The sequence below is a fragment of the Callospermophilus lateralis genome, chromosome 10 (genome assembly GCF_048772815.1).
Source record: "Callospermophilus lateralis isolate mCalLat2 chromosome 10, mCalLat2.hap1, whole genome shotgun sequence".
Classification (NCBI taxonomy): Eukaryota; Metazoa; Chordata; class Mammalia; order Rodentia; family Sciuridae; genus Callospermophilus; species Callospermophilus lateralis.
Window position 1 is genome coordinate 109,283,165 of NC_135314.1, and position 72,089 is coordinate 109,355,253.

The 72,089-nt window shown below is 40.9% G+C and overlaps 1 protein-coding gene across 1 annotated transcript; it reads left to right on the forward strand.

Annotated features, from left to right (window-relative positions):
* Positions 1 to 10,153: 10,153 nt before the first annotated feature.
* Gmps (guanine monophosphate synthase) lies at positions 10,154 to 54,211 on the forward strand. Its single transcript, XM_076867526.2, has 16 exons — positions 10,154 to 10,363; positions 18,567 to 18,748; positions 21,493 to 21,607; positions 28,677 to 28,774; positions 30,627 to 30,730; positions 33,481 to 33,674; positions 33,925 to 34,090; positions 36,920 to 37,071; positions 37,524 to 37,697; positions 40,277 to 40,382; positions 42,395 to 42,510; positions 47,249 to 47,374; positions 48,071 to 48,186; positions 52,706 to 52,836; positions 52,954 to 53,126; positions 54,089 to 54,211. The coding sequence occupies exons 1-16, from the start codon at positions 10,337 to 10,339 to the stop codon at positions 54,188 to 54,190; spliced, it is 2,082 nt and encodes a 693-aa protein (XP_076723641.1). The 5' UTR covers positions 10,154 to 10,336; the 3' UTR covers positions 54,191 to 54,211.
* Positions 54,212 to 72,089: the final 17,878 nt, after the last annotated feature.

Here is a 72,089-nt window from a genome sequence, read left to right on the forward strand (position 1 = left end):
GTGGTTATCTTCAATAAAAAACTTACAGACTCCCCTAAAAGAATTTTGAAAAACCATATATGTCCTTCCACATTTTAAGTTAATATCTAATATCTTTCTGTAAGAATCATCTGCCATAGACATGCTGGGACATGCTGGGACTCACAATTGCTGGCTGTAAAGAACAGCAGCCACAGGCAGACTTAGTCATGGCTGGATGCAATTGATAAGGACCATCATCTAGAGACAGACAGAGCAGTTCTGGAGAGTGGTAACAATGAGCACCAACTGGAAACTGCATATAAACCACTTGTCCTGCCACATCAGAGAGCTTCCCTCATCAGTGAGACTGGCCACCTTACTGTATGTCCCCAGGTCAACTCCACCATTCCCTGACGTCTACCAGTTGACTGGAGAGTACCACTGGACAATGATAACACCTGCTTTTTGGCTAAAAAAGTCACGTGGCATTAGAGGTACTTTGGGGCTCGTGTTGCCCCTAGGATTGTTATTTGCTGGTAGTGTTTAATTGCCATAGGATTATGCGATTTGCTTATAATGTTTAATTAGTATGTATTAAATGCTAGTTGGGGTGCTCCAGCACACCCAACACTTTTTCCATTGTTTGTGATTGATGATTGGTGCCACCAATATACACTTGCATTTAAAGACAATCACCTCGGAGTAATTCATGATGACGCTTTCGCAAGCTGAAAAGTTGTTTACTTATTTTTGGTTAATGGGAGATTGAAAATGTTAAGCATTTTGAAAGATGAAATAAAATTACTATGAGTTATATCTGAAATAAATATTTCATGACATGGTACAAATCTGAAGAGTCTTGTAAAAGTTTTATCTGTGGGATTTATTAAATGTATCTCAAAAAATGTTAGCATCCCAGAAGCCATGGCTACCTTTATGAGTAACCCCATTGGACTGGGAATATAGTAGAGTACTTGTCTAGCATGCACAATGCCCTGGGTTCAATCTCCAGCATCACACACACACACACACACACACACACACACACAAATAGCATCACTATTGTATGCTGCCTAATTTGAATTGTTCTGAATTCATTGCGATTCTCACTTTTAAAATTATCTACATGGTTGAACTGTTTTGATGACTAAGGAAAAAATTACTCACTTAAGTAATATATAAATGACTAACCCACTTATAATCTTCTGGCTTCTTTATGATCAATAACTATGAATCTCAGTCCTAAAAAAATATCTACATGGCAGGTAAGGGAAGGAGGAACTTATACATTTAAAATGTTTCAATTAATTCTTTTTCTTTTTTTGGTACTGGGGAACTCAGGGGTGCTCAAGCACTTTTTCATATTTTATTTAGAGACAGGGTCTTACTGAGTTGCAAGTGGCTTGCTAAGATGATGAGGCTGGCTTTGAACTTGTGATCCTTCTATCTCAGCCTCCCTAGTTGCTGGAATTACAGGCGTGCACCACCACACCCGGCTCAATTAATTATTAAAAGAGGTTTCCAGACTTCTGTGAAGATGTAGTAACAGGGACTGGATTTACCCTCCTACCTAAAACAACCAACTCATGTCACAGGAAAGCAGGGAGCTGAAACTCCAAACCTCGGCTCTTGTGTTCCCATGACAGAATATTTAAAGTCAGACACCAAAAGTCATGCAAGAGAACTTTATTAGAAGTGAAATTGAGGGGAAAATAAAGTAAAAGAAAAGTGAAGCTTACGCAAAAAGCATCTTAAGGGGGCCTTCTCCAAGCGGATAAGAACCCAGAGACAAGCGGTCCCCAATTTTATTACTGTTTGATTTTTACCAGGAGAACTGGGGACATCTTCTGTACTCTTTGCTCTTTGTTCATCTCCCTCTTCACCTTGGGTGGTGGAGTTTTCGACTTTAGTTGGTCCTCTCTGGAACTGTCAGGGTCGCCATCCTATTTAGGGGGCTTCTTCTACAAGTCAACCCATGTTAGTGTGGGCACTGGGGCCAATTGCTGGTCAGAAGTTACCTTAGTGACCTGTGCTACTAAAGGAATCTTCCTTCCCAGACAAAGGAGACACCTTTAGCCGTAATTCCTAGCTTCATACCAACCTCAGAGGATTCTGTCAAGAATTAGTCCCATGAATCCTTTTCTCTTGATGTGCCTTCCACATTAGCTTCTTTGCTTCTGTTTATTTTCTACAAATTAACTACCACACTTTGCTTTCTCATTTACTTTGGGAGTAGTTTAAAGAAGACCCTAAAGTACTTTAAAGAACACTTGTGACCTTGCCTGCATTTCACTGCTCATTGCTAGCTATTACCTAACACTCTGACAAAATATAGGGAACAATGGTTTCAAAGTATTGAACAATAGGCAACAAAAGACAGCAATCCCTAGTAGGAAATAAAAAAGGAGAGCTTACCTGGCATGGTGGCTCTGGAGGCTGAAGCAGGAGGATCGAGATTTCAAAGCCAGTCTCAGCAATGATGAGGCACTAAGCAACTCAGTGAGACCCTTTCTCTAAATAAAATGCAAAATAGGGCTGGGGATGTGGCTTAGTGATGGAGTGCCCCTGAGTTCAATCTCTGGTACAAAAAAAAAAAAAAAAAGGAGAGCACTTTGATTGCCCCAACTGACTTCCTCAACAGTCTCCAGGGCACAAACATAACCCTTATTATATCAGTAATCATGTTAAATATAAATGGTCTTAACATGCCAATTAAAAGAAATTGACAGATAAGTTGAAAACAAGACCCAGCTATATACTGCCTATAAGAAACACTTTAACCATAAAGATGCAAACAAGTTAAAGGAATGCAAAAGATACACCAAGCCAATAGCAGTCAAGAAAGCACAGCCTGGTGTGGTAGCCACCTAGGAGACTGCAGCAGAAGGACTACAAATTCAAGGCCAGTATCAGCAATTTAGTGAGACCCTGTCTCAAAATGAAGAGGGTTGGGGAGGTAGCTTGGTGGTAGAGTGTTTGCCTAGCATATGGCATGTTCCATCCCCAGAACAGGATCAAAAAAAAAAAAAAAAAAAAAAGCAGGCATTGCTATTTTAATATTGAATAAAGTAGATATTAGAGTAAATAATTTTACCAGGGGTCAAGAACATCATTTCATAATGATAACATGGTCAACGACAATGTTGAACATTTAGGATGCTAGTAACAAAGGTTCAAAATAAATCAAGCAAAAGTTGATAAGAAAAGTCACAATTACAGCTGGAGATGTGAACACTCCTCTCTAACCAATGAGTAGAACAAGTGAACGGAAAGTCAGCATCTGTTTTGAGCAGCATCATTGACCAAGTCAATCCATTCACCATTCATTGAACATCCCAGACAACAGTACGATGCACATTCTTCTCAAGCACACACAGAACCTTTGCCAAAATCAGCTGGATTACAAGCCATGAAATAAAGCTCAAGATATTTAAAGGGTTCAAGTTGTATAAAATATATTCTATGATCACAGCAGAAATAAATTAGAAATGAATGACATAGATATAGCTGGAAAATCTCCAAATCTTTGGAAATCAAATAACATGCTTTTAGGTAACCAAGGGGTCAAAGAAGAAACCAAAAAGCATCAGACACTATTTTGAACTGAAAGAAAATAAAAAAGACAATATATTGAATTTATGAAGTATTGTTAAGCAGGCTGTGGAAGAAGATAAAATTCGTATGTTAGAAAAGGAGAAAGGTCTTAAACCAGTGATCTCAGATTCCAAACTAAGAAACTAGGAAAGAAGAGCAAATAAATACCAAATAAGAAGAAAGGAAATAATAAAAATCAAAGTGGAAATTGATGAAATAAAAATTAGATAAAATAAAATGAAATGAGGAACTGGTTGAGAACATCAATAAAATTGACAATCCTCTGGCCAAACCGATGAGGAAGAATGGACAGAAAACAGAATTTACCACATTCAGGAATGAGAAAGTTGACATTACTAGTTTCTAGATATTAAAAGAATGATAAAGGAATATTATGAACAGCCTTATGTCTGTGTTTGACAATCTAGGTAAAATAAATAGACTCCTTATATCACAAATGCCAAATCTCACTCAGGAAAAAACAGAAAATGTGAATAGCTATATAACCCCCCCCCCCCTTTTGTGTTGCTGAGGATCAAACTGAGGGCCCAAAGAATGCCACAGTAGACAAGTGCTCTGTCTGTGAGCCACATTCCTAGCACCATATGTCCATTTTAAGAAGTGGAATTCGTAGTTAAAAACCATATCATAAAGAAGATTCCAGGTCCAGATGTCCTCATTGGTGAATTCTACTAAACATTTAAGGAAGAAAATAGAACTAATTATAAATTAATTCTTTCAGAAGCAATAAATCTACATAAACTCTCAATTTGCTCTTTGAAGGCAGCATTGCCCTGATATCAAAACCAAAGACAATGCAAGAAAATTACAAACCATATTCCTCTTAAACATTGTTGTGATTTGGATATGAGGTGTTCCCTGAAGCTCCTATTAATGCAGGAATATTCAGAGGTGAAATAATTAGACTGTGAGAGCTGTAACTAACCAACCAGTATGTCCTAGTTTGAATGGACTGACAATGCTGTAATCTTGGTCAGGTTGGGTGTGGCTGAAGGAGGTGGGTCACTGGGAGGTGCCACTGGACACTTTCTCTCTCTTCTTCTTGACTGTCAGAAATAGGGCAGCTTTCCTTCAACACTCCTAACCACCATGATGTTCTGCCTCTCCTTGGGTCCAGAGCAATTGAGTTGGCCTGTCACAGGAGAAAAGATGTCTCTGAAGAAAGGTACGAGAAGTTCCCAGAGAAGAGGGGGAATTGAACTCAGGACCAGTGGGGTTCTTGATATACGTAATGGAAAAGAATTTCAGCACCAGCCAAAGTCATAGATAGAGGTATATTTAGGAAGGTAGATATGAAAAACCAGCCTCTATCTCAGAGCAAAGCCTGTCCAAGGAAGGGACATGACCTTTGTCCTTGGAAAGACCCATAGAGCACTCCTAGGCACATTCCCACCCTGCTAAGTTGTTTATCTACAAATAACAGGAGAGATCTGCTGCGCCAGGTATCCCAGACTCAGTTGGGCTAGGAGGGACCCATAGCAGCCCCCTAGCAGCCACCAATCAGCATGAGACAGGGAAATACCTGGGATGCCAGATGACCCTCCCAGTAGTTGTTGGGAAACCATGTAGTTCAGCACGAACACCCCTCTTGGTTTAAACCAATCAGTTCAAAGGAATCTCCCTCTTGTAGTAACCAATCGCCCCTACCCAACTTGTTCCCACCAGTGAATGTGCTAATTATGTTTTAGAGTTGTTGTTTGATTTTCCAGCGGTGTGTGATGATTTGCTAAGAGATGCTATGATGTATGTGAAGTCCCTGCCTTCCCCAAAGAGTGTATAAAACTGCTGCAAACCCTGGGCTCGGGGGCCTCTCAGAGTCACCAGTTGCTGTGTGTGCGTGGAGGACCGAGCTAGCTCACAATAAACACCTCTTTTCTGCTTACATCAATCTTGGTCTCTGGTGGATCCCGAATTTGAGCATAACAGATACACATTCAAGGGAGTGTATGGGCTGTCCTGAGAGTGAGCAGCACCCCTGACTTGGGCTGAGGGTCCAATATTTATAGAAGGGCTATACCAGGGGCTGACCAGAGGTGGATCCAAGGTAGAACTGCACAATTCCGCCAGTTTTCCCTTGCCGTTGTGTATTTTCCTCATTTTACAAGGGCATGGGCCAAGGGCTTCTTGCGTAAGATTTAGAACTATGTTTTCTGCTTATGGGTGTTTCTTTTTTTTTAGTTGTCAATGGACCTTTATTATTTAATTTATTTATAGGTGGTGCAGAGAATCTAACCCAGTGTCTCACACATGCTAGGCAAGTGCTCTACAACTGAGCCCTAGCCCCGGCCTCTGATTCTTTAAGATTCCCTATTTCTCTTTCTTTATCCTAAATCCCTATCTCAGGCTCAACATAGACTGACCCTCTGAAACCCTAAGCCCAAATAAATTTTTCCCCTCAAAGTTATTCTTGTCAGGTATTTTGTCACAGTGACAAAAAATTGACTTACACAATTGTAGATGCAAAAATTCAAAACCAGATTTTTAGCAAATTAAGTCTAACATATAAAAATGAAAGTATATCAAGATGTATTGAGGGCTGGTGCCACAGTCTGGCTGGGCACAAATCACGAGCCACTCACAGCTTTGTAGATTCAAACAGCAATTCTTTATTCCCGATCTCACACTGGCCTTCGACAAACACGCTCTGGGGAAATCCACGTTCTCTGCCCAAATCCACACCTCCACTGGGCTTCTGTCTCCCAAAAATACTGTCTGAATCCCTAAGAACTCAAGAGGAACTCAGGCAGCAGGATACGCCCTATTCCCCCCGGCAGGAATAATCTTCCTAAACAGGGAATGCCTAAACTGGATTATCCTAAACCGGGAACACCCTAAACACGGGAACACCCTAAACACGGATCTGCCCTGGTCCTTGAGCAAGGTCACCTTCTAGGAGTCCTTCCATCCACTAAGCAACATGGAGGTACGCTGGCAAGGAAATTGTCATACCTACTTGGCTAATGGCTCCCAGCAGGCTGGGGTTGTGGCTCAATGGGTAGAGTGCTTTCCTAGCATGTGCAAGGCTCTGGATTCAATTCTCAGCACTGCATCTAAATAAATAAATAAATAAATAAATTCATAAAATAAAGGTTCATCAACAATTAAAAAAAATTAAAAAAAAAGGTGTGTTGAAGTTTATCCCAAAAATGTAGGACTAGTTTAATAGTCAAATATCATTATCCTATTTACCACATTAACAAAATGAAAAACAAAACTATTTAATTATCTGTGGCTATAGAAACAGAGTTGGACAAGGTCAATCTCTTTTGTGTGGCACTGGGGATGGATGGAACCCAGGGCCTCTCGCATGCTAGACAAGTGCTCTACCTCTGAGCTACTTTCCAAGTCCATAGTATTTTAAAATTTTATTTTATTTTTCAGTTCTGGGGATCGAACCTGGCAGCACTCTACTATGGAGCTTCAGTAAGAAATGCTCTCAACTTGATAAAGGGTCTTTATCAAAAATATATATTTCTTTCTCTTCCTCTCCCCCTTCTCCTCCCTCATCCCTACCCCTCCTTAATCTCAAAGGAAACAGGATTACTTTTCCTTCCCATCCTAGGCAAAATTATCTGTCCTTAAGCACTCACCTACCACTCCAACCAAGTAACTCAGATTTAAGAGATGGCACCAGCAGATCTAGGAAATGACTACCTCTCAAATTAACAAGTGAATTACAAATCTGGACAGGGAATACCAGGAATGTATCCTTTGAATCACCTCTTTAAAAATCCCCTGATCTCTCTGACGGAGAGAATCACACCTCTGGGACAGAAGTCTCCTGTGTTTCTCCTTTGCCTGCAAAGCAATGAAACGAACTTTATTTATTTATTTTTGGTACCAGGTACTTTACCACTGAGAGATATCCCCAGCCCTTTTTAATTTTTTGAGACAAGTTCTCCCTAAATTGCTTACAGCCTTACTAAATTGCTGAGGCTGGCTTTGAACCTGTCAATCTCTTGCCTCAGCCTTCTTAGTCACTGAGATTACAGGCGTGCACCACTGTGCCTGGCAATAAAAATTCTTTTTCCTTTTTCTCAAAACTGTGTCCTTGTTATTGGATTGGCATTGGGTTATGAAGGCCGAGCTTTTGGTAATAATATCATGGCGCCAATGAGAGTAGGCACAAAAATTTGGGGACAGAAATTAGTGTGCTGTATTTGTTGTGTTTGGGGTCCAAAACAATGTTGGGATATCCAACTGAGGGTATACACAGTTAAATAAATCTGGAGCTCAGAAAAAGATCTCAGGAGCCTCTTAGGAGTAATTTATTTTTTAAATAAGTGCTAAAGGGAAACAGGTGAAGAGTTAAGATGAGAAGGGGGCTAGAAATGCAAATACTGGAGAACACTACAATGACGACTAGGGAGGATATGGATACGGTAAAAAAGGCAATTAAGAGTAATCATAGTATGAAAAGATGCCACTATGGAGCACTGTAAGGGAAATAGTTTCAAGACAGCAGGGGTCAACAGAGCCCAAAGTTCAAGAGGAACTTCAACAGGGATCCTAGTGTATGCTGAAATTCTTAATAAACACAAGCGACCTCTAGGAATCATTTAAAGTAGACATTATCTAATATGGATGAGAGCTATCCAATCCTCTATGTCAGCACATCACCTCACATTCCATGCCCTCAGGGGTGAACATTTAGGCAAGCTGAGACGCTCCTATTGGCTACCAGAGTATTCTCCAGATTGTTCACACAGACTCACCAAGACAACTCAGTTATCCATGACTTTGGAGGGCTCCAATATTCATTTTTCAGATCAAAAACAGGTAGGTGAAATATTTGGAGTCTAAACCTATTCTTTTCCAGGTTGGGTAACCTTTACTTTTGTATTGAGAAGCATATTAATTCACTCAAACTTGATTTTCTCCTCTGTATCAGGGAGATAGAAATACCAATTCTCTTTTATTTTTAAAAACTTTTTTTTTTTTTTTGCACTGGGGATTGAATGCAGGGTGAGTTAAATCCTCTATCCTTTTTATTTTTTAAGACAGGGTCTAGCTAAGTTGCTTAGGATCTGGCTAAGGTGCGAGCCTGGCCTCCAACTTCCTACTATCCTTTCTAACTCTACGAGATGTGCTCACAATGCCAGGCTAAGAAACTCCAATTCTAGATTAAGGTGGATTTTATAAGCATGGGCATTTCTCTCTGGATCTCTCTCTTTTTTTGGTGCCAGGGATTGAACCCAGGTGTGCTTAACCACTGAGCCACATGCCCATCCTTTCTTATTTTATTTTTAAATTTGGGACAGGATCTCTCCAAATTGCTGAGACTTGCTTTGAATTTGCAATCCTCCTGTCAGCCTCCTCTGCTGCTGGGATTACAGGTGTGCGCCTCTGGTAGCAAAGCATTAGCCCCCTGTAGGGAAAGAGCTGGGTATTTGTAGAAAGGTTTTGTTAGGGGAAGAATTTCAAGAGTGTTAATGTCAGGTGGCGCACGCCTGTAATCCCAACGGTTTGGAAGACTGAGACAGGAGGATGGCGAGTTGAAAGTCAGCCTCAGCAATGGCGAGGTGCTAAGCAACTCAGGGAGACCTCTCCGAATAAAACACAAAATAGGGCTGGGGATGTGGCTTAGAGGTCGAGGGCCCCTGAGTTTAATCGCCGCTACCAAAAACAAAACAAAACTTAGTGTCGTTCGACCCCAATTTGAGTCCCTGGATAACGAAATTCAAGGCAATACTTGTTTTCATAGGTAGGTAGAGGGACTGCAGCTCGCTCCCTCCAAAGATCCTAATAAAAATAAAAAGTTTGTTTGCTATTTAAATAGAGCTGCAAGAGCAATCTCTTGGCTCAGCAGCCTATCCAAAAGCTGCTCCCCATCTCCGTTCTTTTGGAAATGCTGCTCCTGCTGTGGCCACTTTCCCAGCCCGGCATCCATTGGGGATTGAACCCAGGGGCACTTTACCACCGTACTACACCCAGAGCTTTTTATGCATTTATATATTTTAAAATATATATATATTTTTAGTTGTAGTTGGACATGTCTTTATTTTATTTGTTTATATGTGGTACTGAGGATCAAGTCTCACACGTGCCACTGAGCCACAACCCCAGCCGCAACGCTTTTATTTTGAAACAGGGTCTCGCTAAATTGTGAGGCTGACCTCCACCGGTCCTCCAGCCTCAGGCTCCCGAGCCGCTAAGATACAGGAGTGTGCCACCGCTCCTGGCTATGGGCCTTTGGATGGATCGAATGGTCCAGTCCCACACTGATGCCCCGATTCACCACGAGACTTTCCGAAGCAGGACGCGGCCAGGGCCCCTCCGGTATCCGGCAGCGGCCGAGGGCCCCCAGTGCAGCTCTGCAGAGGCGTGCTCTCCCGGGCCCGTCACTCTGCCTGCGCCGGGCTCTGAGCGCTGCAGGGCAGCTCCTGGGCCTAGCGGCTGGAGGGGCCGAGGCGCAGGCGAGAGGGATCCTCCTCCAAGCGAAGGCGAGGGGCGTGAGGCCCTGCGAACTCTTCCCCGGGGCGGTGTGGGGACCGCTTCTTTGTGGCCGCGGGGGCGGTCCTCGGAGGTGACTCCGCCCACTCAGGGGCGGGTCCCAGCGCTGACCACGCCCCGGCTCCTCCCCGTGCTCGGGCGGAAGCGAGCGCGGCGCGCGGCAGCGCTGCTCTCCCGTGGCGCTGGGCTCGCGCGCGGATTAGGCCCGACTCTCTCCGCCTCCAGGCCTTGCGCTCGGCCTCGTTCCGCGGCGTCCGCTCCTCCGGCAGCTCACAGCGCGTCTCGTGCGCCTGCCGCTGCGGCCCCGATGGCTCTGTGCAACGGAGACTCCAAGGTCAGCCTCGGGCGCGCTCATCGCTTCCCGCCCGCTGCGGCGCGGGGCCCGACCCCGAGCCTCGGCGGCCTCTCACCTCCCGCGCCGGGCCTGGCTCAGGGCAGCCCCCCGTCCCGCCCGCCGCGAGCCTGCGCCGGGAGCTGCGGCGCTTTGTTGGTTCCGCCTGCGCGTCGGGGCGGGCGAGCTCCCGCCGGCGGGGGCGCAGGGCCGGCGGGGGCCCTCGGAGCCCGAGCCCGGCGGGGTCGCCGCCTCGGGCCGGCCTCCTTCGCCACGGCCTCCTTCGCCCTCGGCCGCTGCGCCCCTCCCCGCGGCCCGCGCGCTGGCAGGTGAGCCGGGGCCGCCCCGTCCACGCGCCCTGCTCGGGCACCGGCCTCCCGCCCGCTGCGGGCCTGCCGCCACCTCTCGCGCGGCGTGGGGCTCAGTGGCCCGGAGTCGGCCCAGCCCCGCCTCGAGGCGTTTGGCCCGGGTGCGAGGTGCGCCTTCCCGGGGCAAGGTGTGCGCGGTGCACGATTGTGGCCAGGCTTTCGGAAGCACGTGGGTCAAGGTCGCTGGGGTGCGTGGTAGGCTGGCTTCGATGGACGTGACCTGGCCGAGCGGGCTGCGGTGTCCAGTCCTGGCTGCAGGTCCTGGTGGGGCCGCTGTGAGAGGACCGGCGCTCGGTACCTGGTCACGACCTGTTTGCTGAACGGACGAGACCGGTCATGAGGTACTGGTGATGCGCAGGCTGGTTGGAGCGCTTCCTCGGATCCTAAAGCCGGACGAGACGCTCAACCCTTTAGTTTCATACCTCAGAAACTGATGTGAACCCGAGTGCAGCTCTCTCCACTTGCCCTAATTTTGATCGTTACAATTCGCGGAAAGATCCATCTTTAGGCTCACAGATGAATCAACTGTTAGCATTAGAAGGACTCAGACCTAATTTTCATGCTTTGAAAATTACCTAGTGCGTCCGAGAAGAGGAAGACTGACTGACGTTAAGATAGGCTTTTAAAGAGAATCTTGATCAGTTTGATAGGTTTGAGCCCAAGGTGAACTAAGTTTTATTTCAAGGCCCTCGATATCTTTTATAGTGTAATGAACCATTTTACAAAAGTATTTTGAAAATTGGATGTGGATCAAGTTGGAAGCATTTTCAAGAGGAGCAATTGGGGAATTAACATATTTAATCAAATCTATAATTTTTATGTACTAAGGGCGAGGGAGAATCCCTGATGCCTGATTTTAAGTATTTAAAGTAAAGATATGTTAAATATAGGGAAATAAGCACAGTAAATAATTGAAGTAAGATTTTCTAAGAGACCCACCTGGAAGTCTGAGTAGGAGTCACTTTTCCAGAGCCTACCACTGAACCACTGTCCCATGAGAGTAAAATACCGAGGAACTTAATTCTGGCTTAAAAAAGGGACATTAATTATGCTTTTGTGTATTATATGCACATCCTAGTTTATAAATTAAAAATTGGGAAAGGGCCGGATTTGATTTCTATTTCTGGTACATTTATCAGAGTTTTCTAAAATGGCATTTTTGTACAGGACAGACTAGGGAGTGACCTAAATGCTGTAAAATAATTCGGATATTTTCTTTGGTTTTGTACATAGCATTTTAGAGCTGGGAAGGAAGGACCTGTATGTCATAGCTGGGATTAGAATCTAGCTTTTTTTTTTTTTTTTTTCTTTTCCAAGCTACTTGGTTAACCTCAAGGCAGACTAGTTTGTTTAGTTAAGGAACTGCTGTAATGTTATTAAGTTAAAGATCTCATTTCATATCAACACAAGCATAGACAGTGTTTCTCGAAGTACTTTTTCTCACTATGGCAAGGTTGTATATAAAGAAGACAGCATTATCAGTGGGCTTGTTTGTATGACTTGTCTAGTTTCCTGCTGTTTGTCCCCTTGTCTAAGCTGAAGGCTCTTGATTGGAGTAGGGTGGTACCTTCCCTGAGATGTTATGACTGGGTGTATGAGGCTTGGATTAAAGGTGTTATCTATTGATTGGGTAATACAGACTCTTGAATGGTATCTAACAGTGTGAATTTTTGTTTTTTCTTCTTTGCTGGAGATTGAACCCAGGCAAACACTCTACTACTGCTGAACTATACCCCAGCCCTAATAATGTTAACTTTAAAGTTGAAACTTTCAAAACTAAGGTTTTAAATTTAATGGAACTATAACCTGGATTTTTTTTATCTGGGATGTATTGGGAATTAAACAATTATCACCTTTTAAAAAATATTTTTATTTTGTTTGTTTATTTTTATGTGGTGCTGAGAATTGAACCCAGTGCCTCACAAGTGCATGGCAAGTGCTCTGCCACTGAGCCATAACAGCCCAGTTATCACCTTTTATAATAATGTGTTATGTGAAAAAAAGTTTCAAATTCAAAGATGGATTTTTTTACCTTCTTGTTTTGTTCTGTAAGTATATTGCAAAAAGAATGGTTTTTATTGTAGTATGTTCTTAGATTTGAAAGAATTTGAAAGTTTTCCAGGAATCTCAGATGACATTACTTTTAGAGTAGGCCAACTTGTCACTTAGGAAAAATAATTGTCTTTTTAAGAAAATTTGTGTGTGTGTAGTGCTGGGATTGAACAAGAAGGGCTTTGTATGTGGTAGTCATGTTCCTTTCCAATGAGCTACATCCCCAACCCAAGAATTTTAGGTTTTATTTTTATAAAATTATAGAATTTGGGGTTTTTATTTTATTTTTATGTATTTATTTTTGGTATAAGGGATTGAACTTAGACACTTTGCCACTGTGTTACATCCCCAACTCTTTTTATTTTTTTGGTGGGGTACTGGGGATCAAAGACCCCTGAGCCACATCCCCAGCCCTGTTTTGTATGTTATTTAGAGACAGGGTCTTCCTGAGTTGCTTAGTGCCTCGCTTTTGCTGAGGTTGGTTTTGAACTTGCCGTCCTCCTCCCTTAACCTGGGATTACAGGCATCTGCCACAGCTCCTGGCATGTTTTTTAAATATAGACTTGTCCTATACTTACTTTGAAGATAAACTGAAGTATAATCTGGAGGATACTATTTGAAGTAAGGAATGATTATTTGTTGTGCAAAATAAACTCTTCTTATGGTACTTAAATTTAGTTTTTTTTTTGACTCTATCTAAACTCTATATAGATGCTTAAAATGAGTGAAGCCCTCAGGATTAATACATAATTCTGAATCAAGAAAGGAATTTTTTCAGAGTTTTAAATCTTGCATATATTTAACGACAGGTTAGGTAGAATTTTATTTTTTTTGTGCTTGTTGTGGAATAAAGACTTTTTTTGTATTCAAAATCACAGTGATTTAATAAATATAGCTTTGCTATAGTAATACCTTAACAGTTGTTTTTCTTGTTGGACCCTTGCCATGGCTTCAGGTTTATGTTTTTGAGGATCCAGGTGATACTTTTTTGTTGTTAAGTCTTTATACTCAAGATTATTCAGTAAAATAATTGTGCTAGGAAGAAAGTGGTTGTAGCAGCATGACTGTATACTCTCAGTGCCTAAATGGAGACACAAGCATAAAAAGAAGTGTGGAAATAGTTGATAAATATCGCTGCAAAATAAAATGTTATCAAACAAAATAAATAATTGTGGCTTTAGGCAATTCAGTAAATGGCAAAACACCTGTTGCAAGAGTGCTTTGTTTACTCTCTTCTGTACAATGCACAGGAGCCTTCAGCATCTTTCCTATCTATATTTCTCAAAATCTGACCTTTTCCACTCCTCCCAGAATATGATGGCCTAGAGGGTTTGTGCATCTGCAAGCTGTGGAATGGCTCTGCCACAACTGGCAGGTGGACCCACTGTCTCGTGGGCACTTCAGATTCTCATATGTGTCCATTCGCACCTGAGACCGGGTAGCTAGCTACCCCTAGTGTAATGCCAGTGTCCAAGTGTGCTGTATTGTATACAGAAAGAGCTGTGTTGTCTGTCTGGCTCTCAGACTGAACCAGAAGTTAAAGAGAACTAAGGCAGTGGCAGGAGATGGAAATGTAGAGTGAAAGTCCAGCAAGCTCCTCTCATCCTGCCTTAATGCAATTTTACATGATAATATGTTGTTAAAAATGGAAGATCTCTGGGCTGGGGATGTGGTTCAAGCGGTAGCGCGCTCGCCTGGCATGCGTGCGGCCCGGGTTCGATCCTCAGCACCACATACAAACAATGTTGTAATATCCGCCAATAACTAAAAAATAAATATTGAAACTCTCTCTCTCTCTTTCTCTGTCTCTGTCTTTAAAAAAAAAAAAAAAAAAGGAAGATCTCAGACAAATGTTAAGTTGTGAGATACACTGGACAGTCCTGGGTGATCTGGTCTGTGCAGTCACTTCACTGTGGACCACTTGCTGTTCTGAGTCTGGCTCTGATTTCTAGTAAAGTGTATTTACAATTTTGCTAAAGTTCAAACCTAATGTGTATATGTTAGGATTATTTTTTGAATTAATAATTGTGCTAATAACAAGGCTATTATAAAATTCTTGAAAATTGAGGTCATAAATTACTTGTTTTTTAAAATCAGTTTTATTGGTGTGTTATAATTAAACATGATAGTGGTATTCGTTGTGACATATTCATACACACATATTTGATTGATTTTATGCCGAGCTGCCTCCCCTTGCCCTTTCCTCACACCTCCCTAGTCCTCTTCCTCTGTGGGCCTCCCTTCTGTTTTCATGAGATTCTCCCCACCTTTCATACATTTTTTTCTCTAGCTTCTACATTTGAGAGAAAACATACAATTCTTAACTTTCTGAGTTTGGCCTATTTTGCTTAACACAATGCTCTCAAGTTCTGTCCACTTTCCTGCAAATGCCTCATTTCATTATTTTTGACTGAATAAAACTTCATTGTGTGCATATACTTCATTTCCTTTGTTCATTCATCTGTGGACAGTCACCTAGGCTGGTTCCATGACTTGGCTATTGTGGATTATGCTGCATTAAACATAGTATGCTGATTTAAATTTTTTTTTTTTTTTAATAAATGGATTTTTTTTCCTTTTTTTTTTTTTTTTTTTTTTTTTTTTTTTTTATATGGGGGATTGTACCCAGAGGCACTCACCCAGTTAACATCCTCAGCTCTTTTCTAAATTGCCTAGGCTGGCCTCAAATTTGGAATCTTCCTGTCTCAGCCTCCTGAGTATAGAATTGGAGGTGTGTGCCACTGCACTCTGCTTACTTTACATTTTTTTGTGATAAATACTGAGGAGTGGCAGGGGTGGGTCATCTGGTGGTTCCATTCCTAGTCTTTTGAGAAACCGTGTACTGATTTCCATAGTACTAGTTGTACTAACTCAGGGTCCACCAGCAGTGACTAAGTGTGCCTTTCCCCTCTCATCTTTACCTGCAGTTATTATTTGTGTTCTGGACTGAAGTGAGATGAAATCTCAGTGGAGGTTTGATTTACATTTCCCTTATTGCTAAAGATATTAAACATTTTGGGGCTAGAGTTGTAGCTCTGTGGTAGAGCACTTGCCTGGCAAGCGTGAGGCCCTGGGTTCGATCCTCAGCACCACATAAAAATAAATAAATAAAGGTACTGTGTCCAACTACAACTTTAAAAAAATAAATAAATAAAACCTCACAGTGTGCCATGTAATTTAAATCATCTTCACCTCATCTGAAATGTAGAGAACTAATCTCAGGAGTTCTTTTTAGTCTCATTATGAACTGAATCTAGGACTTAAGGTTTCTTTCTTTCTTTCTTTTTTTTTTCTTTTTCTTTTTGCCACTGGGGATTGAACTCAGGGACACTCAACCACTGAGCTATATCCCCAGCTCTGTTTTGTATGTTATTTAGAGACAGAGTGTCATTGAATTGCTTAGTGCCTTGCTTTTGCTGAGACTGGCTTTGAACTCCTGATCCTCTTGCCTCAGCCTCCTGAGTCTCTGGTCACCACGCCCAGCTAGGTTTCTGACATCCTGTTTTGAACAAATTTTAGATGAGCAGCCCTTAATTTAGGAAATTTTAAATGAACAGAAATACTGGCAGATACATCATTGTTTTGTTCTTATTAATAATAGTGGAACTTTTTTTTTGTTCTGTGATTTATTTATTACTTATTTTGTGCAAGCAAGTTAATATTTGCTTTTCTCTCCTTCCTTCCTTCCTTCCTTCCTTCCTTCCTTCCTTCCTTCCTTCCTTCCTCCCTTCCTCCCTTCCTCCCTTCCTCCCTTCCTCGTTTTACCACTGAGCTACATGCCAACCCCTCCCCACCCTTATTTTGCTCTAGCTTCCCCTTGTGACCAGAAAGCATATGACCCTTGATTTTTTTCCAGTCTGGCTTATTTCACTTAGCATAGTATTCTCTATTTCCATTCATTTACTGGCAAATGCCGTGATTTCATTCTTTATGATGGACTAAAACTTTATTGTGTATTTATACCACAGTTTCACAGTTTCTTAATTCTTTCATCTATCCATGGGCATCTGGCTTGAAGCCATAATTCAGCTATTGTGAATTGTGCTGCTATAAAAATTGATGTTCTGTGCAGGTGTGGTGGTGCACAACTGTAATCCCAGAGACTAGGTAGGATGAGTTAGGAAGATTACAAGTTGAGGCCAGCTTCAGCAATTTAGTGAGACACTGTCTTAAAATAAAACATAGAAAGGGCTGGGTATATGGCTTAATGGTTAAGTGTCCCTGGTACTGAAACAAACAAAAATTGATGTTCCTGTATCACCATAGTATGGCAGTTTTAGTTATTTTGGATAGGATAATAGGATAAATAGGATAGTTGGGTTACACTACCATGATTCCATTCTTAAGTCTTTTGTTTTCTTTTTCTTGGTATCAGGGATTGAACTCAGGGGCACTTAACCACTGAGTCACATCCCCTGCCCCGTTTTGTATTTTATTTAGGTCTCACTGAATTGCTTAGCGCCTCACCATTGCTGAAAGTGACTTTGAACTCGCCATCCTCCTGCCTCAGCCTCTGGAGCCACTACTCCTAGCTTTTGTTTTTGAACCAGGGATTGAACACAGTAGTGCTGAGGCTGGCTTTGAACTTGTGATCTTCCTGCCTCAGCCTCCTGAGCCTCTGGGATTATAGGAGTGCGCCATTGTGCCTGGCTCCATTCTTAGTCCTTTGTAGCATTTCCATATTGCTTTCCAGAGTTGTCGTACTAATTTGTAGTTCACCAGCACTGTATGAGTGTACCTTTTCCCCCATGTCCTTGGCCACCATTTATTATTATTATTATTATTATTATTTGTATTATTGCCATTCTGACTGGAGTGAGATGAAATTTCCATGCAATTTAGATTTGTATTTCCCTGGTTGTTAGAGTTATTGAACATTTTTTGCATATATTTGTTGGCCATTGTATTTCTTCTTTTGAGAAATATCTGTTTAGTTATTTTGTCCATTTATTGATTGAGCTATTTATTTCTGGTGTTAAAAGTTTGGGTTCTGCATATATGGTGGATATTAATTCCCTCTCAGAGGAGTAGCTGGCAAAGATTTTTCTCTTTAGGTTTTCTCTTCATGCTCTTTCCTTTGTTGTGCAGAACCTTCTAAATTTGATATTGTCCCACTTATTGATTCTTGATTTTATTTCTTGAGCTTTAAATGTCTTGCTAAGGAAATCAGTGCTTTTGCCAATGTATTGGAGTGTTGACCCTATGTTTTATTCATAAAGTTGCAGTTTCTGGTCTAATTCCTAGGTCTTTGATAACACTTTGAGTTGAATTTTCTGTAGGGTGAGAGATATGGATTTATTTTCATTCTTCTAAATATGGATATCCAGTTTTTATAGCACCATTTGTTAAAAAGGCTGTCTATTCTCCAACATGTTTTTGGCATCTGATACTTATGTTGAATATCAGATGACTATAACTACATGGGTTTGTCTCTGTGTCTTCTGTTCCATTGGTCTTCATATCTGGTTTGGATGCCAATAACATGGATATGTATTCAAATCTTCCCTTTAAAAGATGGGCTGGGGTTGTAGCTTGATGGCAGAGCGCTGGTCTAGCATGTGTGAGTCACTGGGTTTGATCCTCAGCACTGCATAAAATAAATAAAGTATCTTGTCCTCAAAAAAAAACAAAAAAAAGGAAAAAAAGAAAAGAAAAATTAAATTGGCAATTCATTGTCCTAAGATTTCAGTTCTGTGTGTTTTTGGAGCTGATAGTGTCCACCCTACCCCCTTTTTTTTAAGTAGCTGTGATTTTCATAATTCAGATGTTTGTGTCAATGTTTGCAGCTGGAGAATGCTGGAGGAGACCTCAAGGATGGCTGCCACCACTACGAAGGAGCTGTTGTCATCTTGGACGCCGGTGCTCAGTATGGGAAAATCATAGACCGGAGAGTGCGGGAACTCTTCGTGCAGTCTGAAATATTTCCCTTGGAAACACCGGCCTTTGCCATAAAGGAACAAGGATTCCGGTAGACTTTTCATTGATGTTTTTAAGAGGGGTTTGACTTTGTAGGATGGAATATTTTATTATTAGTTTGCTTGGACACTGAATTTTTTAATGAAAACCATGCAGAGTGGTTTTACAAGAAATTTCCCATGACTTTGATTTCGGGTAAAAGCAAAGAAAAAATTTTAGATCTTTGTCTAATATAAGGGCCAATTGCAACATCTTGTACCCTTGTGGTCAGGCAGCATTTGGTTTATATGTGGTTCCTTCCTTCAGCGCCTAACTTTGGCAAGTGCTGTGCCTTTTCTCATGGCTTGCTTACCTTTCTTGGTTAAGAGTCTTCCAGAAGCAGGCAGCTGCAGTTCTTGCCCATAACTGTCCTTAAATCTAATATTGGAGGTGCTGTGCTTCTCCCCAAATGTGTGTTTTTTTCTTTTTTTTTTTTTTAAAGAGAGAGACAGAGAGAGAATTTTAATATTTATTTTTTAGTTCTCGGCAGACACAACATCTTTGTTTGTATGTGGTGCTGAGGATCGAACCCGGGCTGCACGCATGCCAGGCAAGCCTGCTACCACTTGAGCCACATCCCCAGCCCCCCAAATGTGTTTTATTTTCCTTAAAAAAATTAATTTGTTCAAGTGAAAAATGGTTCAAAGAATTTTTAAAGACCTCACCGATATGTATATGCTATCCTGTGAGATTTTTGGTTTCTGAAGTAGAATGAATTGGAAATCGAAAAGGCAGGCTTAAACTTAACTCTGTTCTAGTTTTAGGATACAGATAAAAGATGACTCTCTCTGAAATGTATTGTAGGGCAAGAAGGAATCCTTGAATTCATCTATCTTTGTTGACTTTGATTTACCAGTAAGAATTGAGAAATCAGAAACATTCTGTCAAACCCAAGCTTCATTGTTCACCTCATTTGAAACACAGAAAAATACCCTGTTAAATTAACTCAGACTACAAAGGTTTTACAATATGGAGACGCAAATGCTTGATCACCAAACTCTTAAGCGTGCTTCCTAACAGTTGCTAGGTACAGCTACCCAGCGCTGCTCTCTGCAACGGGAGAGGAGCTATAGCACCTTGCCTTTCAGGTCTGTCATCCTCCTGCTGGCATTGCTCTCTGGCTACCCCTTTGTACAATAAATTTTAGTTTTGTGGAATGAGAGACATTCTAATTGTTTTAAAGATCTTGATCTGCCTAATACATAGCATTGGTATTTATAATGGCTTGTGTCTTGTTGTGCCTTATAATTGCAAGTTAGTTTCAAAATAGAGTAGGAATTGAGAACTCGGAAAGCTCTTCTCAAGATTTATTGAGATAAGACGTTTAGTAATTGGTTTAAGTACTGCTTAGGTTTTATCCTGGCTTTAGGCAATCATATTTTTAATTGTACTAAGAATCTTATCTCCTTGAGTTGTTCAGTAGGTTAATGAAGGATCATGGGTGGTCCCAGGGTGGTGGTTATCATTTACAAAACTAAAAGTAACTTACTGATATTATTGAATGTTAAAAATGTTTTATAGAATTTAAGTTTCTATATTTTTAAGGATCTAGGTTATAGATCTACATGTAGGGCTAATCCTACACCCCTTCACATTTATTATCTGAGTAGGTTGTCTTGCACCTCTCTTTTATAGGAAATATTGAATACTATATCTCATATTACCTACGGAGTTAAGAGGGTGATTTTTGAGCTCCCAAAGATTATTGTTTTTTAATATATATTTGCATGCCCTAGCTTGTTGAGTTGATTTTAAAAAAATTAGTTATACTTGGACACAATATCTTTATTTTGTTTATTTTTATGTGGTGCTGAGGATTGAACCTAGTGCCTCATGTGAGGCTAGCGCTGTGCCACTGAGCCACAACCCCAGCCCACTGAGTTGCTTTTTTATGTTATTTTGAATTATTAGAAGCTTAGCAGTATATTTCATGTCTTTACACGGCTGGCAGCCTCTAGGTAAAGGGTAAATTTTAACCCAGGTTTATGTAGACTTTTGGTTAGATCTTGCAGTTTGTCTTTTTTAGATGAATTGGATGAATTAATTTAATTGAAACTGAATTAAATGAATTGGATTTATCTGCAAACCCGTTGGTACTTTCAGTTTCATACAGGGTGCGTGTATGCCTTGGTTGTGAGTCACCATGTATGGCAAACCTTCACAGTGCAGTCTGAAGGAACAAAGCTGCTGTGACTACACTCTTGTAGCTTGGAGGAGTGGGGCCTGGTGTTGTCAGAATTTTTTTTTCTCTAAAAAAAAAAATAAAGAAATATGAATATTTAAGTGATACTCCTATTATTAAAAAGGTTTAATTTTTTAAAAATATTTATTTATTTATTTTTTAGTTTTTGGCAGACACAACATCTTTGTTTGTATGTGGTGCTGAGGATTGAACCTGGGCCACATGCATGCCAGGCGAGCGCGCTACCACTTGAGCCACATCCCCAGCCCTGATTTAATTTTTTTGAGTGAACGTTGAGGGCCAAATAAAAATAAGATCAGTGTCCAAGTGAGGAACATAACCTGAGTTTGTACCTCTTCTTTATTCACAAAGTTTCTCTGCTAAGTAAAACCCAGAGGATGCTCTGCAAGTTGTATGTAGCCCAATTATAATACTGGCCTAAATTCTGAGAGCCTAGAAAATGGGGCAAAATTGATATTAGCGCCCTCTCCTGGATCTCAGGGGAAATTGCTGAGAATATAAAGAAATTGTTTCTACTGGAGTATCCATCCACTGACTCTTCCTTAAATCTGCAGTGCCATTATCATCTCTGGAGGACCTAATTCTGTGTATGCAGAAGATGCTCCCTGGTTTGACCCGGCAATATTCACCATTGGCAAGCCTGTTCTTGGGATTTGCTATGGCATGCAGGTACATCTGTAAATTTGCTATGATGTCCACTTATATTTTATTCTTTTCATGATTCATATTTCTATTTAGTTGGGTTGCATATTACTAATGTGTATGAATTGCTATACTAGTGTGATAGAATGGACCTTATAGGGAATCTACAGAAAAGTAACTACCTTTTTTGTGTGTGAATATATTGAAATTCACTTTTCTTTAGTAACAAATAGCATAATAATGTGAACATGGTAAAATCTTACAGTTAGCTGTGTATGATGATGGCAGGTGCCTATTATTGCAGTGATTTGGGAGGCTGACACATGATAGTTGTGGTTTCAAAGGCAGCATCAGAAATTCACTGAGGCCCTAAGCAAATTAGGTAGGACATGTCTCAAACTTCTTTTAAAAAAGGACTGGGGATGTCAGGGTTTAAGCACTCCTGAGTTCAATCCTCCGTACAAAAATTAAAATTAAAAATCTATAAAATCTTCAAAAACACAGGTTAAAAATTATCAGGACAAGTCTTCCTCTGATATAATGAACTGTAAGAATTAGGTTTCCTCCAATTTTCAAAAGTGAAGATATTTAATAGTCTTTGATTTTTTTATATTCATTCAGAGATGAACTGTCTGCAGTATACAATGAAATTTGTGAGCATTTCATTATTTCTAACACATTATCTAGTGATACCTGATGAATTTTAAGCAAAAGTTAAAGGCAGTTAACCAATTTCTATATTTAAATGCCTTCTTTCTCTTAATAATTCTCATATACACCAAGATGTGAGGTCTTGATAAGGACTTTTTTTAAATTAAGTTTCAAGGTTTTGTCTTTGTGGTAAATATTTTGCTGTTGTCTAAGGCATATATTTTGGACAAATGCCTTACTACATTTACTTACATGTACGAGGTTTTGGAGGTTGAAGAAAGTTTGAAATTAAGACCGCAGAAAATGGAACGATCTCCCGTGTTCTTGGATAGGAGGAATTAATATTATCAAAATGGCCATGCTACCAAAAGCGCTATACAGATTTAATGAAATTCCAATTAAAATCCCAATGACGTTCCTCATAGAAACAGAAAAAGCAATCATGAAATTCATTTGGAAAAATAAGAGACCCAGGATAGCCAGAGCAATCCTCAGCAAGAAAAGTGAAGCAGAAGGCATCACAATACGAGACCTTAAACTATACTACAGAGCTACAGTAACAAAACAGCATGGTATTGGCACCAAAATAGACTTGTAGACCAATGGTACAAAATTGAAGACAAAGAGACAAAGGCACTGAAAACATACATTGGAAAAAAGATAGTGTCTTCAACAAATGGTGATGGGAAAACTGGAAATCCTTATGCAACAAAACTAAATAAAACCCTTATCTCTCACCATGCGCAAAACTCAACTCAGAGTATACCAAGGACCTAGGCATTAGACTAGAGACCCTGCTCCTAATAGAAGAAAAAAGTAGGCCCAAATCTTCATCATGTTGGTTTGGGCCTGACTTCCTTTATCAGACTCCTTAAGTACAAGAAATAAAATCAAGAATTATTAAATGGGATGGATTCAAACTAAAAAGTTTCTTCTCAGTGAAGGAAACAATAACGTGGAATTTGGATATAGACTTGAACAAATTTTTTATATTCTTAGAGTTTCTATGCACTGTGAATTCTCTGGTGTTTAGTAATGTTTCAGCAGTGGCGTAAAGCTTTGTGACATTTTTTCCACTTGTACCATCTTTCACCAGTATGAATGCTCAGGTGTTGAGTAAGGTGTAAAAAGCTGTTGGAGACTTTGTCACATTTTTTTTACATTGGTATAATTTCTCTCTGCTATGATTCCTCTCATGTGGAATAGGGTTGAACTATTCTTAATTGTGTTGACATGATGTTCTCATTTGTAGAGCTTGTTTTCCCTACAAATTCTCTGATTCATAAGTCATGATCTTTGAAGTTTTGCAACATTTTTCACATACTAGTCCTTTTAACAGGCACTTCATTTTTTAAAATGAGAGTTCTGTGCCACATTTTTGCCAGCATTTGGTGATGTAAGTGTTCTAGATTTGAGCCTTTATATAGCTTGCTTTAAGTTTATACAGTATATGTTTACCAGATAAGTTCAATGTCATTGGTTAGGATGATAGAAAAATAATAATGAGTCAGTAACATGCGAAATTCTCACTTAACAGAGATGATTTTGATCAAGATTTATTTACAAAGAGGATAGGAATATAAATTGATAATTTTACAAAAAGTTATCACTGGTGATTATAAGAAAAACGGTTATCTAGTTAAAAGAACTTTTAACAATGTATCTTACTTGATTAGATCATCTGAAAATTGAGTTAGCTAGGAAACTAGTCTCTAAGTAATTTATTATTAATTGACATGTTACAGTTACATGTTTTGCCTTTTTCAAAAAGTCAGAAGCAGTATTTATTTTGTAGCTTTAGTTGAACACAATTATTTTATTTATTTATTACGTGGTGAGCTGAGGATCGAATTCAGGGCCTCACATATGCTAGGCAAGTGCTCCACTGCTGAGCCACAACCCCAGTCCATATTTTTATTTTTGGTACCAGGGATTGATCCCAGGAGTGTTTAACCACTAAGCCTTTTTTAATATTTTATTTAAAGACAGGGTCTCACTGAATTGCTTAGGGCCTCGCTAAATTGCTGAATCATCTTCTAGCCAATAAATATATTATAGTAAATATTTAGTATCCTTTGCCTTGTTTTTGGTGGTAATATGGGGGAAATCAATCTAGGGGTGCCCAGCCCTTTTTTAAAAAAATATTGCAACAGGGTCTCCCTAGGTTGCCTTGAGCTTGCCATCCTTGTGTCTCATTCCTATGTGCCACTGTGTACCCGCTATTTTTTTTTTTCTAATTTAATGTTCTCTGAAAAGTCCATCTCTAGTCTTAGAAGAGTTCGCATCCTGATTAAGTTGAATATTGGAAATTGGCTGTTTTCTTTCTGTATGCCTTTGTCCCACTCAGCTTGTGATGTATTGATCTCGGGTCCCGAGTGGTCCACTTTAACTATGTAGTACAACTTGATAATTAAAGTGGAGTGGCTGCTGGAATGTTGGGAGGGTTATAACATTATATAAGGGGGGCATTCATGAGTCTTTTTAAAAAAATCTGCTTGTTATGAAATCTGTGTAGATCATTGGATCCCTTAATGTAAGAGACAGTGGCTTAGTACTTCCCCATTACATCAGTTTCTGTATAATTACAAGATCAGATTTTTCTGTCATGATGAGAGAAGCCAGGCCTGCTGATATTAAATGTGTAAAAAATGTTGTCTTTTATGATTATCTGAACTTCCATAGTGTGATAATGGAATTAGGCTTTTGGGCAGAAATTTACCCATTCTGTCTCTCTCTTCCCTCTTTTTCTCCCCTCTCTCTCTCTCTCTTTCTCTCTCTCTTTGGTACTGGGGATTGAACTCAGGGCCACTCGATCACTGAGCTACATCCCCAGCCCTATTTTGCATTTAAATATTTAGAGACAGAGTCTCACCAGTTGCTTAGCACCTTGGCATTGCTGCTGCCTCAGCCTCTTTAGCTGCAGGGATTACAGGGGTGCGCCACCATGCCTGGCTTTTATTTTGTTTATTTTTATGTGATGCTAAGGTTCGAACTCAGTGTCTCACACTTGCGAGGCAAGTGTTCCACCACTGAACTACAACCTCAGCCCCCATTCTCTTCCTGTATAGCCATATTCATGTTTATATCTCTAAATAATATGTTTAGTTTTGTTCATTGACCTTTATATACATGAAATCATACTGCCTGTATTTTCAGCTTCAGTTTTGAGGTTTATTCATTTTAATACATTTAATTGTAAGTCATTCATTTTCACTGAATTCATTTGAATATAACACAAATTATTTCTACATCTCAACATATGGGACAGAGTTGTGTTCCTGGTCATCTTCTAATTTTGCATTTTTTACAGTAGTATATAAAAATATCTTCTGTCTGTATCCCTGTCAACCCTTGGCATGACCAGAGCTTAGTTTTTTTTGTATTGCACATTTAGGGAAGATATTGTAGTCCGGATGTTCTTTCTCCTTATTAGTGTGTTTATTTGCCACTCATGCCGCCTCTTTACTGTAAAGGCTTATTTGTGACTTTTACTCATTTCTCTGAACTGCCTTTTTTTTTTTTTTTTTTTAATTTTTTTGTAGTTATATATATGGACAGCATGCCTTTATTTTGTTTATTTTTATGTGGTGCTGAGGATCAAACCCAGTGCTCTGCCACTGAGCTCCAGCTCCAGCCCTGAACTGCCTTTTTAATTGTCTTGTGGGAGTTCTTTGTAGATGCTGAATATGGAACTTTTGCTTGTTGTGTGAATTGTAATACAGATTGCAATTTATTTTGTTTCCCCTCTCCACTTAGCTTCTTTGATATTCCCATAAGGTTTTATCACATTATTATGTTCTAGTTTTTTGATACTGGGGATTGGAACCCAGGGAGCTTTATCAGTGAGCTACATCTGTAGTCATTTTTACTTTTTAAATTTTTAAAATTTATTTATTTTTCATCTTTTTATTTGTTCTTTTTAGATGTACATGATAGTGGAGTGTATTTTGACATATGCATACAAGGAGTATAACTTCCCGTCACTTTTATTTTTGAGGCATGGTCTTGCTCTGTTTCTCCAGCTGGCTTGGAACTTGGCATGCGCCATCAGCTGTGATGCACTGCTTTGTCCGGTTATTTTTGTTGTTAGAATTTCCCTCCCTTTCTTTCCCCCATTCAGAGCCTTATTGTAGAACTTTGTCTTAAGACACAGAAGAGGAGCTGACCTGAATTTTAGGTGGTAGACTTGGGGAACTATAGGGTTTCTTTGAGATGGAACCTTGATATTTTCAGGAATCCATACTTCAAGTCAGAATATTAAAACCTAAATATAACTACAAAGTACTTTTTAGTGTACATAGTTTCCCTGCTCCTCCAAATACACACTTTTCTGGTTGCTTGCCCTCTGTCCCTTCAGTCCTGAGTAACAGAACCAGAAAGAAGCACAAAAGCTTTCTGCTAGGTAGAACAGTTTTAAGTGCTGTTGCAAGCCCTGGGCTTTGTAGGAATTCCTGAGACTCCTGAGATATGTAGAGTTCCAAAGTCTTAGTTATTTTGGTTTTTCAATTGTCTTCTAATTATAGTTGCAAATTATGGGAGGCAGAAGTACAGTGAGGTTTATTGATGCTAAAGAAGAAAGTATTCATTCTCATTCAGCAAAGTTAAACGAAAGCTGTGGGCCATAAACTTTAATAGGCCCCTGGACTGTGAAGAGACCTGCAGACGATTTTACTAGTTTCAATGACTAGATTAGAGAATGGGGAAAATGAGAGGTGAAAGCAAAAATTAGATAAGTCAGCTTTTTGTCACTTTGACCAAAAGACCTGACAAGAACAACTTAGAGGAGGAAAAGTTTGACTCTTGGTTTCAGAGTTCAGTCCAGGGTCAGTCAATTCCATTGCTCTGGGTCTTAGGTGGGACAGCACATGATGGCAGAAGGGTGTGATGGAGGAAAGCAGCTCCAGAAGTAGCACCCAGGAAGCAGAGAGACTCTATGTCTGCTCCCCAGAGACAAAATAGAAACCCCAAAGGCACCACCAGTGTTTCCTAAATTGCATGTTAACCAATCTGCTGTAGAAAGTTTTATATGTCTGAGTTTTTAGTTTGAAAAATCTCAGGTTAGACAAAGTGTGTTCCTTTACTGTTAGATGTAATCTGAAGCTTTATTGTGGTCAGATTTAGTGTGAATCCCTAGGAGAGATTATAGAGGTGGCAGTATTTGCTAAGTGTTTTGAAGAATACTCCTCTCCGAGTTTTAGGAATGAGTGTTTCCTTAGCTCTCTGCCTTCTTCTTTGTGGGGGGCTGGTCAGCCTGTGTTTTGCCTTTCTCACCTTGCAGGGCAGGTATCTGTGGCTCGTGGCAGGCCACCATCCTAGGCTTCTGCTGTGCAGAAGGCAGACTGAGTTGAAGTGAGTCTGGCAGTGCAGATTTGAGGTTTGCACAATCTTATGTGTGTTTAGTGTGGATGGAGGGTTCGGGTTATATGGGAAAAATAAAAAGAATGCCTACCATAGTGGTGCACACTGTAATCCCAGCAATTTGGGAGGCTGAGGCAGGCTGAGGATCTTGAATTCAAGCCTCAGCAATTTGGCAAGGCCCTAAGCAACTTAGTGAGATCCTGTCTCAAAATAAAAAAGGCTGGGGATGTGGATGTGGCTCAGTAGTAAAACACCCCTGGATTAAATCCCCAATACCAAAAAAAAAAAAAAAAAAAAAAAAAAATTAAAGAAGGTGAACATACGGAAGGGTGGAATGAAGAAACCATTTGAATTAAGAAGTCTGTAGGTGTATGGGATTTGAACAGATGGCTGATTGAAAGGCTGGATTTTCTTGTTGACCCCATCTGCAGTACAATTCCTGTAGCTTTAAGATGGCTCCTTTTAATTCTTTGGTGCCAAAGAATTAAAAGCTTGGAGGAATTTACACTTGTCTAAATTTGTGATTTCTGCTTTTCTTCTCAGCTCAAAGTAACTTTTTTTTTTAAGAACCAGTTATTGAACTAAGGGCACTCAACCACTGAGCCACATCCCTAGCCCTATTTTGGGTTTTAGTTAGAGACAGGGTCTCACTGAGTTGCTTAGCACCTCGCCATTTCTGAGGCTGGCTTTGAACTTGTGATCCTCCTGCCTCAGCCTCCCAAGCCATTGGGATTACAGATGTGAGCCACCACACCGAATTTCAGTCACTTTTTAAATTAAAGTGATTTAAATACCAAAATTACTATTTTTAAAAGATGAATTAATTAAAGTATACTAAGTAGAAAGTCTTCCAGTGTTTAACAGAAATTAACATCAGGTCAAATTTCTAATCCAATTTTGTTATAATCATGCTTTTTAATGACTATATATGTAAAATATAAATGTAAAATATCTATTTATCAAACTCCCTGTATTTTGGGGGTACAAATATAACAATAATCTGGAAAACAATATAAATGATTAAATCATCATAACAATGAGTGTTTTTCTTTTCATATTAACATCAATTAATTTTCTCTTTGAATAGATGATGAATAAGGTATTTGGAGGTACGGTGCACAAAAAAAGTGTTAGAGAAGATGGAGTCTTCAACATCAGTGTGGACAATACATGCTCATTGTTCAGGTATTTTTAGAAGAATAACAGTTGTAGATTAACTAAAAAGTTGATATTATTGTTGTTCAAAATTGGAGACAGTGTAATTCATCCTCTGCGGCCCCTGTGCTTGCTGTGTGTGCCTCCCAGGTGCATGTCAAGGCAGCACAAGCTAGCCGGATGCTAGTTAGGACTAAGAAGAATATTTAGGAAGTGCCCTCAAGGCCCCTGTGTTGTTTAGCACCTTGTCATGTGGTGCCAGCATTTGTGGATCTTATATGTTAGTGTGCCACCTGTGGCAAGTGAGTCATGACTTAAACTGTCCTATGTCTACTGTATGCAGGCACATACCTCCTTCTGCACACCTTTTATTTTTTTTCCCTAATTTTTTTGGTACCTGGGATTGAACCCAGGGGTGTTTAACCACTGAGCCAAATCCCCAGCCCTCTCTTATATTTTATTTATAGACAAGGCCTTGCTGAGTTGCTTAGTGCCTTGAACTTGTGATCCTCCTGCCTTAGCTTCTTGAGCTGCTGGGATTACAGGCATATGCCACTGCCCCAGGCATGCACTCCTTTGTTTCTTGATTCTTAACAAGCCATTCAATTTGTGGACTCTTTATTCCTCCTTCACCTTCTTTATGTGGAGGCAGAACTGTGGCCTGGGTACAGTCTTTTTAATGCGATGAATGCATTTGGTTTTGTTGCTAGGTGATAAGATTGCTGTAGTTCTAATCTATTTAAAACTTGATGAATGATGGCTGCTGGTGCAGCTTGTTGGTGAGGGGAGTGTGTGCTTGACATGCGCAGGGTCTTGGGTTCAACCCGCTTTTCTCTCCCCAGCCCCACCCATCCAAAACTGAATGAGCTGCTTACAAGTTTCCTCAAATCATTGATTGCTTGAATTTTCATTGTTTTTTTAAAAGACCAGACACTTATGTTTTAGTCTCTCCTTTTCTTTTTGGATTTTCTGTGCTTTGTGCCGGCACAAGAAGTTTTATAAATAAATTAAGAGATCTTTTTTCCTGTCTTTCTGGTTCATGTGCTATTCCCTACCATTATTTAATACCAAGTCCTCATTCAAATTTTCCTGTAATGTGAGCAGTATCTTTTCATACTGGTCTAACTCAGGGTCCAGAGAAAATCTACACATTATATGTGTTTAATGTTATGTAAGTCTCTATATCTATAGTAGCTCCTCCCCCCTTAATTGTCCCTGATTCATTTGGCACTGGAGGTCCATGTTGCTACAAGTTTGTTACTGTTTGTAGGACTTTTCAATGAATGGAGTGATGTGGTATGTTTTCTTTTAGAAAGAGAAAATTATCAGTATATATAATTTCTAATTAAAATGACAGATTATAGTTTTTACCTAACTCTAATTTTTTTAATCTCCTTACTCTTAAACTGAACATTTAGATTACTGATTACAATAGTTATGTTTTTTTTTAAACTGACAATACACATATATTTGTATTTACATACAGCTGTAGGATAACAGTATCAGTGTTAATACTGTCATTCTTGGTAGGACTACCATGCTACTGAATGAAGCATGAAGGTCTTTGAAATATTTCTCTTAAGTTAAACCCATTTGTGTTGTAATGTTGAAATTTTTGTTTTATAGACTCCAGAAATTATTTTGTGTGTGGTTAAACTACCACTTCACATATTCTCAGTTTTTATGGATTTCCTTTTTAGTTTTTTGTTAAGATTTGATAAACTTTATTTGCCTTATATGTAATAAATTTGAATTGCAACTGTGTTGCACTGTATATATACTTACATCTATTTTCTTGATCCACGCATGTCATTTCTAAAGCAAAAGAGTCTGTTAATCACTTATAATTGAGATTCGTGATGTTTTACTTTTTTATGTTTAGGGGCCTTCAAAAGGAAGAAATTGTTCTGCTTACTCATGGAGATAGTGTTGACAAAGTAGCTGATGGATTTAAGGTTGTGGCACGTTCTGGGAACATTGTAGCAGGTAGAAATCTACATTTGTAGATCTCATCTACATATCTGCAGAGTATGCATATGTTTCTGTGTGTTGTCCTTTGATCTTACTTTTTAAAGATATTGCAGATGTGGCAAGATAAACTGTTAATTGGTAGGGAATTTAATATTGGAAGAATTATCCAGAAATCACATTAGCTTACTTTAAAATACTTTGACAAAGGTTGTCCTAGTAGAAGCTTTTCAAATATAGATCACTGTACTGCATAACTCTGGAAGCATTGCCTCTCCTCTTTCCATGCTGTTTTCACAGTTGCTTGTTTTTAATGACTTTTAAATATAAGTCTTAGATTTTTACAAAATACCAAAGCACTCAAGACTTTTTTCTCAACCAGGATTGGCCAGCTATGACCTGTGGGTCAAATCTAGCATGTATCCTAGATTTGGGGGTGTCCATATAAGGGTGGTTTTTATGTTATTAATAGGCTTTAATAAAACACAGGAACCCTATATGTCCCTCAAGTATTCATACTTTAATTCAGTGTCTTGTCCTTTCTAGAAACTATTTTTATGCTCGACTTCTTTTGAGGAAGAGGGATTTTGGCAGTTCAGAGTTTGGACTTGCTTACTTAAAAATTGTTATATAAATAATCACTGATATCCCTGGAAATCAGTAAAAGAAAAAAATGGGTTTGTCAATAAAGCTCTTTTTTATTATATATATGTATAGTTTTAGTTGTAGACAGACCTGGTACCTTTATTTTATTTATTTATGTGATGCTGAGGACCCCATGTGCTAATCAGGTGCTCTACACTAGGCCCCAGTCCCAGCCCAATAAAGCTCTTTTTGTTTGAGTTGCCAAACCTAATTGATAAGTTGAGAAATGATTTGTCATGGATGAACTGAGTCGAATAATCTGCCTGCACTTACTCAAAGAACTCATACTTTAGCAGAGGAGTGATCAGGAACAGTTGTCCTCTTCATGTAAAAGCTGTACAGTGGAGGGTGGGCTCAGTGTTTTTATTCATTTAACAGATTTGACTACCTATTTTGTGTCAGGCACATTCTAGGTGTCAAGGATCAGGAATGAACAAAATGGGCAGAAACCTGGGGAGTGGGGAGGGTAGACAACACAGTGCAGAATAGGTGAGCTGTTAGGTAGTATGAACATCGAAAACAGGTGGGGGGGTGTTGCAGAAGGTGATTAGGAATGGTACTGTTTTTTTTAATGGGGGTGGGGGGATTGAACGCAAGGACACTCAACCACTGAGCCACATCCCCAGCCCTATTTTTTGTATTTTATTTAGAGACAGGGTCTCACTGAGTTGCTTAATGGCTCACTTTTGCTGAAGCACTAAGAAATTGAGATCTTCCTGCCTCAGCCTCCTAAGTAGCTGGGATTCCAAGCATGTGCCACCACCCCTGGCTTGCACATGACTGTTTTATCTAGGATGTTCAGAGAAGGTATTCCTATAAGACATAATGGACCTGAAGAAGATGAAGTGACCACTTTTGATATCTGATGAAGGAAGAAATAGTAGTCGAGAGGCCCTGGGATGGGACCACATTTAACACAACATAGAGCAGCCAGGTGAGGTTGTACACACCTGTAATCCCAGCAGCTCAGGAGGCTGAGGTAGGAAGATCAAAAGTTCAAAGCCAGCTTCAGCAAAATCGAGGTGCCAAGCAACTCAGACCCTGTTTCTAAATAAAATACAAACTAGGGCTGGGGATGAGGCTCAGTGGTCAAGTGATCCTGAGTTCAATCTCTGGTACCCCCCCGACTCCCCCTGCAAGGAGGAAAAAAAAAAAGGAAGACAACATAGAGCACAGTAACGTGGAAGAAGTGGTACAAGGTAGAGATTAGGTAATTGTGGTCCACATCACAGGACTTTTGACCCATTGTAGTTTTCCACTCTTTTTAGTTAGGTGAGGCTTTGAACAAAGGAAAGACTTGATCTAATTTCAAGGTGACAGTGCAATGAGGGGAAGAGTGGGGGAAGGACTGACACTGGAATGGCATTCAAGAGAAACACTTAAAGTGTTCTGAAGTGCTAATTGTGAGATTCCATTTATATAAGAAATTGGCCATTGCACATTATATGTGAAAGCCATATGGGATTAAGAACCAAAATTAAGTTATTGCATTAACTGCATGACAAAGTATTGGTGGAGGGGCTGGGGTTGTGGCTCAGTGGTAGAGCGCTCACCTAGTGTGTGTGAGGCCCTGGATTCAATCCTCAGCACCTCATAAAAATAGATGGTTGAAGGAAAAGTATTGTATCCAACTACAACTAAAAAACATATTAAAAAAATAAAGTATTGGTGAAGTGACAGTACTGTGAAACAATCTTGAAGACTCATTGCAATGTACTATAGCTTATTTTTTTTTTTTTTAAGAGTGAGAGAGGGAGAGAGAGAGAGAGAGAGAGAGAGAATTTTTAATATTTATTTTTTAGTTATCGGCGGACACAACATCTTTGTTTGTGTGTGGTGCTGAGGATCGAACCCAGGCCGCACGCATGCCAGGCGAGCGCGCTGTCGCTTGAGCCACATCCCCAGCCCTACTATAGCTTATTAATTGTTATATTAAAGAAAAAAACCTTAAAGATTGTGGCAATGTCATTTTTTTGTGTGTGTTTTGTCTTTCCATGTAACTATAGAAGTCCAGTAAAGTACATTAGTTTCAACATTTTTAGAGAGATTTTGAGGATGAATTATGGGTATTGGTGGAGTCTTTGCAACCTGAAAAAAAATTTGTGATTATTTTTTCTATAAAGGTATAGCAAATGAGTCTAAAAAATTATACGGAGCACAGTTTCATCCTGAAGTTGGCCTTACAGAAAATGGGAAAGTAATATTGAAGAATTTCCTTTATGATATTGCTGGGTGCAGTGGGACCTTCACTGTGCAGAACAGAGAACGTGAATGCATTCGGGAGATCAAAGAGCAGGTTGGCACATCAAAAGTCTTGGTAAGCAATTATCATCTAACAACGCTACATGGTTATGTGGGTGATGTTGGAATCCATAGCTGGATTTCTTAACAGCCTTGGGTGTTGACTGGGTGAGTCGGGTGTGCTGCATTGCTCATCAGCACTTGTTTGTTAATATCTTTAATACAAACAGTACTTCTAGGGATGATCTGGGGGAAGGGATGATGTTTATTTTCTTTCTATTTATTTTGCTCAGTTTGATTTTTTCCCCCTTTATTTTCCTTTGTAGGTTTTACTCAGTGGTGGTGTAGACTCAACGGTTTGTACAGCTTTGCTGAATCGTGCGTTGAACCAAGATCAAGTCATTGCTGTGCACATTGATAATGGCTTCATGAGGAAACGAGAAAGCCAGTCTGTGGAGGAAGCCCTCAAAAAGCTTGGGATTCAGGTCAAAGGTATTAGTGGGCCAAAGAAAAGTGAATTTACCTATCGGGATTTGTTTAATGGGACCAAGCTTTGTGGCTTAATGGAGCACATTGCCTTAACCAGTTGTAGTTTTCCCATAAGCTCGAAGTTGAAAATGTTTCGTATTTCTATATTATAATTACCTCTGGTTCAAGAGTGTTCCCTGTACAAATTTTCAGAAGTGATGATTTCTACTAGTTATTCTAAATGGGTAAGTTAACCATTTTGTAGCTGTCATTCTGTTCTCTAGTCATGCTCCCTTTTAAATTATATTTCCCCAAATGATTTTGTATTGTTATTCTTGCATGAGAATGCCCAAGCCCTCCTACAACAGGTACAAATACACAGATTATTTTGCAAATAGGAGGGCTTGTACAGAGAAGAAGGATTTAGGTCTGTAGTCATCCGGGCACTGTGATATGGACCTGTAGTGTGAGCTACTTAGGAGGCTGAGGTAGGAGGATCACTTGATCCCAGGCGTTTGGATCCAGCTTGGGCAAACATTTAAAAAAAAAAGGGGGGGGGGCGTGGATGTAGCTTAGTGGTAAGTGCTTGCCTAGCATGCGTGAAGACTGGGTTTGATCCCTGGCACCACATACAAATAAACAAATAAAATAAAGGTATTGTGTCCATCTGCAACTAAAAAGATATTAAAAAAAAAAAAATCCACAGTCTCTTATACTTTTAAAGGGCAATCGTAACCACCAGCAGACTTCTAGTCCTTAGTGATAATGACATTTGTGGATATCATTTATACTCGAAGGTATTATTGATGGTTACAGTGAAATGAGTTCAGTAGTTTAATAATACAAATTGTAAATATTGTTTAATTAATTAGAATTGAAGGCAAAAGGTTGTGTAAAATGAAGACTTGTAGGTAATGAAGTAGACACAGTCTACTTAATAATTTTTTCTTTTAAAAACTTTTCAAAAAGGTTTTTCATAATTCTGTCTTTTCGAAATTCACTAAAATAGCAGTGCACACATAAAGTAAGTACAAGTGTTGCAAGATAAGGAACAGGTTTAGCAGACAGAGGATTTGTTGGACTGTAGAAAACAGGCCTTGCTGGATTTCCTCAGCTAAGCAAAAGGAGTCAAGCTTGAGAGGCCCTGACTAGTCAGCCTTCTTGCAAAATCCTGGGGAGGACCCCAGCAGCATCTTCACAGGACCGTGTTTTTGTGAAATTGGCAAATATTTTAGTAATTTGTATTTGGTTGGCTTTATTATCTCTGTCCATTCAAATTTATTCTCTGGAGGGTGGTACAGGCATGGCTGGCTATAGGCCTTTTGGGATCAGGCTAAGAAAACATTGAGCTGGAGATACATTTAGTTTGGATTTAGTGGTATATATATGATTTCTAATTATTTCTGTGTGCATCCAAGCTCTTGTTAGCCTTTCTAGTGTGACTTGTGATATTTAAGGTATCTTATTTATTATTCTCTTTCTTGAAGGGGGTCTTCAAATTGTAGAAGTTTTAATAACCCACATAAATCTGTCCTTGGTGGTCGGTGTAGTAGTATGAGGAATTCAGAGTCCTGGGGGAAAGCCTACAACAAAAGCAAGCAGGTCTATGCTATTGTGCCACAGTCTGGCTGGGCACAAATCAGGAGCCACTCAAGCAGGAACAAACTTTATTTCTGAACTCCCACAAAAGCCAGGCAGGAGGCCTTCCCCCAGGACACATCACACACCAGGGACACACCACACACCAACTGGAAAATCCCTCCTCTGGCACTTCCCTGATCAATGGGAACTCTCCAGGAATTCCAGCTAGAACTCCAAAGTAGCAGGCTGAGGCCGGATAGCAGGGGTCTAATATACAATTGAATACACAGCTTAACATAACCATCATCATCTTAATGGCTTGCTGGCATCACCTCTCAACCACTCCTGGTCTGGCAATGCATCATTTTGACTTGGCTATGACTCTCAGCACTATTGACTTTGGGGAGAGCTCAGGAGTTGGAAGCCTTGGGCTCCTTTGGGACACAGGTCTCTGGATGAGAATAAGTAGTAGTTCGTTGAAAATACGAAAAGTACATCATTTTCCTGAATATAGGAGCAAAGTGTTGCTTTCCTTCCCTGTTGGAAGACTGGATTTTTTTCTCTGGCTTGGTGTACTGGGTGTAGTACTGTGAAGAGGTTTAAGTAAAAATATGTATGCTGAAGACTGATTGCCTCCTAGCACATCCTCTGCTCCACAGCTGAAATGCTGGTAAACAGGAGTTTGGAGGTGTTTTTGCTTGGGTAAGGGACCAAGGAAAGGGAAAGACCCACAGATTCATTGGTGAGGCCTGTGTGGCCTGCTTCTGTTTTTACCCCTGCTATGGAGCTGTGCCCTCCCCCTTCATTCTCTTCTTTCTGGTACTGGGGATTGAACTCTGGGGTGCTCTACCACTGAGGTATATCCCCAGCCCTTTTTATTTTTTTATTTAGAGACAGGGTCTTGCTAAGTTGCCTCATCTGGCCTCCCAACTGGTAACCCTCCTGCCTCAGCTTCCTGAGCCGGTGGGATTACAGGTGGTCACTACTGTGCCTGGCTGGCTTGATAGTTCTTTTTTAAAATATTTTTTTAGTTGTAGATGGGCACAATACCTTTATTTATTTTTATATGGTGCTGAGGATCGAACCCAGGGCCTCACACATTCAAGGCACACGCTCTGCCATTGAGCCACAACTCCAGCCCCGGCTTGAAAGTTCTTGAACAAATAGGCAGGTTTAGGGGAGATCAGAGGAGCCACCTAGGTTTTCTGTTGTTTAACTTGTTACTTATAATTTTTAGTCTCTTGGTTAAAACACTTATCTCCTCTCCCTCAGTGATTAATGCTGCTCATTCCTTCTACAATGGAACAACTACTTTACCAATATCAGATGAAGACAGGACCCCTCGAAAAAGAATTAGCAAAACATTAAATATGACTACAAGTCCTGAGGAGAAAAGAAAAATCATTGGTGACACTTTTGTTAAGGTACCTTTCTTTTTTGTGTCCCTGGGCTTTTTTTTAATATGGATCTTGGTATTTGTTCTAGTTTTTTGGTGTTTTGTTTTTTTGTCATTGTGTCGGATAAAAAAAATTGCTAATTTTGGATGTCTATTTCTGTGGCTGAGACTTTTACATATTGTTTTTACAAATTATTAGAAACTGTGATGTTTAATGTATGTTGCCAGGTTATTGTTTAAAATTCAAAAATAGATGTTTTCAGGTGATATTGGATTTTAATTTATTGGGTATCTCTAGCTAGATTTCAAACTTCTGAAGTTCACATACTTTTTGAATGATGAAGCATATGTTCTTAAACGCTGGTGAATTTAATATCCTGGTTGGTATTGCAAAAGACTGAAATCATTCAGCTTAAGTATAAAATGTTGCTGTCTTTTTAAGATTCACCTGTAAGGCTGTTTCACTCTTGTTGGTTATAGATTGCCAATGAGGTAATTGGAGAGATGAATCTGAAGCCAGAGGAGGTTTTCCTTGCCCAAGGTACTTTACGACCTGATCTAATTGAAAGTGCATCCCTTGTTGCCAGTGGCAAAGCTGAGCTCATCAAAACCCATCACAATGACACAGAGCTCATCAGAAAGTTGAGAGAAGAGGTAAGGTTGAGAGGACTCTTGACTTACAGTGATGCCGGTACCTTCTCTGCCTCCTCCCCGTCCTTCTTCCCTCCCAGTTCTCACAGGGTTGTACAACAGTCATCACCACAATCTGATTTTAGAACATTTTTGCTAACCCCCCAAAGAAACCTCATACTCAGCAGTCGACCTGAATTCTGCCTGAACCATTCCCGTGCCTCCTCTTGCCTGCTCTAGACAACCACAAATTTATTTTCTGTCTCTACAGTTTCGTCCTTTCTGGATGTTTTGTCTAATCAGATCATACAATATGCAATCTTCTGTGGTTGGCTTCTTTCACTTACATTATATTTTCAAGGTTTATTTTCATTATTTTTATTTTGAGAGCTTTATTTTCATTGCTAATATTCCATCATGTAGCATTGCATTTATTCATTCATCAGTTGGTGGACCTTTGGGTCATTTCCACCTTTTAGTGTTAAAGTGATGCTGTGTATAGATTTTGGTGAATGTATATTTTCATTTCTTTTAGGGTGTGCCCAGGAGTAGAATTGCTAGATCATGTGGTAACTCTGTTCCGCGTTCTGATGAACCGCCAGGCTGCTATCCAATGGCTGTTCCATTTTACCTTCTCCCTGGCAGCGTGTGAGGGTCCCAGTTTCTCCATATCCTCACCAAGATTTGTTCTTAAATGTCTTTTTTTGTGTGTGATAAAAATACATAAAATCTACCATCTTAACCATTTTCAAGTATACAATTCAGTAGAGTTAAGTATATTCATATTGTTGTGAATCAGATCTGTGGAACTTCTTTGTTCTGCAGAACTGGCATAATGTTCTTAAGGTTTATCCACGTGGGGCACAACAGTATCATCTTCCTCTTTGCATCTAGATAACACACATTGTGTGCAGGTGCTACATTTTGTTTATCTATTTATTCATTGGTGGTTATCTGGGTTACTCCATCTGTCAAATATTATCAGTTAATGTGCCATTTGAACATGTACATGTACAGCAGTTGTTTTGCACGTATACCCAGAATCGAGATTACTGGATCATGATAGTCATATTTTTAACTTTATTGAGGGACCTCCATACTATTTTTCATAGCAGTTACCCCATTTTTCAGTCAAACTAAAATTATAGAAGGTTCCCAGTTTCTCCACATAATCACCAATATTTGTTATTTTCTGTTCTTTTGGTGGTAGCCATGGGTGTTGCTTTTGATTTTAGTTATCCCAGTGGGTATGAATTGGTACCTAATTGTGATTTTGATTTGCGTATCTCCAGTTGCTGATGATGTTAAATACTTTTTCATGGGTATATTGGTCATTTATGTATCCTGAAGAAATGTCTGTTCATTTTTAGTTAACCTTTTTAAAGTTATTGATTTGTAAGTGTTCCTTATATATATCCCAGTTATGAGTCTTTAAATTAGATATATACTCCCATTTTGTGAGTTGATGTTTCATCTTATCATTTGGAGAATTTTGGGTGGGGAGGCAGTAATGGGGTTTGAATTTGGGCACTCGGCCACTGAGCCACATCCCCAGCCTTATTTTGTAATTTTTTTTAAACAGCTTGGTTATTACAATACATTGTCATCATTAGTAATTGAAGCAAGTTTTCTTTTACGTTAGTTAAAAATAAGAAAAAGAAAAATATCTGCATTATCTTTCAAAAAAGAAAGAAAGAAAAGCATTTAAATTGAGCCCACTGACTTGCTGTGACACAACTTGATTTGTATTTTTAAAATGCAATAAGGGCTTCTGCCAATCAGGTTTTCTTCATTAGAAAATCAGGCCATAAATAAATGCACACCTGGACCTGGGTCCTGTGCAAGTCCCTTTAGGTGGCTCTGGACCAGACCTGGGCTCCTGTGGTAGTCTTGAGCCTGTGTTAAGGCTTGAACCTCCCACAGTTTTCTGCTGGTCGGAAGGGGCAGTCCTGTGTCAGAGGCTGGGCCCCGGTGGGTGTCTGCCCCACCGGTGGAGGGGATGGACCTAGGCCTGCTGTGAGCCTGAGTCCTACAAAATAGGGATGATGTGACCCCTATTTTGTATTTTATTTAGTGACAGGGTCTCACTGAGTTGCTTAGCGTCTCGCTTTTGCTGAGGCTGGCTTTGAACTCAAGATCCTCCTGCCTCAGCCTCCGGAGCTGCTGGGATTATAGGTGTACACTACTGTGCCCAGCTTCATTTGGAGGATTTTAATATTGAAATATTGTGTGATATTTTCTATTTGCCTTGAGGGCAAGATGAGTGATGGTAGGTGTATGATTTTTATTTTAAATATTTTAAGTTTTAAATGTACTTTAGAGAAAAGTACATATACCACTGAAATATTCATCTGATTCCTTGTATGCACATAGGAGGAAATACTTTAAGAAGTGGTGGTGCTAGGAATTGAACCCAGGTTATTGCATATGCTAGGCAGGTGCTCTACCTTTGAACTACATCACCAGTTGAAAAGATGTTTTTTAAAGACAATGCTTTAAAGCTAAGGAAAATGCCAACAGGAACACTATTTACTTATTTCCCATTGTTTTCTGTCTCATTTTGATTATTACCTATGTTGACTGGCTTTTCCACCTTTCTTTAGGGAAAAGTAATAGAACCTCTGAAAGATTTTCATAAAGATGAAGTGAGAATTTTAGGCAGAGAACTTGGACTTCCAGAAGATTTAGTTTCCAGACATCCATTTCCAGGTAAAAAACAGAATTGATTTTATTTGATTTGTCTTTAGACCTTCATGATAAAGAAAAATCAATTTTGAATAATTTATCATTTTGAGGAGTTTTTAATATGAGGAAGAAAAGGATTGAGAACAAATTCTGTTGGATATCTACTAAATTTATTTTATTAAATGCTCATTTTCTACTATATTTGTATTTAGATATTAAGTGATCCTTGGGAGTCCAGCATATTTTAATAACATTGCCACTCAATTCTTAATGGTTGAGGTAGGATTTATATGTTCTTCATACGATGTATCCTGATGTGTTCTACAGAAGTGAAAATAAACTCATCATGTTTCCCAGGCTGGCAGCTAGGATGATAGGCATTTGCCACTGTGGCTGGCTTGGTGCTCTTACATTATTATCCATGTCTGAATTGTCTGAATGGTTGGACTGCTTCATTCACCTGCAAAGCTCTTTGCACAATGCTCTGTGTAACTAATTCATGAACAACAACAAAATTCTAGATAGTCATTTGACTGTCATCACAAAAAAAACATTAGAGGTATTTGTTAGGACTGAGAGTCTTAATCTATTTTGTTTTGAGCTTGAGCAAGTCTTGAAATCTCAGTTTTAGCTTTCTGTAGTCATGTGTAGGTGGTAAGTTGGGAGAATGGTCTAATTAAAAACAGTAATAGCTACTATTTCATGAGTACTTTTGATGTACTGTGCACTCTGCTAAATACTTTAAACATTCTTATTTGATCCTCACAATAGAAAATAGTATTCATTACCTTGTTTTCCAGATGAGGACAGTAGGGATGAGGCTAATTTGCCCCAAGTTACACAAAATAGAAGGTTTAGTGTCAGGGTTATATCCTCAATAGTCTTTACATCAAAGTTTCTGTTCTTAATCACTGAACTACTTCCACAAACAGTAATTAAAGTGTCTAACCTATGTGGTGAATAGCACATTATCAAGCTTAGCAATTTCACATCTTTAGTCCCCAACTTGTAGGCTGGTGAAATATGGTTGGTTAATGTTAGTGGAGGGTAGTCAAGTGGTCCTGTGTCCTTGGTTGTCATTTCATGTAGGCTCATTTGATTTTCTCAAAATCTACTTTATATTTTGTGTTTTCTGTCCTATAAAATTTCTCTGGCAAAAGGATTTTGCTGCTTTAAAAACAACTTAAAATAAGCTGAGGAATGAGAGTAAAGATGATTGATAGTTAATTGCTATGGTTTCACTTACAACCAAACACCTTAAGTCATGTTTTTTTCTGTTGTAGAAAAGCAACAGAATCTAGTTTTTATGAGATCCATGTATACCTGTCTTTTTTTTTTTAATCACCTGTATTTGGTATTTAGTAAAATAGAAAAAAGAAAGTATTTGGTAAACTAGAAATACTTCTGGTTCACAACTCTTGGAATTAAACACTGTCATTATTTATTTTAAAGAGCATACTATTTTTCTTTAGTAGTTGAATTTGGATAATGAATATCATGTGGTTCTTTACACTGTTCTCTTTAATTTTGTGTATGTTAGAGAATTCCTTTATTAAAAATTTTTGTGATTTGAAATTTATTTTCTGGAACTGGGTATTGAACCCAGGACCTTACAAATGCTAAGCATGGGCTCTTTTACTGAGCTATACCTCCAATCCTGAAATTAAATTCTTTAAAAACTTTACTTGGGCCAGGGATATAGCTCAGTGGCAGAGCACTTGCCTATCATGTATGAACATCTGTTTTTGATCCCCAAAACTGAAAAACAAAACAAAAGTTTATGATTTTCATTTTTTTTGTCATAGTTGGACACAATATCTTTATTTTATTTATTTTTATGTGGTGCTGAGAATCGAACCCAGCGCCTCACATGTGCTAGGTGAGCACTTTACCACTGAGCCACAACTCCAGCTCTGTTATGATTTTCATTTTGTAAGAATTTTATATTTTTGGAATAATGGCATTTTAATTTTAATTTTTTGGTGTTTTTATATTAAATGTAAAAATTTATATTAAATACTATTGTTATTTCCTAGGTCCTGGCCTGGCAATCAGAGTGATATGTGCTGAAGAACCTTATATTTGTAAGGACTTTCCTGAAACCAACAATATTTTAAAAATAGTAGCTGATTTTTCTGCAAGTGTTAAGAAGGTAATAATTTGACATATCTATATGGTAAGGAAATGAATGTCATACTCTTGTATTTACAATTAAGTGGAGTTTCATTATTTGAAAATTGAGAGCAAAAGGATATAAAATCAACATATATAATCAATAATTTCCCTATATACCAATAACAAATCTGTTGAGGAAAAAAACCAGAAAAACAGTCCCATTCACAATAGCCTCAAAAACCCCCCAAAGTTAGGAATTTAAAAAACAAAACACAACACAACACCAAAGAGGTGAAAGATCTCTAGAATGAAAACTGTTAAAAGACTGATGAAATTAAAGAAGACACTGGAAAATGAAGAAGAGACTTCCCACGTCATGGATAAGTAGAATTAATGCTGCTGAAATGGCCATGTTACCAAAAGCTATATACAGTGCAATTACTATCAAAATACTAAGGGCAGTCTTCACAAAACTGGGAAAAATAGTCCTAAAATTTATTTGGAAGAATAAAAGATGCAAGGATAGCCACAGTCATTCTAAGCCAAAAAAGCAATGCTGGAGGCATCACAATACCCAACTTCAAATTACACTGCAGAGCAATAGTAACAAAAACTGCATGCTACTGGCATAAAAACAGACACGTAGACCAATGGTACAGAATAGAAGACACAGAGGAATCCATACATCTGTTCATCTGATCCTTGACAAAGGTGCCAAGAACATACATTGGATAAAACACAGCCTTTAAAACAGAGGGTACTGGGGAAATTGGATATCCATGTGTAGAAGAATAAAACTAAATTCCTATTTAACCCTGCACAAAAGTCAACTCAAAATATATCAAAGACCTAGAAATTAGACAAGAAACTTTGCAACTCTGGAAGAAAATGTAGTCAACATTTCAAAGTATGGTTGCGGGTAATGACTTCCGTAATAGGACTTGGGCTGAGGAAATAATACCAGGAATTAGTGAGTCTGATGGCATTAAATTAGGAAGCTTACGCACAGCAAAAGAAACAAGAATGTGGGGCTGGGGTTGTGGCTTGGTGGTTGAGCACTTGCTTAGAACATGTGAGGTACTGGGTTTGATCCTCAGCACCACATTAAAAATAAATGAATAAAATAAAGGAACTGTGTTCATCTATAACTTAAAAAAAAAAAAAATAAAAACGTGAAGAGAGAACATAGCCAAGTGGGAGAAAATTTTGCTAGCTACTCTTCTGGCAGAGTATTAATAATAATATTTAGAATATACAAAGAATTAAAAAAAAACTTAATACTAAAAAGTCAATAAGTAGGCAAATTAAATAATTAAACATTTTTCAACAGAAGAAATAGAAGTGACCAACTTACATGAGAGTCAAAGAAATGCAAATCAAAGCTACAGCCAGAGCCGGGTGTAGGGGTATGTGCCTGGAATCCCAGTAGCTCAGGAGGCTGAGACAGAAGAATGGCAAATTCAGAGTTAACCTCAGCAACTTAGTGAGACTCTGTCTCAAAATAAAAAAGAAAAATGTGCTGGGTATGTTGCTTAATAGTTAAGCATACCTGGGTTCAATCTCTAGTAAAAGAAAACAAAACTACACTGAGATTTGATCTCACTCCAGTTAGAATGGCAGCCGTCAAGAATACAAAAAAAAAAAACAGCTAGATATGGTAGAGGATTGTGTGTCCCACGCCAGCCTCAGCTACTTAGCAAGACCTTATCTCAAAATGAAAAGGTCTAAGGATGAAGCTCTGTGGTAATATGATACCCTCAGGTTTATTCCTGTCAGGTCCATACCCAATACAATGATAAGTGCTGGAGAGCATGTGGAGAAAAGGAACATTTTACACTGTCGGGTGAGTCTGTAAATTCATACAACCACTGTGGTTATCAGTATGGAAGTTCCTCTAAAGCCTAGGCATGGAATAGCCTTGTGACCCAGCTTCCCACTTATCCGTATTTATCTAAAACAACCCAAGTCATCACACTAAGGAATGTACACATTCCATGTTTATAGCAGCACAATTCCCAGTAGCCAGACTGGAACCAGCCTAGGTGTCTGTCAGTGGGTGAATAGCTAAAGAAATTGTGGTGTGTACACACATGGTTTTATTTAGCCATTCAAGAATGATATGGCATTTGCAGGAAAATGGATGGAATTAGAGAGCATTATGTTAAGCAAAATATGCCATCCTCAGAAAATTAAGGGTGGTATGCTTTCTGTCCTGTGTGGAAGCTGGAAAGGAAGGAAGGTCATGGAGCAGGAGCAGGGTAGGTTCTCATGAAACAGAAGGAAGAACAGCACAGAGGGAAAGGCCATTAGGGGAGCAAAAGGGGAATTACTGAGAACAGTCTTGACCAAATTATATTGTCATGTATGAATATATAAAGACGAATTCATTATGTCTATAATCATCATAAAAATGGGAAGAAAGAAAATTTAGAGTAATATAAGTCTTTGAAATGACTGAGAAAGTGTTCTACAGAGACTTAGATGCAGATAAAATGATATTCTGAAACACTGAAGCATTTTAAAACATTCTTTCATGTGTATTGGAAAAAAGTAAGGAAATTACTTTGAGTCAGGAATGAATTGGAAGCATCAGTTCAAGCAGCCAGAGCTGTTTCCTTCTCTGAAGGCAGCCAGTAATCCCTTGTGATCTAGGGCTCTAGATGAACACTGCCATTTTTGAATTGGTGTCTCAATGGGAGAACTGTTCCATGAAGGCTGGAAAATGAATCAGGTCTTCACACTGAGCAACACTTCAGCTCCAAATTGAGGGTGAGTGGAAGAGTCTCCTAGTCCTGCAATTTTAGGGTGTTAATTTATACCTCTGTTCTGAAAACTGCAAGATAAGAATTTTAATTTGAAGTGGACCTAGGTTGGTAGTAATTTGAATTCTCCTTGAAATGATCTTCAGCTAGTCACTGAAAAATCCCCATAGACAGAGATCCATACTTACGAGCTTATCAAAAAACTACCAAATACATATAGAAGTAAGGCATCATGAATAAGAGCAGAAATACTAGCAGAATAAATGATACCAAATTAGCAAACAGTGTGTAAAATGAATAGAAATAAAAGAACCCATTGCTGATAAAAAGAGGGAATAAGAGGTTGGCTACTAAATATGGGCAGATTAAAAAGAAAAACAAAAACCCAAGTTCCAGGAGTGAAAATAATAACTTTGAATTCATGAATTCAAAGGTTGAATAAGTTAGGAAGTTGCCCCAAAGTAGGATTAGTCCTCAAAACGAAATATGGGTAGGAGAGAAGGAGATAGTAGACGAGAATTAATTAATTTTTCCAAGCTGATGGAAGGCAGCGTCTCAGATTCAGCATCATAACACATCTCAAGCAGAGGTGACACCCAGGAGGCATGTCCTAGTGAAGTTATAGCTGCCAGGGAAGAAGCTGCAGAGAAGATGAGACGGTTACAAAGGCAAGACCCCTTTACTGAAAGCCAGAGTAACAGCAAGACTTATTAATTGATGTGCAGCTAAACTGCCTTGTAAGAAGAGAGCAAAGTAAAGTCATTTTCAGATGAGCAGAATTTGTTACCAATATCCCTTAGTTGAGGAATTAAAAGCAATGTTTTCAACCCTGGCTTTATATTAGAATCATCTGGGGAGAACTTTTGCCATATTCTTTGGCCAATCTCCCTATGATTTCTTATTTAATTGGTTTGGGATGAGACCTGAACATCCCATGTAATTTGCCTCTGCAGTGGTGGTTGGGAACAACTGATTTAAAGTAACTGAGTACAGGAGAAGCAGAGGGATGGATCCCAGTAGAAAGGTCTTGATATGCAAAGGATTGGTAAGCAAAGAAATTGGAAAATGGGAAAGTTGAAACAAACATGGACTGTGTAAAAATAAAAATCTCCTTTTTGTTGTTGATTTTAAAGTGTGTAACAATATTCAAAGTATAAATAGTTGAATTATTTGCCAGGACTGAGATGATTCTCTTGTTCAATATACTGTTAACACTTGAGACAAAGTACTAAAATAGAGGAATTAACCTCAATTCATTTTGTTCCATTGTCCCAGATGTAGAACACCTCTAGAAACATAAATCAAGCAACAAATCTGCTACTTATGTCAACTGTGAAGTAATATTTGAATATTTATTATGTTTGTAGAATTGAAAATTTGGGCCTCGGTGGGTTAAAGCTAACCAGTAAGGGCTGTGAACCCGGCTGGGTATGAAGCTCAGGGTTTGATCTCCATTACCCATGCACACCAGCAGTGAATGGGAATCAGCCAAGAGGAATCCCCAGTTCAAAGGAGAGTAAAAAAAAAGGGGAAATAGACATAAAAATGGGACAAATGTGAACTGCAGGATAGATGCTTGAATGAATGATTAATCTCTACTAAGTCATTTATGGGCAATAAATCTGAAAAGTATAGTGTTTATAAGGTATTACTAATTTCTGGAGAGGAATGAAATTAAAAAGTAGAGAAAGACAAGCAAATAAAAGAATTGGACAGAGCTATACTTCCAAAAAAAAATTGATCTTGTTGCAAAAGTTATTAGGCATAAGGTACAAGTTGGACTTAGGTGTTTCATTTGCTGGTGACTTGAGGGGTGTAAATTCCGTCTGTGTTTCGTACCTGAGGCTTCCCTCCTTCATGGCCCAGCTCTCAGGAATGAGTTTCTGGTGTAGTGTGTGGCATGTGCAGGTCAGGAGACGTCCCGCATGGGCCCTGTTAGGAGCTGGTCGGTGTAGCTGCGTGAGGACAGATGCCTTATTGACGGAAGCCTGAATCCGTGTCTGCTCTTCTCAGCCTCATACACTGTTACAAAGAGTCAAGGCCTGCACGACCGAGGAGGATCAGGAGAAGCTGATGCAGATTACAAGCCTGCATTCCCTGAGTGCCTTCTTGCTGCCTATTAAAACTGTGGGTGTGCAGGTGAGTTGTGCGAGTTCCCTGACTGGCAGAACTTTTCTGCCATTTGCTGCTTACACTAATCCTGGAGTAGGAATTGCTTAGGAAAATGAAATGTGAAAGTATTACACCAGGTTTAGAAACCACTGTTCTACTCTCAACTGTGATGTGAACTTTTTAAGTAAATGTTTATAAGGTTTATAACTTTTTATTTTTAAGTAAATGTTTTAAGGTTTTTTGGTCTACCATTTAAATTCTTAATCTACCTAATAAATGTGGGTAGATGTTGTCTTCTAGATTAAGCAAGCTGGCTCTCCATAATTGTGCAGGCATTTGGAATTAAATCCCAGTGGACCTCTGGCATATTTCAGTTAAATTCTTGAAATTACCATGGTGCTCTCTTTAAACTGGTGGAATTTAATATGGGATTTATTCACATCATTTCTTTTCTTTCTTTTTTTTTGGTGGTGCTGGGGATTGAACCCAGGGCCTTGTGCATGCAAGGCAAGTACTTTTTTTAACCAACTGAGCTATATCCCCAGCCCCCAGATTTCTTAATATCTTTAAAGAACCATCTAGAATGTACTTTTATTTGTAAATATGTTCTTAAAAAACAAAACCTTAAAATGCTGTTAGTGTCACCATACATAAAACATTTTCTGGCTTACTTTTTGGCTTTATAAAGCTACTAGAAATGATGGATTACATTTCTCTTTTCAGGGTGACTGTCGGTCCTACAGTTATGTTTGTGGAATCTCCAGTAAAGATGAACCTGACTGGGAATCGCTCATCTTCCTTGCCCGGCTCATTCCTCGGATGTGTCACAACATAAACAGGTATCTTCTGCAGGAGGTGGGGTTGGGGGAAGCACGGGGATATATGTGGAAGGACAGTGTTTTATGGTCTTCCTATTAGATGAAAGACCAAAAAGTTCAAGTGTAGATAAAGAAAAGCTAGTGACTCTGTTTATATTTCAGTTATATGCTTTGGTTAGGGTTAAGTAGATATTGAGTATTATCTTGTGTTTTGATCATCCCAATCTAATCATCTATCTATTTATTTTTAATATTTTTCTTTAATTGTAGTTGGACACAATATCTTTATTTATTTATTTTCTAAGTGGTACTGTGGATCGAACTCAGCGCCTCGCATATGCTAGGCAAGCCCTCTACTGCTGAGCCCTAGCCCCAGCCCTTATTTATTGTTATTTAAAGTAGAAATAGGAAGGATTTTAATTTTAGTATAAAATATTAAAGGTAGTTTTAAAGCATGTTGTTTTAGTCAGCTTTGCATCACTGTGACCAAAACACCTGAAAAGAACAATGTAGAGAAGGAAAAGTTTATTTTGGCTCATGGTTTTAGAGGTTCAGTCCATGGTCAATGCCCTGGGCTCAAGGTGAGGCAGAACATCATGGTGGACAAGGGTGGAGGAGGAAAGCAGCTCGGACATGACACTAGGCAAGAGTTCTGCTCATGGACATATCTGCCAGCGGCATACCCTACAGTGATCTGCCTGCTTCAGCTACCTGCTTACAGCTACTGCCCAGTCCATCCCTATCAGAGGGTTAACTGCTGAGTATGGAGGCTTGCACACCCAGTGAGTGCTTCATCTCCAAACATTGTCACATTGTCTCACACATGAGCTTCTGGGGGATACCTCATGTGTGGACCAAACATGGGTCTCCAGATTAGTGGTATGAACTCAGTTTCATGGTAACATGCTGTTTTCCAGGGAGATTGCAAAAAAGTTTGTTGGGTTCTAGAATTACATATCAGATTGGAAAGTTAAAAGAAATAGGCTTGTGGCAGATATCATTAAATAGTAACATTGAAGTATATGATTGGCAGTTTTCAGACCTTTTTTTCCTTTCATTTTACATTAATGTCTTACGTTAGAAATACCAACAGATGGTTTATAGAGTATTCCCGATACTCCTACAGTTTAAAATTGTCACTTGTTTAGTATTGGATTGTTAATTAAATGTTTTTATTTCACAGTTGTTAGCACTTTGCAATTTTTCATGGGTATTAGGCAGTTAACAACCCAAAATAATCACTTGGGATTTCATTTTCAAGTTTGCTATAGAAATGAGAAAGCTCCCCGTTAGCATTAACCTAGCTGAGTCTGCATAGTTATGAGGAGACATTGGAAAGTTGTTCGGGACATTATAATTTATCTTCTGAAGCATGCTAATAGTCTCCATAAGCTTTGTATGTCAGAACATTTTATTTTTGGGGGCGGGCTGGGGATTGCACTCGGGGGCACTTGACCAATGAGCCATATCCTCAGCCCTATTTTGTATTCTTTTTAGATACAGGGTCTCACTGAGTCACTTTGGGCCTCACTTTTGTTGAGGCTGGCTTTGAACTCTCGATCTGCCTGTCTCAACCTACCAATTACAGGTGTGCGCCACTGCGCCTGGCAGTCTGAACATATTTCTAAGTGTCTTATGATTGCTTTTAATATGTAGCATGTTTTTTATTTATGTCTTGTGTTCTTTTTTTTTTTTAATCTACACATGACATTACAATGATCTTGGCAATTCATATCATTGGGGTGTAATTTCTCATTTTTCTAATTGTACAGATTGCAGAATCACACTGGTCATAGAGTCACCTGTATACATATATCAATCATAATGTCTGTTCTATTCTGCTGCCCTTCCAGTCACCCCTGTTCCTCCCCTCCCCTCCCATCATTTCTCTCTATCCAATCTAATGTGACACACTTTTTTTTTCTTTTTCTCATCACAACATCATACATGTATTCTGTATAACAATGAGGTTCTCCTTCCATCTTCCGTGCAGTTCTCCTTCCATCTTCCGTGCAGTTCCCCTTCTCCCTGTTTTTCCCTCCCACCTCTCTTCCCTATTTAGTGGTAGTCTTCTTCTCATGCTTGTGTTCTTTGCTAAAGCACATTCACTTTTACTTAATAAGCTTTATCCTTTCAGGTGCTACTTCTCTTTTTTCCCTTATCTATTTCTTCCTTTCTTCCCTCACCCCTCAGAAAAAGAAAAAAGCTCAGCAAGTGAACAACTAGATCTTAAAACATGAACCCAGCAAGCCCTTGAGTGGGCTTACATGTTTTGCCAAGTTCCTTTTTGGAAATTGGAATTTTAAAATATATATTTTTTTTTATTTTCATGATGTTTTTTTCCTAATTTGGAAAGGGAACCTTTGCCCATGGAGGGACTGTTCCAGTTTTACTCATCTGCACAGTGTGGGTATCTATTTTCATGTCCGCTGTTGCAGCCTGTCCTGTAGGAAAGGAGAAGATGAAAAGTGCAGGTTTGACGCTCTCAACCAGTTCCCTTCTCCTTTGTGATGGTTTACAGGCTTTAGGAGTGACAGTGTTTACATGAGGTATGGCTTACTTTCTAGGGACAAAACCTTCTTCTACAGTTTGTTTGGAGGGAGTCAGTGAAGTAGTTGGGTAGCGGTAGTTTTCATCTAAAGTTTTCTTTTGTATATTTTGCTGCATGTGGATATTAAGCAAAGACATTATTAAACTTTTGTTTTCTTTGCTAATGGTAGACTGGCCTGAGGATCAGCGACAGTTACCTGCTCGCTGTGGTTGGCATAGGGAAAACTGGGTGCACTCAGATCTCTGCCTGATTCCCTCTTGTTTTTCTGGTAAAGATTGTGACTTGGCAAGGCACACTTCGGGCTGTTACAATTTTCTGGTCCCGATTTCTTCAAGTTATGCTCCAAACCCTTATTAACACTTGCAGCGTCTTCATGTCTTTCAAACAGATATTTCCCTAACGTGTCAGTAAGATACTCTTCTGGGAAAATTGTAGCAGGATACTAAGTACTATTTGAGTGACATTTTTAATAGTGTGGAAATAAAAATCTAGGAGCACTTCTTCTCATTATGGGGTTAAAAAACGTGGGCTAACTAGGTTGAAGAAATTGTTCTTATCTTCGAGCTTTTCCAATGCATGTTAGCATGTTACAGTTTCTGAAGTCTTACCATAAAGAACTTATGCCAGGTTTCTGTTCACGCGACTAAAAGGTTCAGGGGTCACTCCAGTTAAATTGGGCTAATTGGGCTGCGCAAAATAACCACACAAGAGACAAATACCTTTTTCTTTGAGGTCGCTGTGATGGCTCCTCTGACCTTAAGGGTCCATAGGAAGAGAGAGTGAGAGCCCGTGCTGACCCCTTTTATTGAGGAGAAGCTATTCAAATGAGGCAAGGGGGTCAAGTTTCAGGGGGCTGAGTCTATTTTCATCATGTCCACTGTCAGCAGGTTGACTGACATCTGGGTAGGCCACACCCAGGGCACAGTAAGAGAAGGGGATACACACACAAGGCACTTCCATGGAAGATTCTATCTAAACAGGGCAAGGGGTTATATTATAACAGGTGAGCATAGCTTCACTCATGGGGCTGTAGCAAGAGACACCCATGCACAAGACATTGACCCTCAAACCCAAGAAGGGTGGGGAAAGCTCTGCCACATTTTTGTGACTGAGCGCCTCAGCAGCCAGTTGGGGGGTGTGACTCAGTCATGTGTGAGATTGGTCTCCCACAAACCTATTTATTTGTTAACTATGTGTATTGATTTCCTGATGCTACCTGTAATAAATACCACAGACTGGGTGGGCTTAACCTAGCCTATATCTATCCTTTTAGAGGCCAGAAGTCTAAAATAAGGGTGCTGGCTGGACCATGTTCTCTGTGTTGATTCCAGGGAAAGATCCGCTCTTGCCTCTTCCAAGCATCTATGGTGGTCCTGGACTTGGTGGTGTCCTGCTGGTCCTCAGCTTGTGGCAGCACAGTCCGGGTGTCTTTCTCCATATTCCTGTGGCACGCTTTAATCTGTGTGTGTCTGTTTCCACACTGCTTGTTCTTGGGGGGGGAGGTGGCTCACTGGTAAAATGCTCTCCTACCAAGGGGAAGGCCCTGAGTTTGATCCCTAGCATTGTAACAAAACAACAACCCCCCCCCCCCCCAAACAACACAAAACCAAATTTCCCTGTTCTTATAGGACACTGGTCATTGGATTAGGGCCCACTGATGTCTAATATGACTTCGTCTTGATGACACCTGCACACCTGTCTTTACCCACAGGTTCTGACTGGTCATGAATTTGGGGGGACGTTCAAACCAGTACATTATGTGAAAAGGTTGTAGTGGTCACATAAACCTGTGCACACGGAGTGCTGGTATCCAGGCTGCACACTGGGAGGGAGGTGTATTTGAAGATCCACCCACAATCCTGCGCCTGTCCTGGTCCTGGCTGTTGGGAGCTGAAGCCAGTCGGAGGTCGTAGGCAAGTGGAAAAGGGGTGGACTTGTGCCTCCCTTCTCCTACTGAACTCTGACCGTGAACTTCCCCTTTCCTTCTAGAGTTGTCTACATCTTTGGCCCACCAGTTAAGGAACCTCCTACCGACGTGACGCCCACTTTCTTAACGACAGGGGTGCTCAGCACATTGCGTCAGGCTGACTTTGAGGCTCACAACATCCTCAGGGAGTCTGGTGAGTTGCTCCTTCTGCTGGCCTGGGTGTGCCCATGTTGACCTTGTCTGGGCGGAGTCACAGAACTAGGTTCTTTTCCCTGGTGTATGGATTGGTTCTGCATATCTGTTTCCCTAGGGTATTCTGGGAAAATCAGCCAGATGCCAGTGATTTTGACGCCCTTGCACTTTGATCGAGACCCACTTCAGAAGCAGCCTTCATGCCAGAGGTCTGTGGTCATTCGAACCTTCATCACAAGTGACTTCATGACTGGTGTGCCTGCGACACCTGGCAACGAGATCCCTGTGGAGGTATGCATGTTTCTTTCTAATGTGCATTTCAGGACCTCGTGATTCCATGATACAGTGACTTGAATAGGCTGTGCTGAAGTTGATATTTTTGGGATTGGTTCTCTGTTTTTTTTTCCTGTCTTCATTTATTTGACCATTTAATATTTGGCAGCAGAAAAGGCCCTTAAATTTAATATGCCCTGCAGATGTCTGATTGCTATGTAGAAAGTCACCAACTGTAATCTACAATTTTATCTAATCCTGCCAGCCCCTGTACTTCTCCAAGTGCAGGAAACCCTGGGAGTAAAGAGGAGTTTGTAAGGATGAGGTTTGATGGCGCATGGCCAGGTGTGAACCGCCTAAGGCTCTGCCTGTCATGCTTCCAGTTCCAGTTTTGATCATTTTCTTTCACCCTCTGTCTTTCCACCACAGTGGGCCAAAAGAGCCCCTTACATAATAGCAACTGAAAATCAAACTCAGACTTTAATGTGAGGTTCTTGTTCTGGCTGAATAGCTGGCTTGTGGGGAATGTGGCTTACATTTGCTGAATCTTTGGCCAGTCAAGTGACCAGGCCATCCTCTCTTCCTGTGCAGTGACGATGATAGTGCATCAGTGTCCCCTGCGTGGCTCAGAGTTGCATGTGTAAGCCACAGGTGACTTGTAGAACCTTGTGCTGGGAGCCGTGGCAGTGTCAGGTCACTGTTTATGTAGGCACTTGTGGACTGATGGTGGGCATCTCTTGTCTTCCAGTACCTGTCAGTGGACTACACTGAGTAGTACTGATTTGAAGTCACTAATATCTATTATAAAGAGTGAGATAGGTTCACTCTGTAAGATTAATCAGAGATCAATCCATGTTCATGAAGGATGGTAGTAAAGCTAGATGACATCTGAATGTTAAATTGCAAAGCACGCCTTCTAGGACTGTTGGACGTGCAGTGGAATCTGACTCTTGTATTTGTAATCTTTCTTTTTATCACAGGTGGTGTTAAAGATGGTCACTGAGATTAAGAAGATTCCTGGTATTTCTCGAATTATGTATGATTTAACTTCAAAGCCCCCAGGAACTACTGAGTGGGAGTAATAAACTTTTTGTTCTGTTAAAGTACTGTGTGCAGTTTAAATTGATTAGAAATCATTCTCATTATTAACATTCAGTACTGTGAAAAAAGTTACTGGAGCAGCTCCATCACATCCAAGTTCTCCATAGTAAAGATCTGCAGCTCCAGTGCGGAGTTATGGATAACCAAAAGGTACTGGAGAGTGTGGCTGGGCAGATAGTCAACGCACTGCTGCCCACACCCAGACAGGCCAGTGCTGCTTTTGCCTCTGCCTTGTGCATTCTTAGTATAGACTCACAGTTGCTATGATGTCTCTATCTACGAAGGTGGATGAGGGTGGGTGATTAGCAGCAGGCCTGTTGTCTCCTTGCCAGTTTCTAAGAGGAGTTAGAAATACCCAGTGATAATCAGTGTGACTGTGTGTACCTTTTGGAGAATTTGGGTTTCCCTGTGACATTATTTCTGTAAAGGGTGAGGAAGAGATAAAACAAACTTCCTCAGACAAAGACATAAGTGGGCTGATCCAGCAGCCACTGTTACAAGATACTGGAGTTGTTGAACGTAAGCTACGGTGGGTGAGATGGGACAACCACGTGGAATTTATGGAAGCACATTAGGATTTTATGACATCCCAGCTATGGGCAGGAAGAAACTCTGAATGTTCTCAAATGTATATGAACGATCTCACTGTTTTTAACCCTTGTTCCACGTCAGTGCCATATTCCTCATGCCAGCCTGTTAACTGATAAGGAACTCTCTCCCAGCCTGTGCAGCTGCTCCCAGAGCCTTGCATGGAGTTTCTGCTCTATCTCCTGAAGAGTCTTCTGTTTCCATGATGTTGTGGTGTCCCGCGTAACACAGGTGAAGCTCACGAGGAGACTTGAAACCCTTGTTTTGGTGGTCAGAGGAGTCCCAGGGCACAGAAGCCGTGATGCATGCCTGCAGCCCATGAGGAGAGAGGAAGATGCTTTCATCATCCAGTAAAGAGTTGTAAAATGACCTCTTAGGTCCGTTCTTTAAACAGATGCAATACTTCCTGCTCAGTCTGTGACCACTCTTGGCCCATGCAAGCTATTTGCCAAACCTTGTAATCCTTTCTCCCATCTAATCTGTGTGCTTGATGGCCATTGCTGCCAGCTGTTAAACTGATCCTTTATAGTATTCATATAAGCATGACAGAAACCTACAGTCATAGACTTCAATTCTGCCATTATTTCTCTTACTTTTTAGCTTAAGATGTTGCCATGTTTTCTTTATAGTCTCACCTTGGGTTGCTGCCTCTTACCTAGTTTAGGTCTTGTCTAATAATCAGGTACAAATTTTGTTTGGGATTCAAAGTGAGAAAAAACTTCTGTGTGGCAGAAGTCATATTTTCATTCTGGCTGGTCCAGAGGCCCTCACCAAATTGCTGCTGGACCAACAAGGGCAGGTTCTGTCTGTCATAGCAGATACCCTTGCCTAAAGCAGTGGAGTGTGCATCTCCTGCAGAGCATGAAGGGTCATTCTCCATCCTGCCGAGCAGATGGTCATAGTGGCCTTCCAGAAGGGAGGATATGATAGTGACCTGGTCTTAAGAAATTTTAACAATGAATTTAGAGCTAGAATAGACCAGCTATCAAATGCTTACCAGCATGCATTCATACATGTTGATGTTTTTAAAAAAACACAAACAAAAAACCCAACTCTTATTGCAGACATGTCCTATGGTTTTTGAATTCAAGCACACAGTGGGAATTACAAAGAATATATAGTAAGATCATCTCCCCTGCTGGTTCCACAGAACGCTGTTCCACTGTGATGTGAAAATGGCCAGGTGACCACAGAGGTTGGATCCTGGACATTCATAGTAAATGATGTTCAGAACTCTTGAGAAATTTGAAGTTAAAAAATAGCTTTTTAAGTTTGCCTCACTTTTGTGTTTTTGTGATGTTTTCTTCTTAAACACCTTTTTATGTAAAGCCTTCAACCCCCGCAGTACTGGGAATCCAGCCCAGGCCCCCGCACACTGGGCCAGTGCTCTAGCACTGAGCTGCGCCCCACCCTGTGTAACCCTCCTCAGTACTAGAAAGATGGTTTCTCCAAAACACCTTCATGTGATGTGATTTAGTTTTTGAAAATATTTCCTGGAATTCAGAACGTTCATAATATTTGATGTCTGTCTTCCTTTGCACAACACCTTACTTCATGCCGTACAGTGTTCCCCAGACCTCCACGGTATTCACCAAGCCACTGTGAAAAGGGAAGGTTGCAGTTCCATTTACAGCTGAGGAAATAAGCTCATCTCAGGAATGGTTACCTAATACAGTTAAGATTTTTTTTTTTTTTAAAGAGAGAGAATTTTAATATTTATTTATTTATTTATTTTTTTAGTTTTCGGCGGGCACAACTTCTTTGTTTGTATGTGGTGCTGAGGATCGAACCTGGGCCATACGCATGCCAGGCGAGCCTACCGCTTGAGCCACATCCCCAGCCCCCAGTTAAGAATTAAATGTCAGGTTTTCTTCGTCCCAGTAGTCCTTTCATTAGTGTTTTCTGACACCTAAAATTACACAAACGTAATTACATGATGGGTTGTTTTTGGCCAATGCTAGGATGACTTCCTGCCTCCAAGCATGTCACTAGTTATCCTGGGCAAATCATAGCCTCATATCTGTGCTCACCCCAACCTGGGACACTTCCCTGGTGTACACACACACACACACACACACACACACACACGCGCGCACGGTACCTATTAGAGGACGTCAGGTCAATGACAATATAATTTGCTCCTAAGATTGTCAGACAAAATCATTTTTAAAATAAATACAAAATACCCAGTCCTGCTCATAGAGGATCATCAGCTATGTTAGCAGTAAAATCTGGTGTAGTCTCTGAAGCTGTGTTCAGGTGTGCCTTGGAGACAGGTTTGCTGTCTTCTCAACTTCCATAATCTCAAGTAGCTGCGTGCATGTGGCCAGACAAGCACGTGCTGGTTTCCTGGCTGGGTCTCAGCCTCCCTCCTGATGGCCTGTTTCAGAACACCTGGACTTCCTTCTCAGGTGAGGCCATTCAGGGGGAGCAGGCCACCCTGCCATCAGAGTCGGAGTTATAAACTTTTTGTTCTGTTAAAGTACTGTGTGCAGTTTAAATTGCTTAGAAATCATCAGACAGTTGTGTCAACTCGGACAAGTCATTTCTTTCTTTTTTGGTCATTTTTTGAGGATTCTGTATAGACCAGCAACACAGGACCACTTGAGAACCCATCAGAATGTTCCTGGTGGCAGTGTGTTTTGAAAGCATGTTTTTGAGAGGGTATGCTTGGGCATTGGGACCAGTAAAATCCCCCCTTCTCAGCACCAGCCCTTGGCACAGCCATAGTCCAGGCTTTTGGTTTTCTGCATTGAAGAGGTAACTTTGCAGCCCTCAAGGCAGGGCTTGGAAGGAAACTCTCTGCACAGCTGTCAGTCACAAATGCTTTGAAGTGAGAGTCCTCTCCGGACTATGTGAGTCTCATGAGATTGCACTCTTCTAGAAGTTTTTCTGATATCTTCACGCCCAGTGTCAGAACCCTGCCCCTTCCCACCTTCCACACCAGTCCTGTGCACTGCTTGACAAACTCCCTGTTTCTGGGATTTTCACCGAAATCTGGTGAGACTGGCCTTAGATGGCACCCCAGTGGAGGCTCCCTCCCTTGTCTCATATCGCAGATGTAACTGGAAACAGCACAGATGGATGTCCCCTCTTGGATGCACCCTTTTGTCCTTATGGAGGTGACTTGGCTATACCAGGTGGTTCAGCAACCAGGGTGTCTTCCCACTGTGGGCAAATGGCAGTGGAATGGCAGGGGCCCTGATGCTCCTCTGAATTGCTGGTCAGGGATCTCTACCTTGGTTGCCTATTATTACTACCTGAAAAATTAAAAAAACAAATTAAAAAAAAATATCCACACCTCCAGTTAGACTAACTTAGAACCTCGGGGTGAAGCCTAAGCATTTACACTCATAAATCTCACAGTTGGAATAAGTTGTTATTGAGGGACATACCTGGCCTGTCTAGTTCTGGCTTCAAATCCTAGTCAGACCTGTAAGTGAGAAATGTAGGCTGCTGGGACTGTCTTCCCAAAGGTCTCAGCTAAATCCATTCAGATGAGGGGCCAGATTCTGGGTGTTCTGCCTATGCCACGTCATAGGGCAGACTCCAGCAGTCAGTTTGGTACTTTTGGGACAGCTCGAGATCATTACCTGTGGATGTCAACAATTGCACAGGCCTCTTTGAATCTCTCCCTGCTCCTTTTACTTTTCCCTCAGAGGAGAGTCCATCCCTGTGCTGCAGCCACCCCAGTTCTGACAATATCTAGGCCACAAACCTGAGCAGCTTTCCTGCACCAGTAGAGAAAGTCTCCTGCGGCTGTCACCTGAGCATCTGTCTGAACAAGAGATTGCCCACGTGAAACCCAAGTTTCCTGAAGTAGAACTGTGGAGCACACTGTCTTTGTTCTGTGGTGAACCCTAGGGCAGCTTGGGGCCTTGTTATGGGCCCTTGGTTATGTGATCATGAGACCTCCGGGAGTCTTGGGCATATTAGGCTCAGCAACACCAAGGTCCTGAGCTGTCCAGGAATTCTGGACCTTGAATAAATCCAAGTGGAGTTCTTGTCTTCGCAGAATAGGTTTTTTTTTTTTTTGCCCTTTTAATATATATATTTTTTTAGATATACAGAATACCACTACTTTATTTATTTTTTTAATGTGCCGTGGATTAAACCCAGGGTCTCGCATATGCCGGGCGAGTGCTCTACCGCTGAGCTGTGAGCCCAGCCCCAGAACAGATGTTTAAGATAAGTAATTTTCTGTCTTTGCATCTACTGTGACCATTGTTACAATCTTATAACACATGAAGAAGTGAATGTAAACCTCTTGCACAAATTTTTATAAAGAAATATTTTGTTAATTGGAGCAGGTAGTAGCTGTGAAATCACCACTGTGCTGTACTGCAGTGTCTGTGTCATAACTGCCACATAAAACAGCTTTGCTGAAATGAATGTGAAATGACTGATCTTTTTTGTCTTCAGTGTGCTTCATAAAGGAGGAAATGATGACTTTTATAATTCATCATTAGGCCTCAGTGTTTATCAGAAGGTGAGAGAAATAAGAGCAAAGAAGACAGATGTTTTCAGAATATGTGAAATAAATCTTACGCACTGTCAGGGATTTCTTGAAAATGAACCATCTGTTTCCCTTACCTATGTGGGAGGGTCAGCGTTTTGCCCATGTTAGCAGTGGACAGAAAATACTGCATAGCTTTTCAACTTAGTTATCAGCTAAAGGTGTTCTCATGCCTGTGTGATTTCAAAATCAGTCATATATGCATATATATGAATAAACTTTCCTACAGGTCATTGTATATTTGATCAAATCTTTTCTCAGTTTCTCAAAACAAATTACTTCTATGATTTTGGCATATAGCTTAAATTCTTTTAGTTGGAACTGTGTTATGTTTGTATGAGTGAAGATTAGAGGAGATAACCATGCTTATTTTTTAGTTTTTAAATTTTTTAATACGAGGGATGGAACCCAGCCATGCTTAACCACATAAGCCACATCCCTGGTCCTTTTTATTTTTTCTTTTAATTTGTCACAGTTTCTCACCAGGTTGCTTAGGGCCTTTGCTAAGTTGCTGAGTTTGGCCTCAAACTTGCAATCCTCCTGCCTCTGCCTCCCTAGCCGCTGGGATTACAGGTCTGCTATCACGCCCAGCGACAACCATGTTTAGAAACCAAATTCATTGACTACTTTCAGGCCACATTGCTCTGGTCTGTTTTCTTTAAGATCAGTGACCTGGTCAGGCATTCTGAGAAGACTAGTTAATTCAACTGTATTTTGAAGTTTTTTTTTTTAAACAACATAGCTTAAGATAAAAATATTAGTTCTTATCTTCAAATCTTAGATAAAGCTATCATTCTACCTTTAAAAAATAGTTTTATAAAAACTATTTAATATCACACATAATTTTTAAATATTTTATGAATTATTCTAAAGAGTTTATGTAGAGTAGATCCTAAGAAAAGTAGTTAGAAATCTGATCACTTTGACCTTGCTCTTTTCAAATAATCTGTCAAATTCTAATTATTAAATGCTTTTTTAATATTTCAGGGTCCTGTTCCATATGCATATATTACTGTCCTTTTAGGCAACATATAATCTGCCAAAACAAATTTTCTTTTAGTCAATTTTAAGTTAATGTTAGGTTAGTGTTAAAAATTCCTACTCTGGCTTTATAAAACAGTGAGAACACAAGGGCCTTTTGTCAAGATGCTGAGGATGGACTCAAACTTCCAATCCTCCTGCCTCAGCCTCCCAAACTGCTGGGATTGGATGTGTTTTTGAATGCACTTTGCTATCAAATTAAGGATTTGGGCATCTATGTTTATCAGGGATATTGGTCTATAGTATCCCTTCCTTGATGTATCTTTTGTCTGTTTGGTATCAGTTATTACACTGGCTTCATAGAATGTATTTGGGAGTGTTCCTCCCTCAAATTATTCAATAATAATTATTCAATAATCATTACTTTCCAGAGCAGATCCATATCTGGTCAACATCTGTCACAGCATTTATGTTCTAATTGAATAATTTGAGGAAGACTGGTGTTAGTTCTTTAAAGATCTGCTAGATCTTAACTGAGAATCTTTCTGGTCCTGGACTTTTCTTTTTTGGAAGGCATTACTTTATTTTCATGTCTTTAAAATATTTACTTACTTAAAATGTGTTAGGAGGTTTTTAATTGCTGTTCCACTACTTGATACTGGTTTGTTTAGGTTTTCTATGTCTTCCTGGTTCAGTAAGGGCAGGTTATATGTGTTTAGAAATTTCTGCCATCTTTTCTCTCATTCTGCTCAGCCTAATGAGGTTAGGTGCCAGGAGGCAGATAGGACTCTGAGGGATTTACAGTCTTGACTGCAGGTGGTCCAAACAGTTGCCCTGGCTCTTATGTCCAGACTGGCCAACTGGCGGTTCAGGTTTCTTCTAGAAAGTCTTTAATTCTCTGGACAGGCCTATAAATAGTAGTCTTTGTCACAAAGGTTCGTTGAGTTTTAGGAAAAGTTTAGGCAATTAAATCTCAAGATTTCCAGGTTTCAGCTTTTGTAGAGGGGAATGCTATTCAGAAAAGTGAAGCTGGATGGTGTTTATGAGGTGTATCTTTGAGCACTGAATGCTGTGGAGGGGCCTGGTAAATGAGGCAGCCACAGGCTATGTTAATTTTGTGGTTAAATAGTAAAGGAGCAAGAGAGATTTGTTGTCCATCATGATTGCATGCCTTGCAGTTGTGTTTCTCAGTAAGGAGCAGGTGTGTATAACCTGACATTTATTACCTTCCAGCTGCCACAAGGTCATGTGTGGCAGGTGCTCTTGGTGGCACCTCTGGCTGGCTCCTCTTGCTCCACAGAGCAAAGCTGGGAGTGGGAGGAGGGCCTGTTGTGTTTGACCTCAACATGTGTTTAGGTCAGTGTTCCTTCTACAGCACTTGAACCTGTTGCTTTCCTAAGATGTGTCCTTAGCCTGCTCCTTCTCCAGGTTTTGCCCCCCAGTCCAGGCCCTCAGCTGCCCCCAATCTGGCTTACAGGAAAGGCAGCCTTGGGATTTTTCTTCTCATCTCTCTTCCAGGCTGGTATGTCTGCTTCAGAATACAGATTATGGCCTGGGTGGTTTCCTCGTTCCTCTGCTCAGAGCACCTTGGTGACCTATTGCCTGTGAGATGATGCCCTGGCTTCACTGGGATACAGCTGTTCTTCCAGCTCTAAGATCCTGCCCTCTACCACTGGGTCCTTCAGACTTCAGGTCTCTCTCTGTCCCCGTGTATGTCCGCAGCCATGCTCCCTCACCCACATGATGTAAGGCCACCCCAGTCTGCCTTTTGAAAGCTCCCTTTTTTTGCTCTAAGCCAGAACACTGGCTGCTTACTTTCCGGAGCAGATCCATATCTGGTCAACATCTGTCACAGCATTTATGTTCTACTTTGCCTTGCAGTTCACCTGATTCCCAGCTCAGTTGCAGACTGTGGGGAGAGCGCTGTCTTCACTTCCTTTGGGTGCTGGCAGCACCTGTCCTGTGAGAGGTGCTCGGTAGATCCTCGATGCTGCATCCTGTGCTTTATGTGTCAGTGCCTGCCTTTGGTCACAGGCCTAGTTTTAAGCTGTCAGTGACTACCAGGGAAACGGGGCTCTTGCCATCCAGCCTTGCCAGGGGTGGGTCAGGAAGGCTGAGGTAGTCAGCAGGGCAGACGCCCCTGGGGTGCGAAGGTGGAGAGCAAGCTTGGTCTCCTGGACCCTTTCCCTCACTTGTGACAGTGGAAGTCACATCATCAGGGAGGTCTATAGCCACCCCAGGCACCAACCTCACACTCACTGAGTCTGTGAGGATGAATCACCCTTCATTTTAGGTTTAGCCGCTGGCACACTTCAGTGAGTAGCAGTCACGCGAACTGCCAGCTCCATGCTGGCCTCTGTTGCCCCAGCAGATGGCTTTGGCTTTGCGTCACCCTGCATGTGCTGTGCAGCAATGACAGGAACAGCCGAGCTGGCCGGCCATGGGCGCCATGACCTGAGACCTAGCTGGTCTTCAGTCCCTGCCCAGATAGAGCTGATTGTTATTTCCTGCCTTGGGAGTTGGGCTGGGGTGTTCTGAAATACAAAATTTTACAGCAAATGAGAACTAAAACCTCGAGTAGATGACAGGGTCCCAAGGCTGTGCTGGCACTGTGCGAGGTGAGGCGGTGAGAGGTGCGTAGTCCAGCGAGGGCAGAGGAAGCAGGGGCTGGAGCAGGGGTGCCCAGGGGAAGGCGCGGGTTTCCTGCCACCAGGGTAGGTGGCATATGTGGCATGTGGGCTCTGCTGCTCCCGCCTCTTCCAGGGCTGGACAGCTAGCCTCAGCGGGTCTGAGCTGGTGCCTGGTGTGTGCCGTACACCTATTACCGGGGGACCCTAAGGGGTGTGACCCCCGAGTCCACCTGCCCCAACACTAGGTCCTCTCAACCCTGGAGATGTGTGGCAGCAACCGTGTTTATTCCCCTGTAGTCTCTAGTGTGCCACTGGGGCACCAGGGCACAGGGTGCTGGATGGTAGGTACTAGTCATGACTCCTGTGATGGATAGGAGCCTGCTATCGGTTCCCAAAGAATCTAGCCAGGGAGCGGGGTTCACAGTTGATGCCGAGTGAACAAAACCAGGTTGGGGGGTTGAGAAGGAGCCGCAGAGAGACTGCAGCTCGTCCTGTGGTGCAGGCAGTGACACCCTGGCCAATGAGAGCCCTCATCTGGGCCTTAGTTCAGAACCAGTGTTGAGGTTTACCTGAGGCTCTGTGCCGACAAAGGCCCAGCACCCCCACCCGGAGAGGAGCAAAGCCCACTCGCTGATGAAGTTCCTATTTTAAGTTGTTCCTTTTCTTTTTCATCCTGAAGCACAAAGTCAGCCCATTTCAATATAAAATATATTTGCAGCCAGATATTGAGGTGGGGGGTAAGGTCAATTTTTCTTTATTAAAAACTTTTTATCACTTTTTGGGAAACTCGTGGCTTCCCAGGACGAACTGATATAAGATGGTTAGTGCAGTCTCATGAAGCTTTCGTAGTGTGACTTGGTCCAATGACAAGTGAAGTTTAAGAGGCTTTGATGCCCCTCAGTTGCTCAGCTGTGTGTCTGGTTATGCCCCCCCCCCCCCCCCCCCCCGTCTCTGTGCCTTTAATTATTTATTTAGCTGTCAGTCTGCTTCTTACCTTTGTCACTGGGAAAGAAAGGCAAGGGAGCAGACTGGTTTTCTTACATAACTTCAGCTTAAACCAGTTCAGTGTTGGGGAAAACACTTGGCCTCAGGGAATTTCAGGCTTATCTCTAGCTGTACGGATTTCTAGAGGATGAAAGTGACAAGGGTCCAGGAGAGTGCTTTCCATTTATGTGATCATGTGGGCAGCAGAGGCTCCAGCATAGCTGGCCAACGCTGAAGCAGCATGGACGCCTACTCCAGGACTCCTGCCTGGGTGCACCTCCCACCACTGCAGAAGGAGGCCTGCCCAGATGTACCAATGGTGGGCTTGCCCCTCCTCTCCTGTCCCTTGGGCAGGCTTGTCTTGGCTCACTGCAGCATCCCCATCAAGGTGGATTAAAAATGAGACACCAACCTGCTTCCTCCTTAGGAAGCAAGCCCAGAGTCAGCAGCCAGAACGGTGCCTGTGACAGCGTTCCTCCTCCAAGCCGGTCTGATGGGCTGACTTTATAGCTGGTTTTTTAATCTTACAGGTCGTTTTAGAAAGCAGAGTTTAGTTTTTTGTGGGGGTGGAGTGGGGCAGAGTACCAAGGATTGAACTCAGGGGCACTCAACCACTGAGCCACATCCCCAGCCCTATTTTTGTATTTTATTTAGAGACAGGGTCTCACTGAGTTGCTTAGCACCTCGTCAAGTTGCTGAGACCGACTTTGAACTTGCTATCCTCCTGCCTCAGCCTCCTGAGCCACTGGGATTACAGGCATGCGCCACTGTGCCTGGCTCAGAGTTTAGCTTTTTTAGTTGTATGAAGAAAATTAATGCCTTTAGTAGTCAATTCATTTATTTATTTAGCTAGCCATTGAATGCTCACTCTGTGCTTCAGTCATCTATGAGACCAACAGAAGAAAATTTTAACACGATTTTCAGATACTTTGATTCTGCTTTATGTTTTCATCAGTTTCTGGACACCAAGAGTTTAGCGATTTTTTTAAACTTATGCAGCTTTTGATGAGCCCTCCTGGGATCTCATGGTAGATCTGGAGGAGAGAGATGAGCTTCTAATATGAGGGCCAGGATTAGGAAACGTTACCTGGTTTAGGTTGGTCCCCAAGCCCCACATGTCCATGAATCTAAGCCTCGGTATAGTGGGTGGTCTCTGGCTGAAGTGGCCCCCCCAGGGAGGAGAATATCAGATCCCGTAGTGGAGCTGCAGAGAGGCAGGGTATTTTAGTGGTTAGAAGCAGGCTGACTATGTGTGGTGGCACACACCTTAATCCCAGCCACTTGGGAGGTGGAGACAAGAGCTGGAGTAGATGAGCCCCTGTACACATATGTCGGAAGGAGCAAATGAATTATGGGCTCTTTGAACTATCCAAAGACAGGTGATATCTCCCTTGGGAATTTCTCAGTGCAAAGGCACCCACCCATCGAAGATTACCCAACCAATGTGGTGACGCCCTGTTCATAGGGGGATTCTGTGCCAGTCCCGGAATTTATTAGTTCATAACCTTGTGTTCAAATGCCTGCTGCCCAGAGGTAGAGAATTATAGTCACAAGCTGATAAGCCCTAATTGGGCTGCTTTACCCTCAGCTTCAGCTCTTTATCTTGGAGAAGCTTTCTCTCAGTAAGTCCCTCTGGGGTTTAAACTATACAGTAGACATGCCAAGCTCGCTCTTGGTCAGTCTTCCTCCACCAGGGCCAGGCTGAACCACTGTGCCCAGCCTTCTCTCTACTTTTGTGTCTGTTTGTCTTTTCATAATCCCCTCATTGACTGGTTCGTGGAGCCCTGAATGAACTGTCACGCAGGACGACACACACATGTGCAGCTGGGGACTGTGTCACTGCTCTGCCCTCCGTGCACACCTACACTAGACCACACCAGTCCAAGTATATACACATGTGTAGTGTTCTGGTACCTTTCCGTATCTCTCCACTTATCATGGTTGGAAGCAATATTACTTTTGAATAAATACATTGTGAGCTGGGCAGACATCTCAAGAGAGGTTTAGTGCTCTTAGCAAGGACAAGGTGGAGCTCCGTGAAAGGAAACATGGCTCCAAAGCATCCTCCACCTGATGTTAATCCACCCTATTCCCCATTCAGCCCGAGTGCACTCACCCTCCCCATCACCTCGGGGCTCCTGTTCCCAGGTCTCCTCTAGGTGCAAGTCACAGTCTAGGACCCTGAGACAGCAGCATATTGGTTAAGTAAATTTAAGCACCTCTACATATAACATCATTAAATTGGATGTTTTAGAAAATTGTAATCCCAAGATAATACTTTTTGCCCACAAAACATTGTGTGCTAAATGAACCTTATTTCTATAAAAATGTTCATGTGGAAATTTTTTTTTATAAGATTGTTCCCTAAAATGTTATTGGTGAGTATCTCAGAATGATGGAATTAGAGGGTAATGTAATTTTCTCCATTTCTGTATGGATTTCCTGTATTCCCCCCACACATGCTACTTTTGTAGGAGAAAACATTCCTTTCCAACAGCAGATGCTCCTCTGAGAGGCAGGCCTAACAGTACTGTAATCACACCCTAATTTGCTTACCACTAGCTGAAGGAGCCAGGAGGAAGCTCTTAGAGGAAATAAATGGGTTAATGATGGTCTGCAGGGCCTGAGAGCCGCGGGAGAGGACACATCTTGATAAAATCAGAACTTTTTGGTTCATGGCAAGGAAGCCTGCGTCCCTGTCAGCCCAGGGAGTGAGAAGCCTGCGGATGTGCCATCTGCCCAACAGGAACCCACAGGCTTGTGTGTGGCCCAGCGCTTTTGTTGACCAGGTGCTTTGAACAAAGTACCCTCGGGGCCTGGCCCCTCATGAGGTGCAGTGGGCTCCATGTTGTTCGCCTTGCGTTAATGTAAATGCACAACAACAGCCACACAACTGGGCCCCTGGACCAGAAAAAGGAGAACCCTGCATTACTTGCCTGTGGAGAGAGAGCTCAGGCCTCGGGGTACCATCAGGAAGAAAGGCTGTGTGTGTGTGTGTGTGTGTGTGTGATCTTGCATGTAATGACATTTTGACAAGCACTCTTTTATCTTAGACTTCTAATGTGGGGTCACTGTCACTAATTAACATCTGGTTAATGGTTGCCCTTGAAAGCTACTCTGGTTTGGGTAAGTGTCTCCAAAGGGCCATGTGTTAATGGCCTGGCCACCAGTCTGTGGAACCCTTGAGAGGTTGGCCCGATGGAGGAAGCTGGGGACTCCCTGGGGGCTTGCCCTTGAGGGGCATGCTGGAACCTGGCCCTACTTGCCCTCTTCCTTCAGTCCCCAGAAACCACGGGGTGAGCAGCTTCGTCCACCGTGCACTCTCCTGTGATGCGCTGCCCCACCACAGGTCCCAGAGGAGGGGGCCTAGCGCCATGGACTGCACCCTCCAACCCTCAGCTGAAATCAGCCCGTCTCTCTTTATCTCAGGTATCTGTTGCAACTACGGAAAACTTAAAGAGCACATAAAGGAGATTTATTTAGAAAACACTAACTGGTTTACAGTTGAGCTAAATCAACCTAAGCAAGGTAATCTCACTTCCTATCCTAGATTCTGTTTTTGTGGTCAGATACAAGTTAAAGAGATACTGGGGATGTAGCTCAGTGGTAGAGTGCTTGCCTAGCATGTGCAAGACCCTGCATTTAATATCCAGTAAGGAAAGAAGGAGAGATGGAAGGAAACAAAGGAAAGGATAGATGGAAGGAAGGAAAACAAGTTGAAGAGGAAATGCCTCAGTTCCCTCTTCTGGCCAACTCCTAACTCATTTAGGTTTTGTATTTCTGATGAGATTTAAAGTCAAGGTTTAAATGAATATTTTAAAATATTTCTCTGTTTCATTAATTTCAACTGTGTACTTGTTAAGAACAACTATGGTTGACAGCAATTACCTGAATACTTGAAAATAGCTCGTAGGGAGGATTTTGAATGTTCCCAACACCGAGAATGATAAATGTCTGAGGTGGTAGATATGTCAGTTACCCTGCTCTGATCATTACACATTGTACATGGGATTTGAAAACGTCACACTGTGCCCCATAAGTTTGTACAGTTGCTGTGTGTCAATAAAAATAAGAACATTTTTTTAAAAGAGAACAGGGGTTGGGTTGTGGCTCAGTGGTAGAGTGCTTGCCTAGCATGCCCGAGGCACTTGGTTCAATCCTCAGCACCACATAAATGTAAAAGATACTGTGTCCACCTAAAACCAATATATATATATATATATATATATATATATATATATATATATATATACACATTATAAAAAGCACAAGTACTAGGAAACTTGCAGACTGGTACAGATGGCACTGAGCAGGAGGTTTAGTGCTCATCTCACCTCCGCCACCCTCTGTGGTGCAGTGGGGGTGGTGAAGCAGCAGCTAAGGGAGGCTGGAGAGGCTGCGGGTGGTGGAGGACAGGAAGTGGGCTGAGCAGCTGCGCCATGAGGAAGGTGCAGAGTCCCTGAGAGTGGCTTCACCTTGTGGAGCCTCAGCAGCTCCAAGGAGTGGGTGACATTGTCCTCCTGGTTTGCAGATGAGAAACAGGCGTGGGTGTGAAGCCTGGGTTACAGGAAGTGCTGTGTAAAAGCTGTCTAATACACAGAAAAGGAATGGGAGACTTGGCGAGCAGTTGAGATCGTGTTGTCCATGACCTGACCTGTGCCTATAACTATGCTTCCAGCCTGCAGGGAGGCTCAGATGGTTAATGCAAAGGTATTTTCCAGACTAGTAATTAAAGTCAGATCTTTAGCTGATGCATGGTCCTTGAGCACTGCACATTTTTCATAAATTCAGTCTAAAAATTCCCAGTTTGGTTATAGGGACACCTGTCCCCCATGTCTGATCTCTACCTTCTGTACTGCTTAATGTACATTGGCCAGGATCATGGGCAAAAAAGGTAATGTGTGTCTTATTCAAAGTATATTACAGAAGTTAGAACAAGAGTATTATTTGATGAATTTTTAACTTTCTGTTCTTAAAATCTGCAAAGCCATCTAAAAATATATTTTTTTCCAATGAAAATTGGAAAAAGTAGAGGTCTGGAGAAAGTTTCTGCTCCTATATTTTAAGTAGAAATTCTTAAACTTAGCAACTTCACCTATTTTTGAACTTTCAAACATTGAGATGCAATGCAAATCAAAACTACTTTAAGATTTTATCTCACTCTAGTCAGAATGGCAATTATCAAGAATACAAGCAATAATAAGTGTTGGTGAGGATGTGGGGAAAAGGCACACTCATACATTGCTGGTGGGACTGCAAACTGTTGCAACCATTGTAGAAAGCGGATGGAGATTCCTCCGAAAACTTGGAATGGAACCACCATTTGACCCAGCTATCTCACCCAGAGGAATTAAAGTCAGCATACTACAGTGACACAGCCACATCTCAATGTTTATAGCAGCTCAACTCACAGTAGCTGAACTATGGAACCAACCTAGGTGTCCTTCAACAGATGAATGGATAAAAAAAAATGTGATATATATAATGAATTATTACTTAGCCATAAAGAAGAATGAAATTATGGCATTTGCAGGTAAATGGATGGAGCTGGAGACTATCATGCTAAGTGAAATAAGCCAATCCCAAAAAACCAAAGACTGAAGTTTTTCCTGATAAATGGATGCTGGCCTATAGTGGGGTTGGCCGGGGGAGGGGGGGATAGGGAAGAATGAAGGAACTTTAGATCGTGCCGAGGGGAGTGAGGGGAGGGGTGGGGTGGTGGTGATGGTAAGGACAGTAGAATGGGACACACATTATTGCCCTGTTTACATGTATGATAATACTTCTGGTGTGACTCAGCACCATATACAGTCAGAGGAATGAGAAATTATGCTCTGTTTGTGTACAATGTGTCAAAATGCATTCTACTGTCATGTATAACTAATTAGAATAAAAAATTAAAAAAGCAAAAACATTGAGATCTTTATTTTAGAAAATATATTGTTGAGTGTATTATTGATACTGTGCCCTTTAACTTGAAGGTTTTTTAATTTGTCTCTTCTTTCTCTCTCATTTCTCCTTCCTATTTCTCTTTCTTGAACTGTCTTCCTTGGGCACACTTGAGAAGTGATGTCCGCTGTGAAAGTTACCACCATATGTTTATTGAAAAGTATATTTCTAGGTCTCAATTCTCTTCAGAGAGGAAAACTATTTATCAAGTCGATTTTAGTTTTGAACCCCACCTTTCTTAAGTTTATAAAATGGTTCATGGACATATTGCCCTTGTCTTGTATAAAGAGGATCATGGAAGAATGTTATTTTGTTTTTAGTTGTAGATGGACATAAAACCTTTGTTTATTTTTATATGGTGCTGAGGATCGAACCCCGTGCCTTCCGCATGCAAGATGAGCACTCTACCATTAAGCTACAATCCCCACCCCAGAAGAATGTTTTTAATAGAGGATAAGAAAACAACCTCATCCATTCAGAGTTGAGTGGCCAAATAAAATAGGGTCAGTGTATAACCCTATGTCACTATTTAAAAGAAGAAAAATGTTGTTCTGCTGATATGAAAAACATACATAGCATAATTATTTATACTTCAAAAAGCCACATCAAGGATAGAAAACTAAGAACTTCACAGTAGTGAGTTGCTTTTGGGTGAGTGGGCTAGGGAGGGGTACTGGGCTCCAGTATTGACCTGTATTTTGTATGCTAGAAACTTTCATGTGGATAAGTTAATATTTTATTTGAATTTATGTATTATTATTTTTAGAGTCCACACTGGGAAGACAGCCTTCCTTACCTTTTTTGCAGGTGGCTGGAAGATCTCAAAGCTGAAGAGATTATTATTGCTGAGCATTACACAAAAAATAAAGAAAATAAACCAATCCAATATTGTATTTACCTTACCATGGCATCTGGATAAAAATGTGAATGCTAGCCAGGTATGGTGATGCACGCCTGTAATCCCAGTCACCTGGGCGGCTAAGGCGGGTGGAATGCAAGTTCAAAGCCAGTCTCAGCAACTCAACGAGGCCCTAAGCAACTTAGCAAGACCCTTGTTTCTAAATAAAATACAAAAAGGGCTGGGGATGTGGCTCAGTGGTTAAGCACCTGGGTTCAATCCCTGGTAACAGCAAGAACAACAAAATGTGAATGCTGTGGACCAGATCTGGGAGGAACACAGAACTGAGCTAGATGGAATGTTAGGCAGCAGGTTTGTAGGTGGCTGGACACTTAGCAGCACACCACTGGGCGTGCCAAGCCTGTCGAGGAGGGAAGGACAGGCCGAGCAGGCCTCAGAGCCCGTCTGACTCTGGCTGAGTCCTGATTTCCTACTGCTAGCTTGGTGCCTCTGGGCCTCAGTGTCTTTATCATCTTAATAGATGAGAATATCTCCCTGGGGGCAGTTCTGGTGGATATTGGAGAATACACAAAGTGCTGGAGCAGGAGGTGGCTGGAGGGAGCCCAGGAACTGTTCCAGGGGCTGCAGAGCTGATGATTTGCTAGTGGTCATTTTCTGTTTTCTCCTTAGAGTGAGCACACTTCGGGATCTCAGCCACCAGAGCCCAGTTCCAGCAATGGCTGGAGACCAAGGTTCAGCTCGCGTGAGTCCTCCTTCTCCACCAGCTCCTTCCCCAGCCCCCAGGAGGTGCCTGTCGGGGCAGTTTCAAGCGCTTTGCTGACTTGGGAGGGAGCCTGTTCAGCACCCAGATTGGACTTATTTAACTCTGGGACCTAAATTAGGAAATCACAGGGAGTGAACGATATACAGAAAAAAATAAAACAATTTAATACCCGAAGTCCAGTACTTGGGTTCTGGTTAGTCATTTCTGTGCTCCTGGCCAGAATTTGACCAGAATTTGAATATTTGGTGGTGGACTTGGTGGCCGGCTGTCTTACAGGGCTCTTTCTCCTAGGGAGTGTTCTCAAGGCTTCACAGAAGGGGATATTCCTTTCCTCCTGTCAGCCCTGCTTCTCTGGATTCAAAGCACAGGGCAATTTGCAATAAAAATAAATAAGAACTATTTCTTGTGAGAAAACTTGGATGCAGGTGCATTGTTGAGGCACCCAAGCTTGGATTTGAGATGGCCTCGCAGGGGGAGGGCCTGGGCCTATGTCTGCAGGAGGGAGGTGCTCTATGGGGTTTGAGTCCAGCGATTAGCATGTGGTTTGGTCAAAGTGTTACTTGGCTGAGACCTGTCCCTGGGGGAAAGTCCTGGCACTGAAAAGAAGCAA

Bases quoted from the DNA above. Each gene is read 5' to 3' on its own strand.
- Gmps (XM_076867526.2), top strand. From the start codon at position 10,337: ATGGCTCTGTGCAACGGAGACTCCAAG. The intron at 18,749-21,492 runs GTAGACTTTTCA...TTAAATCTGCAG, and splicing joins ATAAAGGAACAAGGATTCCG to TGCCATTATCATCTCTGGAG. The intron at 28,775-30,626 runs GTATTTTTAGAA...TTTTATGTTTAG, and splicing joins AATACATGCTCATTGTTCAG to GGGCCTTCAAAAGGAAGAAA.